This window comes from Marmota flaviventris, chromosome 18 (genome assembly GCF_047511675.1).
Source record: "Marmota flaviventris isolate mMarFla1 chromosome 18, mMarFla1.hap1, whole genome shotgun sequence".
In the NCBI taxonomy this organism is placed as follows: Eukaryota; Metazoa; Chordata; class Mammalia; order Rodentia; family Sciuridae; genus Marmota; species Marmota flaviventris.
The window spans coordinates 56109373-56181461 of record NC_092515.1 but is presented as its reverse complement, the minus strand read 5'-3'; positions in this window follow the sequence as shown (position 1 = coordinate 56181461).

The following is a 72089-nucleotide window of genomic DNA, read 5'->3' as shown; positions in this document are numbered from 1 at the left end:
TGGCTGGGGGTGCAAACGTGTGGAGAGGACTCCACTCAGCCAGATGTGTTTCTGAAAACCATACCTTAAACACCCATCTGTTCAGCACGCACCTGCTCACCAGACTTTTGGAATATTACTAGTTCAAATTCTTCATTTGTGGGACCCACAAGCATGTGACAGATAGTCACATACATGAAGTTATAATTAGCAGCCATGGTGCGTGCTACAAAGAAAAGGAGAGGGTTTCATCTGTCACACGATGGGCAGAGATGGCCCCGTGTTGGGGTTTATGGAAGGCTTCTTTGAGGAAGTCACCATTAAGCAGAGGTCCACAGGTCAAGTTGGAGCTAGTCATATGAAGAAAGAGAGGAATGGCTTCCTAGGACCAGGGTCTTGCATGTGCAAACACATTTTTTCCAAAGGTGTGCAAAGTTCTGTGCACACTGATCATTCTCTTTCTCAAACTCTTGCGTCCCTTGTCTCGTCCTCTAGTGTCTTTCTTCTAATGTGACTAATATATATTAGTTTGCTGCTGGTGTTGTTAAACAGGTATCATTGTTGGGATAGAAAATGGGCCCCCAGTCTATGCAAGTGCTATGACGCACATTTCTGTCTAAATATGCTCCAGTGTCCATGTTGGCATTTGTGGGTATAAAAGGAAATACAAGGTGACAGGAAACTGGTTCGTTACACTGAAAATCACTAAAAAGATGTGATTTCTGGCTCTGACCTTGAGCCACCTTCTGGGCCCATTGGAGTTCCTGGGGGACCCCGAGGTCTCCAGCTGGGCCAGACACCCTCAGTTGAATCGGTTCATCTTGCAGATTTGGTGGAGAGCTTGGAAGGCACTCCCCAGGAGAAGAAGTACATGGCATCCTTCCAGGAGAAGCAACTCTTTTCACGTCGTCTGCTCTGATTTGTGCTGCATTAAGACAAACCTTCAGCATCAGCTTCCGGTGCAAGCCTTAGAATTCTTCCAAATGCATTGTTTTCACAAAGACATTTCCAGTGTTAATCAACAGGGTGCAAGGATTTGATGCTCTGGTAGCAGAGCACAGGTTTTGCAGTTAAGTATTTACTGAGAGGGAAACAGAACAGTGGTTCCATTTGCCACTCCTAAATTTATTGTCAGATCTTCTGTGGGGTGTAAAATTGTTAGTCATCTTCAACAGCTCTCAGAAATAAGCATTCCAAATATATTCGCCTACTGTACAAAGATGTGCTGATGCCACTCCTCGCAATTTTGCCCGAGAGGCTGGGAAATAGTAGATCTAACTGCTAGGAAATGAATCTTGGGAAGAAAACAAAAATCTTGGGGCCTTTTGTGAAGCCTAGGAAATTGCAGTCATTGCAAAGGTGGCACCTGGCATGACCCACTTAAAACTCTGCTGGTCAGTCCCTGCAGGCATGGGGAGCGGCCTTCAGCGATCCCAGTGGGAAAGATTAAGAGGATTTCCTCTGCAGAATGGTTCCAACCAATGTCCACCATGGGCCCTAGTTCTCCCAACCACATTTGCCATGAACAACTCATACCCCTCTCTCTTTTCTCTGCCAAAGCAAAGGGAAACGTCCCCATGTTGGCTAGAGAATGAGAATTGCCAAAGCTCAAACAATTTGAAAGTTTCCAAATCTCTCTGCCCAGTGAAAGAAGCTTCCAGAAACAAACAGGAAGTGGAGCCCTGGTTTCCGATTGTTTTACCAACAAGCCCAAGGTGTGCTGGAGCTTACAGGATCTGATTGCTCTGCTTTCTTCTTTTCTACTCAGCATCCGGTGACTTCTTACCTTCAGTGTGAAACTAGTTAAAGTGAGAGCATTTACACCATGGAAATTGGCCGTGACTACAAATTGGGTCTTTTTTTTTTTTTTCCCAGAAAGCCAGTTTGTCATCACGCCTTGTCCCAACATCCCACTGTCACCCCTTCTCTAGCCCCACATCATATGCTCATCTATTTATTCCTTCAACTCATATTTATTGATCCAGAACTCTGCTAGGGCTGGGAACAGAGGGGGAAAAGAAAGAAGTTTTTCACCCTCATGGAGTCTGCCTACCTTCTACTTGAAGATCTTCATTTATTATTTTACAAAGCTGATGGTCAGGCCTGGAAATCTGCCCAGCAGAATTCTTGATCTGTTGAATGAAAAAACATGCTTGCAATGGGCTAATGTCCCCTCACCAACAGCAGTGGCATTTGATATAACTCGGGGAGGGAATGACGGGATGTCTTACGGAGTGTCTGTTTTCCATTCATATCACCAGTTATCAAAGAGAATAAGATAAAACCCTGGAGTGGTCCTTCCTGTTCCTACTCTAGGCATGAGAAAGCTGAATAATGAACTGAAAGAGCCATGATTATTAGGCTTTTAAGAAGCAAGATGGGAAAGAAGTTGACATCTAGACCCCTGCCCGCCAGATGAGACTACATGTTCCCAGGTCATTTGGTAAATAAGAAAGTGCTTCATGAATATCACTGCTGATCACCATGCTTGTTACTTGTTGGTATTATTATCACTTCCATGTAAAAGCATAAGACCTGCTAGTACCAAACATGATCCAGGTCTTAGCTTCCTAGGAGAAAAAGCCCATGTCAAATATTTAGGTCCTGTACCCCCCCCCCCCCCCCCCCGTAGCCCTCCTCCTTGTCTCCAGGGACAGTGGGGGCGGCCTGGAGGAGGAGGGGCTTGGAAAGCCAAGGTTTTTGTGAGTGCTGTTCTCTGCGGTGTCTGAGATGATAAGCAGATGAAGGTTCATTGGCTCCACCAACCCAGCACCGGGCTTTGGCCCATGTCAGCCCCATCACGAGACCTGAACCAGAGATGTGCCTCAGCTGCTGGAGACAGAGCCTCCTCACCCCATCCACACAGTGAACCAGTCTTCCTAGCAAAACAAAATGTTCCCGTTTATAATTATTTATTAAAAAAAAAAAAAAGAAAAAGAGCCATGCGAGGCATTAACGTGCTGAAACTGGTTGTGTTCAAAAACTCCAAAAATGATAACAAATGTTTTTATTTTACTTCATTTCATTTTCCAAACCATATGGACTTGCCAGCTCAACGCATCGCTGCTCGTTTTCGCTGAAGCAGCTGTCGGCACCCTGATAATGCTACAGTCTCACTCGAGTGCGGGCTGCCAAGCCACAGTGTATGGAAACCATCTCGCAGATTGAAAAAAATAAAATAAAATAATAAATAAATAAAGCCCCACTTGGAGCCAGATTCCAACTGTGAACTTCTGCAAGGAAGAGGGTCGGGGGTGGGGGTGGGGGTGTAGCATCCTATAAATAGACTTAAAATTCAGTGTTGTTTGAACCAGGATAAAATGTGACTTGTCTGGTTAATCACAACTAGTATTTGACCTTTACAAAGGTACAATTTATATTTCATTGCCAAGTGCAATGGAGTGTTTTCTTCTTTTAATTACCAAACTATGATTCAGAAGTCAGCCACAAGAACACAGTTTGGAAACTTGATTCCATATAGGTTTTAGGCACTTTTTATGTATTTATTTATTTTGACCATGAAAAAATAACCACTCATGACAAGGGTAAGCAGCCCAAAGCACATATCTTGGCTTGGTGTCCTGGGATCACCCCAAACTTTGATTATTGAAGTTAGTTGAACAAGTTGGCCTCTGAGCCAATGTAGAGAGCAGAGTTCAGCAGAGGTGCTAATCTGAGAGAAAAGCACCCCATCTGGAGGGAGGAGAATTCTGCAAGAATGGTCGTGATCATGGACTTACGTTTGGCCTCTGTGGCCCCAAATTCTAACTTTTGGAAATGCCTTTGTCCTGCACATTTCATACTGAAAATGGATGGTTGAATCCCAAAGGAAGTGGAAGACCATGGGCAAAGCCTATGCGTGATACATTATCTCACTTAGTCCCCACCCAACCATAGTGAGTAGGCTCTCCAGATGCAGAGGCTGAGGCACAGAATGGAGAAGTCACTTTCTTGGGTAGTGGTGAGTTGACTTGTGACCCCCAAAATGTATGTTCAAGTTCGAACCCCTGGTACCAGTGAATGGGACCTTCTCTGGAAATCGGGTCTTTGCAGACGTAATCAAGAGGCAAGTTGAAATAAGATTATACGAGAATAGAGTGAGCTCTTGATCTGTCTGGTGTCCTTAGAGGAAAAAGAGGTATACATAGAGAGAAGTCATGCGAAGACACCGACATGCACAGAAAGGATATCCAGTCGCACGGTGTGTGGATACCTCGGGATGATGGAGACGGAGGGAGCAGTGCTTCTGAAAACCAAGGTCAGCCCGGGAACGTCGGCAGCCACCAGCAAGGAAGACCAAGTGGGGGTGGAACAGTGTCCTGCAGAGCCTCTGGAGGAGGCAAGGCACTGTGGACACTTCAGTTTCAGATTCCTGTCTTCTGGAACTGTGAGAGAATAAATTCTTGCTGTTTCAATTCACACAGTGTTTGGTGATTTCTTCTGGCAGCCCTAGGAGACCAGAAGAAATCACCAAACACTGTGTTAAGAGGGTTAATATGGTTTGGACACTTACCTTGGCTGACCAACTTTTATTCGACCTAAGAAAGAGAAGCCTTCTGAGCACATCTCAAAGAATTCTCAAGGCAACAGGGAAACTTCCGACAAAAAAGGGAAGGATTGGGAGGAATCCTCCACAGCTCCGTGTATCATTCATGCACCAAACGCCTTCTCCATGTCACGCATTCTAGCTGGTGCTGGAGTCAGCGCTGAATAGCCAGGGTCCCTGCCTGGGTGAGTTTAGGGCTCAGTCTAACAGGGGTAGATGGTACAGGAAATGGTAGTGATGAATTTCATGTGCAGAGAGACAGAGGGATGTCATCACCAGAGAGGTGACCTCTGTGTTAGATTTTGAAGGATGAGCAGGTTATGCCTGATGAAGAAGACATGCAAAGATTCCAAGCAGAATGATCTCTTGTAGCAAAGGACAAGAAGCATAGACTTGCCATTTTTTAGCAAATAAAAACACAGGATGTTCAATCAAATTTAATGTCAGATGAAAAACGAATATGATTTTTTTTTTCATTTTAAGTATGTTCCACGCAATAGTTGGAAGAAAACTTACACGAAGACACTGTTCATTATTTCTCTGAACCCCAGATCTCACAGGGCATGCTGTGTTTTCTCTGGCAACCCTACTGAACCATGAACAGGAGAATCAAGTCCACAGAACCATTAATGGTTGTGCACAACAGAAACAAAGAAAAAAATGAAGCAGAGGACTGGTAGGAAAAGACATTGAGAACTGAGGTGGAGACCAGGTCTTGAAAGGATCTATCTACCATTCAATAGTATTAGAAAGACACATAGCAATTCAGAGCCTGAACTCTGGAACCAGACTGTGTGGGTTTGGACAACTACTTACTCACGATATGGCCTTGAGCCTGAGTTTACTCATCTCTAAATTAATGATAAAATATGATCTAATTCAGGCCCTTGCTGTGGCAATTAAATGAGTCTATATAAAGTTCTGGGTCCGTGTCCACTGTCAAAGTCGTTACTAGACATCTACCCCCATGATAGCAGGAAATGAAAGCTGATTTCCAAATCCAGATGCTATCCTAAATTGGTAAACAAATGTTAAGAGCACTACTGTGTGCCCAGGCTATAAACATACACAATGAACTCCTTGTTCTCCAGATGTAGAAATGTTTTGAGATACAAATTCCATGGCATGATCATCACGGCAATCAGATGAATTATTTTTAAAGAGCTTGATGCTGGTCATTATTTATCAAGCCTTTTCTAGGCACCATCTCCACAGTCAGATATAATGTCCTCTATCAATTTGACAAGCCCTCTACAACATTATTTGGTTTAATTCTCATAAAAATCCAATGATGTTGACATCATGATCTCCAATTTATGGAGGAGAGACCCAACAATGGAGATGGAATCAATTGTAAAGAGATAAAGCAGCTTGGATGCCAAACCTCAGTGCAGACTGGGGCTGGAGAGATCTTCTTAGATTAGGGAGTTTAGAGCAATACCTGGTGGATACTCGGGGTTGAGCCAGGTGACGGGAACGAGTCTGAGTACAGATCCCTGGCAGGGATGAACACCCTGGGGCACTCAAGGGCACTAAGGGAAAAGGAGGACTGGCAGAAGCCGTGCTTGGCAAGAGGGCTAGCCCAGCACCTCTGCAGGACAGCCTTGAACAGCAGGCTGAGTGGTTTTCTGGGGCTCTGGTGACCTGCTGCAGAGTTTTGCTAAGAGGACAGATGGACAGGATGCCTGAGCTGGTTCTGAAGGACTAATCTGGAAGGAGAGCAAGAGCTAGAAGACCCAACTGCTGCATCTAGACTCATCCCAGTGCAACGGCTTGCTTAGTCCTCTGGAACCAGTCTAGCTAGCTTGAGTGCCATGAGGCCAAACCTGGGGCTCCCACGCCTTGACCCAGTTTCTTTCCCTTCTGTTGTGGGAGATATCTTCTAAGCACTAACATGGGCATTTTCATAGGTGCCCCAGGATCTCATTCTAACCAAGGAGAAACCCCACTGATGCCTTAGGGGGCTCCTGGTAGTTTAAGGACTAAAGAGATCTTTATGCACATGAGTAATTCTTTGGCACTCTTCAAAGGCAAAATGGTATTAGAAGGTTAGGGGTTCTTTGGAGTCAATGCATGCATAGAGCATGAGGTTTCTTCCTCATTGTATGTTGCAATTCTTATTTCTTCCTTGTTCTAAGCCTTAAGCTAGTCAGTATGAACACTTAAACCTCCGCGTTTTTCAGCATGATTACTGACTGTCATTTTCACCACTTTTATTAAAGTATCTATTGCATGCCAGGTATTATGCTAGACTTTGACATTACTTCTGAATATTTTTGCATTGTCTCATTTAATCCTAATGGTGACATAAGGTGTTACCCATCCCTGTGTCACAGTTGAAAAGACTAAGGCTCCAAGAACTTAGGGGACAACTAGCTGATTGATGATAAAGCATTGATCTTGAATACAGGTCTCTCTCAAATCCCTATTTTTTTTTTTTTTTTTGGTATGGGGGACTGAAATCAGGAGCACTCAACCACTGAGCCACATCTCTAGCCCTATTTTGTATTTTATTTGGAGACAGGGTCTCACTGAGTTGCTCAGCACCTCGCTTTTGCTGAGGATGGCTTTAAACTTGTGATTGTCCTGTCTTAGCCTCCCAAGCCACTGTGATCACAGGCATGCACCACTGTGCCCGGCTCTCAAACCCCTATCTTTTTACCCACTGTGTTAGATTTTGAAAAAATTATTAGATTGAGAATGTCCTTTATTTTCTATATGATTAAAGAATAGACCTATGGGCTGATCATTTATTAGCTTAAAAAGAAAGAAAATTTTCTCAAAATATCCCTCTCTTCTGCACCTTATTACATTACAGATTCTTCCTGAAATTCTGCTATTGCCAAACGCAGAACAGACGCATATAAACACACACTCCACTGAGCTGCAGCATCTTAATCTTCAAAAGGGTCCCCCAAACAGCTTGAAATGAGTATTGCTCTTTTCACCTTTGATCCCAGAAACCATGGCAGGTTAAAAATTCTGGAAACATGTTTCCTACGGGAAGTTGCATTAATAGGCATCTCTCACTCCACCTAGAAATTGGTTGGCCAAAATTTGTTGCAAATTGATTGTTGCTGAACCTGATATGATTTTAAATCCACTGGTGGAATTTCTGTTGACAATAATTCTGCAGCACATTTGTTTATAAGCCAAAGTTCTTTTGTAATTCATCATTTATATTTTTGTAATTTTTTTCGGATGACAGACATTGTAGGAAAGTGGCAACCTATCTGCTGGAGGGGCTGATCTTTTTCATTCCTTCTCCTTTTCAGGAGCATCTCTACCTTAAGGCTGATCAGCCCCCAAGACATTAAGAGACATAAATATTATAATTCTCTATTAGGTGCTTAACATAAGTTCTTTTAAAAAAATCACCTCTAGTTAGGTATATACATGCCAAGTTCTTGGGCCTTAGTCTTCTCATCTAAAAAAAAAAAAAAACAACAGACTAAATATTCTTTTCATTAGCTTCTATTTCTGTCAAATGCTTTCACTTCTCACAGTGTCTCCAAGGCAGAGCTTGTGAATATGAAAGTCTAGCATGAAGCTAGAAATAATGAAGAGGATCCAATCTTCTTTCTACACATAAAAAATGATGAATTCTAAGTAAGGGAGAGAAATGACAATGAACAGATTGCTGAAGCCATCCTGTTTGTAGAATTTCTATTATTGAGGCCAGTATGTCAAGCTGCATATAATTCACTCATTGGAGTCCTCACTGAGGACTTCAACTACACCCAGAGAACAGCAAGGAGACCGCAGAGGTAGGGAGATGGCAGCCATTAAAAGAGCATCTCATTTCATGATAAAACCTCATCATATTAAGTGTAAGAGGAATGTGCCTCAACATAAGAAGGAACATCTATAAGAAACACATAGCCAACATCACAATGGAGAAAGCTAAAGTTTTCTTCTGAGATCAAGAACAAGGCAAAGACATCCATTCTCATCATTTCTATTCAATATAGTACTGAATATTCTAGATAGAATATTTAGACAAGAAAAGGAAACAAAAGGCATCCAAATAAGAAAAGAATAAGTAAAATTGTACTTGTCTGCACACAGCATAATCATATATATATATATATATATATATATATATATATATATATATATATATCACATACAAAAATTGGTAACAATTCTACACTCTAACAATGAACTATCAAAAAAATTTAAGAAAACCCAACTTATAACAGCATCAAAAAAAATTAGGAATAAATTTAATCAAGAGGAAGAAAGATTGGAACATGGATGAAAGAAGTTGAAAAAGACACAAATAAATGGAAAGATAGACCATGTTCATGGATTGGAAGAATGTATGCTGTTTAAACATATACACACACTCATGTGTGCGCACACACACATGCACAAACATCACTGGAATACCATTTAGTCTTTAAGAAGAAGGAAATCCAGTCACTTGCACCAACATCGATAAATATAGACAGAATTTTGTTAATTGAAACAAGCCAAGCACAGAAAAACAAATACTAAATAATCTCACTTAGCATGGAATCTTAAATAGTCAAGCTGAGAAAAAAAGCAGAAAACTAGTGGGATTATTGCCATATCCTGGAAGCTGTGTTGGGAAAAAAAATGGGGAGATGTTTGTTAAAGGAATAATATAGCAGTGTGGTGAGGATTCAGGATTGCATACTTGAAATTTGCTAAGAGAGTTTATCTTAAACATTCTCAGCACATATGCACATACACACACAAAGTAGGTAAGGTGATGTTTATGTTAATTAGCTTGATTGTAGTAATCATCTCAGAATGCATACATATATCAAAGCATCACATTGCACATCATAAATGTATACAATCTTAATTTGTCAATTAAACCTCTATAAAGTTGGAAAAAAAAAAACCAGCTCATCTCCTCCCTACTACTCCATTCTCCCTGAATTTAGACATAGGCTATTGTGAGCTAGAGGAACTGGCTTCCATCTAGGTGGAAGAAGGAGTGATCTTGTTAAAGACAGAACATACCATGCCCAGGGGTGACTTGACCTTTAAGTTCACCGTTCTGATGACTGACATCCTCGATGCTGGTACATTTCCCACCAGGAAGCATATGTTCTGCAAAACACATGAAGAGTCAGATTTGGTGAGGATTCCTAGATGGAAAGCCAAGGGATAAACAGACTCACTAAGAACTGATCTGAAATGGTGAAGGCTTGGATTTTATTTAGTTCTTCAGCTCTGACCCCTTATTTTTTGTCTTTGTCTTATCTGCAATAGTTAAATTAATGGTTAATGCACAACTCAACACTTTGATGTGTTTTCTTCAGAAAATGTATATGTTAAGGAAGGCTTTTTCTTCCTTTTTTTTTTATCTTCAAAGAAAGTGTAAGTTTGCTGTGAGGATTAAAGACATATAATCAGAATACACAGTCCCTAGAAAGCACACGGTATTTTGGATGGCCTCATAGTTTCTTTTATATAGTTGTGATAGTGGTGGTGATGGTGCTGAATGAGATCATGGTGAAGATTTTTGTGCTGGTAGTAGTGCTGATGGTGAAGGGGGTAGTATGTGGTGGTAATGATGGTGGTATGATGTTGACTGTAGTGGTGGCAGTAAGAGTAGTGATGGCAGTGGTAATGGTGGTGATGGTGATGGTGGTGGTAGTGGTTGAGGTGATGGTGGTGGTGATAGTGGTGGTGATGGTGGGGTAATGGTGATGGTGGTGGTGATGGTGGTGTTGATGGTGGTAATAGTGGTTGAGGTGATGGTGGTGGTGATGTTGATGGTAATAATGGTGGTAGTGGTTGAGGTATTGGTGGTGGTGATGGTCATGGTATTGTAGCAGTGATAGTGGTGGTGGTGGTGATTGTGCTATCCTTGGAGCTAAGTCATCCTCCTATTTATTATCCTTGGTTCAGCTCCTATTCTCTCATCACTCCTAGGATTCACTCAACCTCTAACTAGCATCCTTCTCTTGGTATTGCTGAAGAACTACCTACCTGAAGTAAGTATACCTTGCCATTTCCCTTTATCCTAATTTCTCTTCCCAAATCTAATTTTCCATATATAGATTTGTATCATCAGCCCCACTGAATTAAAACAAACTTTTTGGAGCCTTGTATTTCTGTCATGTATCGCTATGTATTTTTTTTTCTGATTCCCTTTTTGAATCACTATGTATTTTATCATCTTTTATTTACCTTCAGACCTGTCTATGTTAATATTACCATATTAGAGAAGTCCTCATCTTTAAACTATCTTCCACAAATTGTTTACTGTATGATGTTTCCCAGGAATAAATCTTCAAGGTGTTAAACGTCCTCTCTTTTTTGAAACTAGTCTAGCTCAAGGATATATCTCCTAGATGCTGTCTTCTCCAGCTCTAAGAGGCCTTGCTTGGTCTGCCTTAGTCCACCTGCTGTAATATCACAGCAAGCAACTATTATTGCATTACATATTTCCCTTCATATTTTCTCCCTCTGGACCAGTAGGTTAACCAATCTGAGGACCTTGACTCCTCTAGTACATGAAAATTGTCCTTCACACTTTTCCTATTAACCAGTTTCTTTTTCTTGGAGTCTCCTGCCATGTCATGAGTTGCCTCCATGGATACAGCAAAGATACCAGAACTTACCTCTCAAGGTCAGATGAAAATCAAATGACATGATACATTTAAAATGCCAAGGGTACCACCTACCATATATCAAATGTTCACTAAACATCAACCACAGTAATTTCTCCTTGACTTAAATATATAAAGCACAATCCTGTAATGCCCTCATTAAAGGTCATTGCTCTTGTTCAACTTCACAAAGATACGGAAGAATAAAGTAGCTTCAGACAAGGTGGCTTCAGAACAAGGTGACTCCAGCAGAAGCAGGGGACCAAAGTGAAGATCCTGAGACCTCACAGATAAGCGGAGGTGCAGGGAAAGGTATAGCACATGGAGATGAGATTGGGAAAAACAAGAAAATGAGGCCCTGCTTAAATTACCTTTACCCAGCATTAATCACCATGGATGCAGCATGAGGTCTATTTTTATACCAACATTAGAGGTCAAAGCCAGTGGAGATTTTGTAATTTTTTTTCTCCTTCTCAAATTACTCAGGACTCAAAGTGGAAAAGATGACCTGTTGGTTTGCTGACTGGATATTTTAGGTAAAGTCATGAGGCACTGAGTTTTCGCTCCCCAGGACGGAGTAAGGTGATGCTTTGTCAACCACCTGGCCAATTTTGTTGCTACTGACAGTTGATCCTAATACTGTGGTCAGCAAAGTAGGCCTGGGCTCCTACACGATCTACTTTGGCTCCTGGATTTCCATACAGGCTGTCTCCATTGATCAGATATAATCGAATAATGGCTGAAATTCTGCTTCTCGATGGGCCCTATAGGCCATTTCTTTATGACATGATCAAATTGGCCATAGCGCATTCAATTTGTTTTAATGGCCAACACAGATGCAATTAAGTGGATTGACTGTGCAGCGATCCAAATTGTCCATTAAGAAGGTGGCCGAAATAACTGGACCAAACGCATAACCCCCTATCCACTTATTTTGGGATGTCTAGACTTGGTTGCACCTTTAATTTTCTTAAAATCCCTGTTAACTAGTTCTGTTTAATGTTGATGATACAGACCTCTAAAAGGAGACAAAGCAGCTTTGGAAAATAAAGCAGGATTTTTAGGATGATCCTGAACTTCCTGATGTAAGTGAAGTTAATAGGAAGGAAGTACTTTAGTCGAACTCTGACGATTTATAAGGAAACGAGAAATTAAATGCATTGGTGTAGATTGCTACTAATACTCATTTTATGAGGAGGAATTTATCTTTCCACATTAGCAGCCCCCAAGGTTGTGATCTGTCTCTAGAACTTGTACCTGCATCTGAGCAATTGACGATTGACTTCATCCACTCCTACTGTGCAAATTCAATCTCTGAAGGATAACTACTCTTGCAGGAATTTTGAAGAAAAAAAAACACGCCCATTATATTATTGAATACAATTGATCTTTGAAGACCAGTGTATGGTTAGATATATGCGTTCAATTCCTTTGTACAGTTATCAGACCCTCTATATAGGAGGTCTTGATGATGAGGCAATGGTAACATATCTGCTAAGATGTTTTCAATGGGAAGGTCAGCAGTAGAGGACTAGTAACTATCAACGGAAATATGCAAAGTTTAATGAAATCAACTGAACTCTCCTCTGACACGTTGAGCCTGTTTCAAGGTCCTTTTTCCATTTCAATGGGTACTTCCCCTTTATATGTTTGTCATCAATAATCATTGGGCAACATCAAAAGAAAGGCATAAAAATAGCATAACTAGCAAATAAAGAAAAGCATCTCAGCTTCTTTCGAAGCAATAAAATCCTGCCACTGCTAGCTAAAATTAAAAGTATCCTAAATGAACACTGAGGATTGTCATTACAATGTCATACTATTCTTTAGAACACCTTCTAAGTGAGGTGTAGCTATCTCCATTTGACTGAAGGGAGAAGCACAGTAAAACTGAGTGATGGACCAAGGCCATGTAGTTATTAGTGGTCAACAGAAGGACCAAAGATGCTGGGTCAGAGCCTGGGTCCACCAGCTAGGAAACTGCATCTAGTTGATGGCAATCAAAAACTTGCAGTCTCACTGAATGTCCATACACAAGTACTTCATAGCCTTGAAGGAGGACATCTCAGCCATCACATCCCCAAGGTCTCAGTTCCCCTGAAGCCAAGCAATGTTTTTAGAAGCAATGTAGCATTGTAGTTAAAAGTGAAATATCTGAATTTGAATCCGGTCTTCACCATTCACTAGTAACATCTCAGCTCCTTATTTTCTTAGCTATACACTAAGGTAATGACTGGGTCTGCCTCACCAGCTCGTTCTTTATTATGTCCTGATGGGGATTATAAAGCTCTCCCCTGTTTATCTCTATGTACTGGTTGGACCACTATGAGTACCTGACACTCAGTAAATATTTGTTGAATGAATAAATGAGGAAAAAAAAACAAGAAAAATCTCCAGTGCCTGTCATATGGTCCTAATAAATTATTATTTATTATTAATGATAATGGTATTATAATGAATTACACACAAAGGTCTCTTTTTCTTCATCTCTAAAATGGGATGAATAACATTTCTCCCTTTAGGTTGTTGAAATTATTTTAGAAAAATCTGTATGAGGGCTTGATATGGCATTTGCCATTGCTGTTGCTGACCTATCATTATTATTAAAAAAGATGTGGGGCTTCTCCACGCATGGCACACCTGCAGAACGTGAAGAAGGCTGTGAGTATTCACAGGTGCCGCCATATGCCATAGTTGTTTTGTATAGTACAATAACTAGCCTATGTAGGAAATATTTACATTCCTATTTTACTGGCTATGGAAACAGAGGCTCAGACCTACTCAAGGCCATTGCTGGTGGGATATGGGTGCTGTTTGGTGTTCTGCTTCTCTGAAGTCTTGGACCTTTTAGGCCTATGTATTTCTTTGGCCAGTTGGCATTGCCTTTTCCCACACTGGAGCATACCATTCTCTAGGACTCAGAGTGAAGGACCATGCCAAGGCTGTTCTAGTTGCTCCAGATTGGTTTGAGGACAAGGAAAGGACTAATATCAAACACCTGATAGATAGCAGGGACTCAGTAAGTGTCTATCAAATAATAAGTGAATCCCTCTTCAGAGGCCTCCTTACCTGCCTTGGGTCCCAGGCAAAATTCCAGAGACTCCATGAGAACTTGAACTACAGTGGATCTTGATCAGGACATCCTTGACATAAGCACTGTCCAGGACAAATTTCATAGTTTGTCTCAATTCAGAGAGGAAGATTCGTTTGTGGCCATAAGTTAATATTGCCCTACCACCCAGCTACCGACTCCAATTTATCAGGCTCCAAATTGTCCCCCATTTCTAATCTACAGCAAATTTAAGAATACCTGCAAGCCGTGAACCACCTCCGTAGCCCTGCCCTCTTCTTACGGTGGCACAATTAGTCAGACGATGAAGCTCTTTAACATGAAAGAAAACACTAAAAAATATTGATTTTTCTACAGAGCCATAATACTAAATGTATCATTCCCAACTCAAGCGGGGACTAATTTAGAAGAGATGCATAAATCTAAAACCATCTGAGTGCAGTGACAATTTTTTAAAAAGCCTAACAAAAAAATTTTTTTTTATGTATGTGGAAGCTTGTCTATCATGAAATTACTCAGTTTGGATTCCTACTAATAAAATATAAGGACTCGTTCTATATTAGGCAAGTCACTCCCATTATTAATTTGCTAGATAAATGGCTTCTCTATCTTGAAACTTTAAATGAAATGGAATTCACTAATCCTAATTGCTTTGCCTTCTACCGGAATTTTTCCCCATTAGTTCAGCATGTTTTCTTTTTTTCTCCCTCTTTTCCACTTGAAGAGAGGAGCCTTCTTCCACCTAAAGCCTCAGGGTATACTTCATGGGTTTATTAATTATCAGGTATTCATTCAGAGGGGTTAATTAAGCAATAACTTTCTGTTGACTGCAGTATACAGAGAATAAAAGGCCTGACTTGGCCTGCTGATTAAGCACCCACTGACAGGACCTTCTCTTCCCTCCCTGTGGTTGAGTGGAATAAAAATCTCTGACCAGTTCTGGCGTTTGGTTGTAAGGCCACTCAGAAGGCCAGTGAAAACCAGTGAGTATTTACAACCCACCTGAGATCGTGCAAAATGGCTCCTGATGTGGGGTTTCTGAGTGGACATTACATCCCTAGCGTCTTATTTCTTTATCACTGTTCTTTCTTCTTAGCCCACAGCTAAAACGTGCACTTTTCTCCCCTTCAGCCAACTGCTCCAGAGACCTTCATTTGCTCTGGTCTCCGCGGGAGTCTGCAGCATGCCTTTGAGCAAGCCAAAGGAAGAATGGTTTCCTTCCCTCTCCACAGGTAGTTTGTTAGAATTAAAATAAGTCAGTGCCATCATTCCACAAACCAGGGGCAGTGATACTTACAAGCCAATTTTGGAATTTTTGTTGATTCTTATTATTCTTGTTATCTACTTAGCTATTGCCGTTCTCTAAATGCAGTCCCCAGGAGAAGCCCGTGGCACCTGTAGGGACCATGGGCTCTTTGAGGGTTAACCAAGACTCCCCGAAGAGGAAAAAGAAAAAAAAGATGAGTGTCCTCTATCAAACTTCCCTTCATTCAGCTTTCAGAGGGAATAAAATAAAGCAATCTTAAAATCATGGTCTGGGAATAGTCTAGGATGTTCTCTGGAACAGAGATGAAAAAGGAGAGTTTATGGAAAACCTGTTCAACAGAGACTTCTGACTCCATGGCTGACCACACCCGGAAATTAGGTGACAAGTGGAGAAAATAGGAGCCTGTATCTCGGGGTCTTCAATCTTTGTCTTCTCCAGCTCCTCCCTCTTCCAGAAACACTCAGATGAGATGGTACCTTGCCCAGAGGACTCATCCTTCTTAAAATGATCAATGTCATCACAAACAAGGACAATCTGAGGACTGAGCACAGCTAACAGGAACCTAAGGGAACATGTTGAGTAAATGTAATGTGGGATCCCAGATGGCACCCTAGAACAGGGAAAAAAGATATTAGGTTAAAAATAGAAACTAAGGAAAATCTGAAAAAGCTACAGACTTTAATTAATAATAATACATTGATGTTAGTTCATTGATTTCAACAAATGCAACATACTAAAGCAAGTGTGCAATGAGAGAAACTGTATGTGGAGGTGGGAGTCATGTGGGATCTCAATTTTTCCATAAATTTAAGCCTATTTCTAAGGTCTTTTTATAAAATCATAAAAATATAAAGATAAAATAATTGTTTGTTTTGGAACTGGGGATTGAACTCAGGGGCACTCGACCACTAAGCCACATCCCCCACCCTATTTTGTATTTTTTTTTAGAGACAGGGTTTAACTGAATTGCTTAGCACCTCACAGTTGCTGAGGCTGGCTTTGAACTCAGGATCCTCCTGCCTCAACCTCCCAAAGTGCTGGGATTACAGGAATGTGCCACCATGCCCAGCTTAAAAATAAGTTATCAGTGAATGTTTTAATGCTATCTAGGTATTGTCCTCCCTGAGACCATCCACTTTCTATCCTGGAGTCTAGGGAACAGCCATGATCTCAGGCTGCCTCTGACACTGGAAGTCCCCAGATCAGATCTGAGTCCTTTCCAAAGAATGGGTCCCTTGTAGGGCCTTGTCAGGGACTGAGTAAATCTGTGGCTTCTGCAGTTGATGTTCTATGTTTTTTTTTCTCCTACATAGGCTGGAGTAGCTGATAGAGGAAGCTACCCTGTTTTATACCTGAAGCATCTTAAAATAGCTAAGAAGCAGTTGCCCTGTGCTAGGTTCTATGTTCAGGGCAGGTGCCGGCCTCCTGGGAGCTTACAGCCCCCTGAAGAACAGGGAGGTTTTCTTGCTGCAAGGAACACGAAAGTTCTTATCAGAAAGAGGCACCAAGAGAATTATCTGTGAATGGCAGAAGAGGACTATGAGAACCAAGGGGAAGGGTCTGGAAGGTTGGTGTCCACACCTGAGGTTGTGGTGGCCGCTCCCAGGAGCCTGCAGCCCTCTCTCTAGTTGCCATATTGCAGTTCATTTGTGGAGAAAGCAAGCCTAAATTCAGCCTTTAGGAGAACAAAGGAGATGCAGTTGTGACCCAAAGACTATAAATGTTTTTCTTAAGCAACCACAAGGGACAGGCTCTTTGGTGAGTGCACTTACCAGATGGCTGGGGCTTGTCAGCTGCTTCCAATCAAATCCTGCACCACTGAGTTGGTGCATCCCACACACTCAGCAAGATTCTGCTGAGTGGGGGGAAAAACACCCTTATTTGCTCCATACCTAGAAAGTGTGCTCTTGGGGTTTGGAGGGCGGAATCCAAAACCAACAAGAAAGTATCAGAAGAAGGAAATGGGAAGCTGAAGACAGCACCCTGTCCTGGGCCATGTGTTTTGCTTTAAGTTTATGGCATTGGAGAAAGGCAAGGAGAGAAACTGGTTCTTAAGTCAGCGGTGTGGGCAGAGTAAGGCAGGAAAGGGGTGGGAGAGGAGGTGGGGGCGCTGGTCGGGGAGAGAAGAATGAGAAAGAGGGCAAGGAAGAGTTGAGAAGACTCATGATATTCTCAAAGTTCACAAGGTACTAAAAGTCAATTCCTTATGGTGAATATGATTTTGCAAGTGATAATTTCTTTACTTGATTTCAGATATGGAGAAAAACCAAGACTTCATTCATTCATTCCCATATATATATTAATATCATAAACACATGGATTCATGCATATATATGAATATATGTGTGTATGTAAATATATATATATATATATATATATATATATATATATATATATAATAAAAACTTTGGAAAACACATTTTAGTGGAAATCTAAAGCTATAGTCTCCATGATTTACCTCCCCATACATAAAATCATTCCCTTTTAAAGAAACAACTGTTGGAACAATCATTTTTTCAGGAAGGGAGAGGAAGGTCATTGAGAATTTTGATGACTCGGTTGATAGGCTGCTGTTTGGTTCTAAAACCTTCCTGTCCACCCATCCACAGAAACCTACACCCCCTCTATTTGAACTACAGCCCTGGATAGCACACTGGGCTTTGGTGAGCAGAACTCCAAATTAGATTCTAGGAGAATTTGGTGGGCGCTAGGACAATTCCCCTGACCAACTCGCTCTTGAATGTGAATGATGAGATCTTTTTCAGCTGCTTCCTGGGCACTGGGACAATGCTTGCTGCAGTGCACCCTCCAACCAGTGTATATCATCTCATGAAAACAGAACTGCAAAGCCAAGTGTTCACAACTGCTCAGGATGCCAAGTCACCGAGGGGGAGGCTCTGTTGTGTTAAAAGGACAAAAGTCTACCGTGGAAGAAGTCTTTTAGTCTTTTGTAGGTGCCCCATCCCAAGCCTTACTAAGCAGCAGAGGCTTAAGAGGTCTGATTGGAGCTCAGTGGAAGACTGATTTTTTTTTTCTAGTCTTCCTTCCTCCACACCAGATCATACAAACATGAAAACAAAGCCCAGCAATTCTGTTAAAAATGCAAATAAAACTCATCATTTTGATTACATACCTTCTGCCATCCAAAACCTTTTACAAGCCCTGATATTCAAACCTTCTAAGATTTAAAGTCTACATCTTTAAGATATGGGGCAAAATAAGGGCTCCCAGGACAGTGGGGGAAGTTTAGAGATACATGTCTTGCAAGGCACCTGGTGGCAATCGGGTAAGTCCAGAGTGTGAGCTCTCCTCCCCTGTCCTCTTTCTAGGCTGCACAACTCGGATCCAGCCACACTCTTCCCTTGATGAAACATAGTTTGGCAGCCTGTGAAATTGTTAATGTTTGGATTTGGATGATGGTGATGGAGAAAATTAAATCGCATGCATCTGAAATAAAACCAACCGCTCAGGAAGTATCTGGCACAGGGAAGCTTGATTTGGAAAAGTGCTCTTTTTCAAATTTCTCCACTATAAAAGTGCCACCAGAAAGAATTTGAGCCCTTGACCCGCTGAGGTTGAAAGTGTCTTATTGGCAGAACTAGCTTATGAATCCTGAGCCTTCCCGGGAAAGAGGGAGACCAGGGATGGAGGAGGAAGCAGAGAGTGGCTCTTTCCTGGATTTGGGATGGAATGCTGCCTTCCAACTTCTCTTTGCCCAGAGGTGACTGGAATTTGTGCATTCTTGCAGCCAATGATTAATGGTTAGAAATCCATCCATAAAATGTGGTCAGCAAGCTATAATTTTCCTTCTCAAAGATTGCCCCATTGTGTAGAGATTTTGCTTGCTTGTTTGTTTGTTTATTTTTTAAAAAATTCTGATGAGATGCTAAAAATATCATGGGGCTCATTGTTGACAAGGGTAGCTAAGTGTTTCTAAATCAGGATTTCAATGGATTTTTGCTGCCATTAAATGTGAGCTTTCTCCAAGAAAGAATAAGTATGATGAAAAGGGACCGGATGCACATATACTATCCTGTTTATTTTAACTCTTTCCTGGTCACTTAAGCAAGCCAAAGGCATTTTAAACATTGTAGATCCCAGTATGTCTGGATTATTATTCTTCACTGGGTACCTAGCCCCTTGGTAAAATGTTCTATAGTGTATAATAGATGGCCAAGAAATCTGGCAAGGGAGGATAAAGGAATGTCTACTTAAGGAAATGACAGAATTAAGAGTATTTTCAAATTTCTGGCTGTCTCTCTTCAACCCACCACTTAAAACTCCATGTCTGCAAACTATGTCAGGGGAACTTGGCTCCAGGGACCTCCAAGCTGACTCTGGCTTCTCTCCCACATCCTCTTCTTTAAACACCCCACCAGAGTGCTCACTCCCTTATCTTTACAAAATATTTAAGTTGTAGGAGTGTTTCCAAACTCATCTGATCCGAAAACAATCACCTGGGATGCTTGCTATAAACTCTCAGCCTTCCAAGTCCTTCCTGTGAATCTCAGCTCTGTTAGCACATTAGGTTCAACGGGGGAGCTTTTAGAACTCCTGATGACCATGCTGTCTTGCAGACCAACTCTGTCAAAAATGCAGGGTGTGGATCCAGGCATCAGTAATTCTAAAGCTCCCCGGTTGATTCCCGTGTGAAGCCAAGCTGAGGACCACTACAGAGCAGTGAATCAGCAGGTCTGTGCTTTGGGACCTCAGAGACTGCATGCACCACAAGCACCCAGGTAAATCCTATTGTCATGGAGCCATTTGGGAAATGTAAGTTGAGTATCCCCCATCCAAAATTATTGGGAACCAGAAGTTTTTCAGATTTGTTTCCTTTTTTTCGTATTTTGGAATATCTGCATATATATACTGAATATCTTGGGGATGGGACCCAAGTCTTAAGGAAAAACAAACAAAAAAACTCCTGTATGTCTCATATATACCTTAGACACATATCCTGAAGGTAATTTCAGAAAGTTCTTTTAATAATTTTATGCACAAAATGAAGTTTCACAATGTGAGATTTTCCACTTGTGGCACCATGTTGTTGGATATTGAAGCAGTTTGGATTTTGGACTTTCAGATCAAGAAGCCCAAATCTGTGCTGGTCTACTGCCCAGGGGCCAGACCAACACAGTTTCTGAAAGGCAGGTCAACGTCTCATAAGACTGGTCAGTCAAAACTCACTGTTCTGGGCACAGTTCAGTGGGCCAGCAGACCGCACATCTAGTTTGACCAATCCCACACTATCATTTGGGAGACTGAAAAGGGAGTCCCTTCATTATAGATGGTGTCCCTTGTAAGAACATATGAAATATTTGGAATGGCTGTGTTTATTCCGTTAAAAGGTGTAGTTGGGAAAAGAAGAAAAAGAAGTCCTGGGACGGAGCCACTAAGAGAAGGCAATAGGTCCCAAGAAGAGATGAAGCAGGAAGGAGGAGGAGATATATTTGGATCCTGAAAGCTTTCTTTCCTCTCCTGGTTCCAAATTCTCACAAGGAGACCTACTGACCATTCTTCCCAGCGTCTCCTCTACCCTTCCAATCATGAGATCTTTATTTATCTTAACTCTTTATCTTGTCTATGTGTTTCTATATATTTCTTCAGATTTTCTAGATCTTTGGGTTTTTATTTATGGCAATCAAAAGATCCCTAAGATACTAATGTCATGACAAATGAGATCTTCCAATGTCAGACTATGACTTAATAATGCTGGGGCAGGAGGGCTATGTGCTTGCTGGAAGCTCCTGTCTTACATTTGCTGAGCCCAAACTGTCAGGTCGTCCCTGTCTTTCTCAAGCCTTAAAGCTTAGATCATGGCGACAGACAAGCTACTAGCTGTGTAGACTGCAATACATTACTCAGTGTCTTCACATTTCAATTTCTTCTTCTAAAATTGGGTGTCTGCCCTTCATAACTCAGTGTAAAAATGATAATAAGTTGAAAGTAGCTAAAACAGGTTTGAGTTACAGCAAATATTCCAGATTATGATTCTATTCCCTCCTATGAGGCAAGAGATAACCACTGTTGCCTAGAGGTCAGTCTGAAATTTCATAAATTTTATGTAACAAGGTCAAATAAGTGAGGGGAATGGGAAATTAAAGGACATCAAAATGGGTTTCCTTCCTGTAGTGCTTTTCAGAGTGATTACATGCCAGTGTGTATCTTGAGTTTCATTACATTAGTTTACAGGAATGTTCAGAATAGAGTTACTCAGGGTTACAGGATCTTGTAACCTATGGAGGATTTCCTGGGTGGTATCCTCTAGAACGTGTCCTGGGGTATTCTTCCCAAGCTGTGCTTCTTGGAGCTTAGTGGTCCTGAAGGATAATTCTCAGGATTCTGTAAAGAAGTAGCTGGTGATGGCAAGTTTAATAAAACTCCAATGACTTCAGCTCCAACAGGTAATCTTCCCATCTCACATTAGAAACTAAGAATCTGGTTTTTATTTTTTATTTTGTTTTTTATTTTTTTTGAAAATGAAAAAACAAATACTTTAAATGTTTTATACATTTGTAAATATATATAATATTTTAACTATTAGGTATTTAAAAATCATGAGCCTTCATCAGAACTTATGGATTCATGAGCAATCGCAATGAGACCTACTGACCATTCTTCCTAGACTCCAATGAACAAATGGGATCCCTCTTTACTAATCTCAAAGTTATTTTTTTTCCTTTTAAGTCAGGGTTGTTGATCCATAATTCATAAGCAATAAAATTAACTATTTTGTATTCAATACTGTGACTCTTGACAAATAGGAAGAGTCACGTAGCTACAACTCTATTTAAGATACAGAATATTTTCATTACCCAGATAAGTTCCCAGCACCCTTTTGTAATCTCTTTCCACTCTCAGCCTCTGGTAACCATTAATGCTTTCTCTTCCTCTAGTTTCTTACTTTTATTTTTCCTTTCTAGAACATTACATAATTGGACTCATACAGTTATATTTATTTCTGAGTCAGGCTTCATGCACTTACGATAATGCATTTGAGATTCACCCATGATGCTTCATGTATCCTAGGTACCTTTCTTTTTATCACGAAGTTGTGTTGTGCTATATGGATATACCATAATTTGTTTATCCACTCATTAGTGGGTTGCCACTTGGGTGTATTCCATTTTCGGGTAACCATGAAGAAATGCACTGTAAACATGTATATTTAAGTTTTTGTGTGAAAGCATATTTTCATTCCTCTTGGGTAAATACACAGGGCTGAAATGACTGGGTCATATGTAAGTATATGTTTAACTTTAAGAAAGTGCAAAACTACTTTCCACAGTGGCTGCGCCAGCGTGGGTTCCCACCAGCAGTGGACGAGAGCTCGGCTGCTCCCATTCTGAGCACTTGGACTTGCCAATTTGATTGTTAAAAATTACTTCAGATGTTCTAATAGACAGGTAGTGGTGTCTCATTGTGGATTTAACTTGAATTTACCTGATGACTAATGATGTTCACCATCTTTTCATGTCCTTATTTATCATGTCTATGTCTTCCTTGGTGAAGTATCTATTCAAATAGTTTGCCCATTTTTTATTAAGTTGTTTTCTTATTATTGAATTTTAAGGGTTCTTTATAGATTCTCTATAGCAATCCTTCATCAGATATGTATTTTGCAAATATTTTCTCATAGCTTGTGGCTGGCTTATTCATTTTAAGAGTGTCTTCTGAAGGGTAGAAATTTGTAATTTTGATGAGGTCCAATTTATCAATTTTTTAAAAAATGGATTGTGCTTGTTGTGTTGTATCCAAGAAATTTTTGCCTGAATCAAGATTTTCCTTTATCTCTTCTTAAAAAGATTAATATGTGTAGATTTTATATTTAGAACTATGATTCATTTTTAATTAATTTTTAGGTGCTGTAAGGTATGGGGCAGTGTTCACCTATTTTGTATTTGTATAATTGTATTTGTTTAATTGGGATTTCCAACTATTCAGCACCATTTGTTAAAGATCATTCTCAGTATTGACTCTTTTCTCTCTCTCTCTCTCTCTCTCTCTCTCTATATATATATATATATATATATATATATATACATACACACACATAAAAAGATATGTTAGAGTGTATGTATGTGTGTGTGTGTGTGTGTGTGTGTGTGGTGGGTACCTTTAAGTATTTTTAGTTGTTGCCCTAGGGCTTAAATATATATTAAAAACTTATTGAGGTCAACCTCAACCTACAAATGATATTTTAATCCTATCTGTATAGGCAAAAGAGAAACTTACAAAGGTACCATTCCAATTCCTCTCTGAGATACGCCCTGTGTTTCTGGGTCCCAAGATCAGACCTTCAGCCAAATTTTGCTTGTACCATGGTAAAGCTCGTGTAGGAGGGGTTCACTGCTCCCACTCAGGCAGTGGGAGACTTCTACTGTAACCATCATAGGATGTGGGTCCTAGAACTCTCCTCAGATAGAGCAAGATTTTATCTTGTACCTACCCCTCTGCTTGTGGGTCCTCATCTGTGCCCTGGATGCCACCTGGTCTGCTGGCCTTGTTCAAGTTACTTTAGGATTTTGTTCAGGGAGAGGTGGAGCTTCCTGCCTTCCCACCCCACAATTCCTCCCGTGCTGACCTGCACCGTGGAGAAGCTCCCTCTGCTCTCCTGCTTGGCCCCAGTCTCACTTGCTAGCATCTGGTGTAGGTCCATGTTGAAAATCCTGCCGGGGGGGAGAACTTACTTTGTGTCTTTGGCTCCCAGTGGCTCCACTCCTACACTAGCCTGTATTCAGTCTTTAGCAATTTGTTACAGATTTTAAGGTGGCTCCTGGCACCACCCAGCCATGGGAGAACCTGGGCTCCCATCCCGTGTCTCCTTGGAGAGGCCTGTCTTCACTTAGAAATTGGGCTATTTGGTTGCCTTGGAACCTCAACTCTATCCTGGATTCAAGAAAAGTTAACTTTGTGGTTCATCTCCTTTTTCTTATTGTGAAGGTAGGATCAATACTCTACACCAGTGTGGAAACAAACCACCTCTTTACATGGAGGTTTGAAGCTTCCAACAAATGCCCCTTCGTCTCTCAGAGGCATACAGATGGCAGACCAGATCGACAGGCTACTTGAATGTCCAGCTAGCCACTGAGACCGCTAATTAAATCAAGCTAATCTTTCTGAATCACACATTTAGACAGTGATTGGAGCATATAAACCTTTGTTAGTACATACATAGGCTCATGAACCTCATTTTTGAAAATGTCTTCTAAAACATTTCTAGGCACACAATTTCAACTTAGAATGCTTTCAATGCTTTTTTAATGCTTATGTTTCATTACTTTTTAAAATGCAGCAAAATAATTTGGTACTTGTGCTAGTTTCCCAGGGCTGCCGTAATAGATGACCACAAACAAGGTATCTAATATGATAGAAACATGTTCTCCTAAAGTTTGGGGATGGGCAGTCTAATATTTAGGTGTGGGCCAAGTTCTTATTTTCTGGAGGCTGCTCACTGCCTCCCTCCACCCCTGGTGTTCTTTGGCTTAGCAATGTACCTCCTCCTCTTCTGTCTTACATTCCCTTTTTCTCTCTGACTCTATATCCTCCCCTTTTCTTACAAAGACATTTATCTGGCATTTGAAACCCACCCTAAACCCAAGGTAGTCTCCTCTTGAGGATCTTAATACATCTGCAAAAAGCCTTTTTCCAAATAAAGTCACTTTTAGAGGGCCTGGGGGTTACGATTTGAACATTAACCTTTCTAGGGGAGAAGGACAGGGGCCCATAGCCCTCCCAATCTTTTGGATTAATTGGGATAGCAGCTTAATATTTGCCACCTACAAACAAGTGGTTTAATCCACAAAGTCTTTTGCTTCTCCTTTTTTTTTTCCTGAAACACTATGCAAATCCCTTTAGACTTGTATTTGGACTAGACGGATATTTTTAGTCAATATCAGCTGAACTTTGACTTGGTCCATAATTTCAAAATGAAGTGGCACATCATCACCATAAGGCCCACAAAAAAACAAAACAAAACAAGGCAAGACTGAGTCAAGAGTAAGTAATGACCCAAAGTTGGCTTAATGATGACCACAACAGTCAATTTCAGACTGGCAGGTAGACACTCATTTCTTAAGGTATATTGTCATTAGAAGGAGCCACCGTGGAGCCATAAAGATTTTGACTAGCTTAATTTTGCTATTCAGGGAATTAAGCCAAACTGAGTTCACCTCTAGGCTAATCCATTTGCAAGTTGAGAGATGTGTTGTTAGCCAAGTCACTCCAGGATGAGCCTGCCTCACTTTCCCCATCTGTTAAAGGAAAGAATACACCTACACTCTCTCCGTGTTGTCCTGAGGATTCAATTAAATGAGACGACGTAGACAAAGCAGAGGGAAATACCAAGCTCTAGTAATTGTTGGTAACCTTGCCCTGTGACCCCACCTTGATATTTATTAAACCAATAACCTTTTCCCACATGAACTGATTGCTTAGTGCTTCTGGAATTTTTCTATTCATGCAGAAATAAAAGTAAGAAAGACCCTGGAGTGGAAGTCAGAAGTGGATTCTGACCCAGCTTCACCACCTCCCAGCAGTGGGACCTGCTGCAACTGTCTACTTCTCTGGGTCTCAGTTTCCTTAAACACCAGATAAAGTACTTCCAAGTCATCAACTATCTCCAAATCCCTTGCAACCCCTGCAAGGCATGAATTGAATCTTGGTTGTCAAAATAAGAGCCAGGGACAAAACTTTGGATTTTCTCCTCATTTATTTTAGTATTTCACACCATTGGTGACTCATGGGTAATCTCTTAACTCTGAGAGTAAAAATCAGCATGATTCAGAGAATAAAAACTAGTCCTACCTATGCCTGAAAAGATGATTTGGGTTTGAAGGTAAAGCAGACACATGAATATGTGGTTTTTCTGGAAGGCCCAGTGGAGAGTGTATTCGCGTAGCCTCTCCTCTCTCAGAGCACCTGGCAGGGCACCAGCCTGGCTCTCACAAGTCTGGTGTTTACAGCCACTCCAAAACCTCCCAAGCATGCATTTCATAAAAGCAGGGCCTATCCAAATCCCCTGTAATGTCTCCAAAGGAAAAGAATAGAGTCAATAATCAGGGCTGTGTCTGTGAGTTTTAAATTCCCCAGTCCCCCATTCCTTCCCTGGGCTCTCACACGCATGTGCACGCTCACACACACACACACACACACACACACACACACACATAAACACAGCCATAAATATATACACTCCCATTTAATAGACTGAGGATTCAAATTGCAGTTACAGTGTAATAAAACTATCTGCAGGGTGTGTGCAGAAGTCCAAGTGGTTCATGTGCTTGTGTGTTAGAAAGCCAGCCTTGCAAGCTCTCTCCTTTCCTTGAAGTCCTAAATTCTCAAAATGTGAGATTCCTCAGGGACATTTAAATAAACTGTCATCAGAGCACTAGCTACATAATTTGCAGGCCCAGTGCAATATGAAAACAGAGGGCCCCTTCAAAATGTATTAAGAATTTCAAAACTGCAACAGCAGAGCTTTAAACCAAGGGCGAGACCTTTCAAGCCCAGAGAACCCTGTTCTGGTTGAAGGGCCACAAAACCAGCCTCTGATGAGGATAACACCTGGAGCAAGTCTGTGCACCATTTCTTTGAGCTACATCATCCTGAAATGTGCTTGTGGAGGTGTGTGGCATGGTGGACCCAGGGTGGCTTGGGGGTTAAAGTGGCGTGGTTTGCATCTTGTTGGACCCTGTACTCAAGGATCTCACTAGAACACTACCAATCACCATTTTCAACTTCAACTTGCTGCCTATTAAACGGGGACCGGGAGACCCATTTCCCTGAGTTACAAAGAGGATCAAAAGCACTGAGACACGGAAGACCCACAGGACAAAGCCTGGCACTTCATGGGCATTCAAAATGCTCTTCCTTTGGACTCAGATCCTTCAAAACTGTGTTCAAACCAAAGCACCCTAAATGCTAACAGTGAACCTGTTGTACTGGGGAGCGCAGGAGATTTAGATCTGACATCAAGTTTCCAATGTGTCACTTCTTTTACCTCAAGTGAGGTTTCGCCCTTGGGTGGGAAAGGATGGCTGCAGGAGGGGGGGGTGCAGACGGGGTACAAGGGAGAAAGGGGATGGGGCGGGAGAGAGTGAGAGAGAAAGGTTCGCGCTGGAGCTTGAAGAGTCTCCGGTCCTGTTTTCCTGGCTGCGACAGCCAACTTTTTGGCAGCCAAGTTCCTGGAGTGGGGCCCACGGCTCCGAGGCTCCCATTGGTCCGCCGACGCTGTTGCTATGCAGGTGGACCAATAGCGCGCGAGGGCGGCGGAGCTCCTCCCCCGGGCCGCGGCAGCTCACGCCCAGCTCCCGGGCTCCCTCCCTCCCTGGCCTCGCCTTTCCCTGGGCGGAGTTGGGGGCGCAACCAGGCCACCTCCCAGCCTCGCCCACAGCTCGGGCCTGTGGGGTGCCTCACCTGCCAGACCCGTCCCTCCTCTCTAGGCTCCCCTCGTCCTCCTGGCTTTGCACTGCCTGGAGGGACAGGGCGGGGCGCGCAGGGATTTCTCTGTGCAATTGTGTGACTTGTGTTTTAATAACTTTATCAACTCAGCGAACTCTCTGCAGACCACCAGGTGCTCTGTTGACACCGTCCTTGTCCTTTTATCTCTTCAACAGGCTTCTTCCAAACTTCCAAAACTTGAACCTTCATAACACCAGCCCTAAACACGCACGCACGCACTCACAGATGCAAGTTCTGGAGCATTTGGCATTGAAGAGCACAGACTCCTTGCTTCAAGGCAGGGCTTCAGTTTAGAAAATGCATGGAAAAATGTTCGGGAAGGAAGGGAAACTGAGATACCTGCAGCACCAGGTACTTTGGCCTAATAATAATATTGGAGTCAATATTAACTGTCATTGCTTAAAGACTTACTCCCTACCAGAATCTGTGCTAAGCAATTGCTGCTTCAGTCTATTTAAAGCTTGTTTTATATATGGACTAAATGAGGCACAGAGCAGTAGTAAGTACAGTTGCTCCAGGTGGCAAGGCAGGGCAGGATGGAAACTGAGTCAGCCTGGCTCCAGAACCCTTGCTTTTCTGTCATGGTGCATGATTACAATAGCCCACATGGTACGAGGTTCCTGCATCCCTCATGTAGAGATACACTCCAGTAGAATGCATGTTGCCTTTACTACCCCAGCACCAAAGTCACCACACACAGCCAGCAGTTTTCAGAATGAGCATGTTTTTTGGCCTTCATCTACCCTACCCTGTCACCAGCCACTTTGTTATAATCCATATCAAGTGGATCTTCCCCAAGTTCCAAGACATGTAGAGGAGACACTAGTTCTGTCTCTTTTAGGGAGTGTCTCATCTCCATCCTGCAGTACACATCTACCTAAGCAGCTTCCATTTAACTGGTGTAGCTCCAAAATCCAGAGAGGAAGCAACTCGGTCAAGGCTACACCACTTGTAACTTGCTACGTGTGTAACACATCTGCAACACTTGGAAAGGCAGTTCTCTGCCAGGGAAAGCAAGCCTGTAAAGCAAGCCTTCCTCCAACAAGTGACTGTAGATGTCTTCCTATTAAACTCAACTGTAGTCTGGGAATCCCTTATGTACTAAAATTGTGAAGAACTGTTCAGTTGAGCCTATGTGAAAAATATGGCTTATTTTTCCTATAAATCTTCCTTTATTCTTTTTTTTTTTCAAGAGACTTCCCTCCAATTCATATTGTTAGGGCTTCACCAACGTGGTAGTCTATGTGGCATTTACAGGTGAGGCCACTATAGCACAGAACAGGTGAGGCCACTATAGCACAGAGACACAATCCCTCTAACTAAGTTCACATAGTAATGCAGCAGCAGGCCCAATACTGGAACATAGATTCCCCCAGCTCCCTGATCCCTAGCTAGCCCCTCTGCTCTCCATGAATGCATAGGCTTCCAAGATATCCATTTAAAATGATAAATGCTGTGTTTTAAAATGTAGACATTGGGAATGCACAGGAGGAGGAAAAAAAATCAGTGCGAAATGAAACCTATTCTACTTTTTGTTTTGAAACTGCATGAGAAACAATCCCAAGGCCAGAGCAGGATTGGCCAGTGGAGAAGTTTGGGCTGGCCTGGCTTGTTCCTACCTGGCAGATGTCTACCTGCCCCCAGCCCTTGTTTTGAGCCTGGCACTAAAGGGAAGCCAAGCATGTCTGTGCCCAGTCTGCTGTTGCTTAACAGGCTCAGCAGAGAGGCCCCAGCCAACCTTCCCTTCCCAGGAGGATGACCTGGGCATGCCCACCTCCTACCAGGGAGAGAGCCAGGGGTGTTTCTCCTTTGGAAGACTGAAAGGAGATGCGCTCGCACTCCATGCACAACAGTATCCTGCAGTTGGTGAGAGGCTTTCCAGCTCCACCCATCCCCAGAGACTCACTGGGTCCCAGAAAGATAGTACTATCTGCTTTCCTTAAACCCCAAGCTTAAAAAGTTCAGCCAAAACCTTCCTTAGGATCTTTATCTTCTAAAACTTTTCTTTAAAACCTATGAAACTTAAAGTTGGGATTGCAGCACAGCAGATTATTGTGTGTGTAGAAGCTGATCTAATTGTTGGCTGCCTTCCCCGGGAGCCCACTGTAACTCTCTGGGCAGCCCTGAATGTTCAAGGCGTGTTTGCAAAGCATCTTTCCTCCTGAATGCTCACCTAAATCCCTCCTGTTGCAGCCTCCTGCTCCCGCCCAAGCTTTGCCCAGTGAGTGAGCCCCCACCCCCTCCCTGCACAGCGGGGGGCTTTCTCTACTGCTTTCCATATTCTTTGGAGCCAAGAGCAAGCCAATGTTTTTTCCTCCTTCCTGCAAGGATTCCCTGGTTTGTGCCTCACCTCTAGGCTAGGGTATTTGGGAGCTGATAGACCCTGCTTACAATCAAGTCACAAAACCCCACTTAGCCTGTCCTCCATGCTACCACACAAATGTATGTTCAAGTTTGTGTCACCATGACAGAGTATGATCAAGGGACTTAAACTCTTTTGGAGCAAAAGAGTCCCATTTGGAGCAATCAAAATAGACTTCCTGGAGGAACTTTATCAGGGGCCTCACGGATGAACAGAGTGTAGAGGTTGGTGATGAGGGTGGACAGGAAGAAGAACCAGCAACGTGGACAGATATTCCTCCCTGGATCTGGTCTCCACTTCTGCACTGAGAAGTTAATAGACCCTGCTTGGTCCAATCCACTTTCTGAGGATGGGAAATTACTTTTTATTGAAACTGGTAAAAATTAGCTTCTTGAAGAACATTGGTCTTTGCCCAGAAACAAGAAATTAGGATCACATGTTTAGGCCTGGTTTTGCTAGGTGGGTACAGCTCACCAAAGGGATAAAATCCACATATTTTTCACTGCTTCCGCCATCAGCCGTGGGAACATGAGAGTCCTACCAAGTGGTGCTTTGGCTTAGGGTGACTTCTGCTTGTAAGAAATGTTCAACTTTCAATGCCCTGGATGGAAAGAGTTCACGTTCAAAAGCCACCCAGGTTTATTAAGTGTTGACTAGGAACCTGGTGTTTCCTGATATCACCCTGGGCAGCTGGGAGGAGATAGGACTTTACAACCTTTCTTCACAGATAAGAAAACCACAGCTCCCCACATCGCCTGCACTTGACTTCAAGTATGTGTCAGGGATGGGTAATAGGACAAAGCACCCCTGGCGGCTCACGGAATGGAAGTTTTATGTCACAGGCTCGTGACATCAGGTTGGAGTAGTATTACAGAGCAACATTTCTGTTGTCACTGTCCCACCAGCCCTTGAGCTGTCACCCCCTGGATGTGATCAGCTTCAGCATGAATCTCTTCACTGAGGGAATCCACTGCCTTTCTCATGAAGCCAATTTTGGCTTTTAAATCTCTTAATTGTTCAATAAAGCTTTTAGTCTCAAGATGTCCAATGGGACTAAAACGAACACAACACTTTTCTTAAAAAATTTTTAAGTTGTTGATGGGCCTTTATTTTATTCATTTATTCATATGCAGTGCTGAGAATTGAATCCAGTGCCTCACACATGCTAGGCAAGTGCTCTAGCACAGAGCCATAACCCCAGCCCCCACATTATGTTTTTTTGGAGAGACAGATTAAATGTTTCAACAACGTTGGTGAGCACAGTCAGGTGTGTTAACAGCCAAGCAAATGGTATCAATACTGTAAATGAAGAAGAGTCCAGAATACCTTCAGGAACGTAATCCAAGTGTCTAAGAACCCTTGAGGCTGCGTCCATCTAATGCCCCTAAAATCTCTCCTAGGGACCTGAAGTCTGACCTTCTGTGCGGGAGTCAACCGTTCTTCTCAGTGGTCTCCAAAGGAAACTCTTCTAGACCTGGTATGGCAAAGTGCTTCTCTGAGGTTCACCTTCCAGGCCTCTTTGCATGGGTTGGTGGTGAAGAACCACGGAGTTGGCGTCTCAGAGGCAATGATGACCTCACCAAGGTCAAATTCCCAACTCCACAGGCAACCTGTCTTCTGTTTCACCTTTGTTGTCCAGTTGGGTGCTTCCTTAAAGGACACCAATTAGCTGTGTCCATCCTAAGTATAAATCACCACAGTTCCCCCCCCCACCACCACCAAATAGAACCTTCTTAATTCACCCATCTATCCATCCACCCAACAAATGTTGACTGAACTCCCTCTGTGTGCAACCCTGGAGGGATGAAGTAGATAAAGCAGGTCTGTCTCAGCTTTCATATTTACAGAAAAAGACAATATTTAAAGGACCAGCCATAGAATGCCAAATTCCAATGATTATGCATGATCAATTTTCCCTTCCAAAAATGCCCCCTGGCTCCTGAGAATAGAGTGGGGGCAGGGAGTCAGTAGGTTATTAATATCGTCCTCAGTAGGTTGTTAATACCGCCAACACATAATCATCTTCCTAGGAATCAAACACCTGTCCTGCCCTGAGATTGTTTATTTGCCTAACAGTTGATGATCTGCCTTGAACTTCATGAGAAATGAAATCTCCATGAAAAGAGGGACTTGTGCTGTTCACCTCTGGAACCGCAGCACCCAGCTGAGTACCTGGAACCAAGTGGGAACACCAGGCTTGTCATTGGCTTCAAACCTGGTCAGGGCAGAAGAGTTTGAACAACCTGACATCAAGGTGAGCAGGAGGAACAGAAGTCCTGTACCCACCAGGGGTGTCCTTCTGCTATTGTATGTTATCTTCATTCAGAGAGCCCCCATTTACTCCCCCAGAGATCCCTTGAGGTTGGTAGGGAAATCTTTGTTTTAATAATTTCATTACTGGTTAACAATTACATCCGGGTATGGAGATAACTTCGTGATTTTGCAACCACTTTTTTTCTTTTACGCCACACCACCCACCTTCTATCTCCTGGAAATAGGTGCCCAGTGTAAAATCCATGTGGTTACCAGTTGGTACTGGAAAGCCATGAATAATCTCTTACCTTGATCAAGGAAGGGAGAAATGGGAAACTTAATTCCCAGGGGGGCCTCATAGGAGCTAGAGAAAAAAAAAATGAAGATGCTGACATTGTCCAGTGCTTATGATAGTCTCTCTTTTTTAAAACAATCATTATTTTTGTGCTCACAGTGTGCCTCGTAATCATTTCTAGCCACCATTCTCTACGTCAGCACGTCCTTCTCTCCATTTAGAGGAAGCTGCAGTTGAGGTCAAGAGTGAGTGAAAGCCTCCTGCTTGAGATACAGCACAGATGTCTCAGTCTAGGAGTGGACCAGCATCTAGAAGAGTCTTTGCTGGCCTTTGTAACATACCCTAAGTGCAAAGGGGGCATCCGTATTCAGACCTGGTTTTGCCCACCAAGGAGGAAGCATCATTCCCAGAAGTTGTTGTCAGGGCTAGAAGCGAGGGCTGGGCTCTCAGGATGGCCTCCTCCCCACGACTCTGTACCATGGCACTACCAATTAACGATGTTGTCTCTCATCCCCAAACTGCAGACAAGGAGGGGGCAGTTGGATGTCACTGGAGGAGACAGAAGATGGATAGCCCTGGGAGGTTCCTCTGTCCTATCGACGCAGACACACCCGTCTCTCTGTCTCATCGCTTACATCACCTTCAATTTGGCCAGATGGACATCATGGGGGGAATTTCGTCTGGACCAGGATTCTTAAAACACTAGCAAAAAGAGCTGGCTCTTGGGAGAAATGAGGACGGGGCCATTAGAACTTGGGAGCTGGGGCCATTAGGAAGCAGCCGGGGCTGTGTGGATGCACAGGGGGATTTCTGCTCGATAATGGGAAATGTGAACACAGGTTAGTGCTGTGATTACAGCATCCTGGAGGGGTCCTGAGAGGCCAGGGATAGATTAAAACTCACTCAGGCAGAGCTTGGGGGAAGGGATGAAGGTCGTCTCTCCAGACTTGAGGAAAGGGACCCATGCGAGAAGAGACATTCTTCTCCGGGGTGCTGGAGTGTCACACTGGGAAATGGCACACACATCTCCCCAGACCCAAGAGACTGGACCAAATTAGGGTCAAATAAATGAAAACCCAGAACAGGACTTTTTGAAGAGGATTTGCTACACTCTGGTGCGACAAGATGGCCGAGCATCCACTTCTGGGGGACAATTTGGAAACATCCATCAAACACTTCAGAAAGTAATAAAAAAAAAAACATGCAAATTTATTCTGAGGAAATATTTATATGTCCACCGAAGTCTTATCTGTAAGAAAGTGCATCCGTGTGATATTCATGCTGGTGGGGAAAAAAAAAATAAAAAGGGAAATAGTCTAAATGTCCAACAAGAGAGGAAATGGCTAAATCAATTTTAGTGCATTCCTACCGAGGTACTTAGCAAACCTTTAAATATAAAATCATGTTTTCAAAACAAAGTTAATGACATGGGAGAATGATTATGGCATGCTAAGTAAAAAATTCACATTGCCTTTTGAAAGTGGATAGGATATGATCCCAATTCAATATAAAGAAGCTCAAAAGGGAGTGGACCAAACTGTTAATCATGGTTATTTCTATGCAGTAAGATTGTGGGTGATGTTTTATATGCTTTTAAATAGTGTTTAATTTAATATATCCCAGACGTATTATGCGTATTAACATACATAAATCTACATATGTATATGTTGTTCATTCTCTTGTTTTTTCTTAATCCTGCTTTATTCTTCTCCACACCAATGTTCAGTGATTTACTATGCATTTAGTTGTTTATTTGCTATGAATCCCTATGTACTCATAAAAATCAAATATTATTAAGATTTGAAAAAGAAAAATTATAGTTTCAGAGAAGTTTAAGCTTTCCCCATTCTCATGATCACCACAAAGTCAAGACCAGGGTACAGCATGTATCACATTTAGCCTCTGTCATGGTGGCTAATCAAAGGTAGGCCTCAGTAAGTCCCAAATGGAAAAGGGGAGCAAGAGGCTTCCCCAGCAGTAGAAAGGAAGCATTGATCATCCAGGTAAAGGCTCTGAATCTTGCGATTCCACCAGCAAGAGATGAAATCGTCATGGCTGTAATTCCCTAAGGGCAGTCAGTATGCACTAAAGGCTGGCTTTGACCATGTGAATTTAGTCAATTAATTTATGATGTTTTCCCTTGAATAACTGTAATCACAGCAGATCCATAACACATTTCACTGAAGGCAGAAATTTAGAAGTTGCATTGCATATTGAAAAGGGTTGTTAGTCAGGTTTCCATTACTGGGACAAAATACCTGAGATGATCAACTTAAAAGAAAGAAAGGATTATTTTGGCTCCTGACTTCAGGGGTCAGAGTCCATGGTTGGTTGGCTCTGCTATTGTAAGCCTATAGTGAAGCAGAATGTAGCAGGGAGAATATGGCGGAGTAGAGCTGTTCCCATTTATGGTGCCAGAAAGCAGAGAAACATAAGAGGAAGGGACCAAATCCCCACCACCCCCATTAAGGACACGTCCCCAGTAACCTAACTTTCTTCCACTGAGTCTCACCTCCTGAAGTTTCCACTGCCTCCCCAAAGTGCCCCAGGCTGGTGACAAAGCATTTAACACAGGAGCCTTTGGGAGACATTTCAGATCCAAACTATATCAAGGGTCAAATATATTTTGATTTAGAATCCTAATTTGATACTCAGTCACGTGACCTCATTCGAGGTAATTTATATCTTCCGAATCCTTAATTCTCTCACCCACAAAATAATACTAATCTTCCAAGGTCATTCTCAAGGTGAAATGGAACAATATATAAAACTTCTCATAGAGGGCTGTCCATAGGAACTGCCCACATTCACACTGGCCACCTTTCTGATACTCCAGTTGTTTTTCTGGAAACAATACAATCAGTAACAGCTTCATATAATAAGGATCCGTCTCCACACGGGTTGGATGTTGACTTAACTGGACTAGCGCAGCTCTTTTGAAAACCAAGGCAAAAAGGGGATTTGACCTGTGAAATCCTCTAACCCAGGGTGGTCTACAGACCATCAATAACCTAACCACCTGGCAGTATTTATTAGACCAAGGTTAACGATGAGGATTTCTGAGCTTCACTAGATTCTGAGTCACCATGTCGAGGAGTGAAACCTGAAGGTCTAAAGTTTTAAGAGTGATTTCTCCGGACACCCAGATTGGAGATCTAATGCCATTAATATGTCTAAGAACAGGGGTTCCCATGGCCTTTCGTGGGTCAAAGCACAAAATCTGCATTCTTCCTCCTCTTCCTCTTCTGCAAGATTTTTTTCTTTGCTATCATGATGCCTAAGAATGTGGCCTTCTGGAAAGAATGGAGACACTGGCTGTGTAGTGTTGAGCTCTCCCAAATGCCATTCAGTAGATTTAACATGCTGTGCCCGGTCCGGGAGTGCTGTGGTCAGCCAGGCCAAAGCCCGGATAGCCTGGTGCTCAACGTGGATTCCTTTGGTCCCCATTCTGCCCGTTTAAATTCTATACAAATAATCTCACGAAAATCAGAATCAAAGTAAGAAAATATCCATCCCCATTTCATGCCTCCCCACCAATTAATCTTTCCCCCTATTTCACCATATTTATCCCTTCCAGGCCCTGAGTACTTAAGTTTTACAAATTCATAATCATGACACTGATAGGCTTCCAAGATACGGTCCTTTTAATTTCATGATCAATTTCCTTCTCTCTTTCTCTTTTCTGCTGTTCCCTCCCACATTATAGAATTTCTTTGTGATAATTAATTCTTAACCTTTCTGTGAGGCTCTGCAGACTGTGAAGCATTTTCATGCCCATTATCTTATTAACAGAACCAGATTCATTACGAGATGATAATTTTGTTCTTTCTGGTAAAAAGTCTCTCAGCAGAGACTCATGCAACAAAGGACTTAGAAGCATGGTTTCTGGAACCAGAGAGACCCACGTTCAGTTCCTGCAGCCTTAACGACTGAGTGTACTCAGACAGGCCATGAACCCCCCAGAGGTTGTCTCTGCTTTCCGTCCACATGGCTACATAATCACTGAACCCACCTGTGGTGTAGATACGTGGATGACAGCAGATAATCACTTAGGAGATGCTTAGCATGGCCCAATATAGAGTAGGGATTACATTAATGCCAATTATTGTCATTATCACTGTTATTAAATGTATCAGGTAAAGGCTTTTAATGACTATGGAAAGTAAGAGGAAGCCAACTCCATTTGACCTCAACTGACCCCCAAATCTAATTTGAACCAATCCACAATTTTCAGGCCACAGAGAGAAAGAGGGGACATTAAATGCTGTGGTTCTATGGGATGTGACATCTTCACCGGGGACAGAAAGATTAATTTTTGAGTTCTTATCCCAGACTTGAACATATCTGGTTCAAATTAAATGCTAATTTGCTATAAGATACAGGTGTTCAATTCTTGCTTTTTGTAGTTCTCAGTTGGATCTTGCAGGCTTGGGGTAGGGGGTGCCCATTGCCAAGCTTCTCTCTGGGAAGCATGTTCTTGCAGGCCTCAGCAAACTTGCACGGTTCTAAGAGTTCAGGTTCAGGTAAGCTTTGGACAAACACCTGAGGCTCTGAGAGGCTTAATTGAAATGAGCCTGAACTTAAATGTTTTATGAGATACGCCCATTGCTAATTTCCTTGGCCAAGTTTTAGTCTGCCTCATTGTGAAGTTGCTCCTATTAGCACCCGAAACACTCAGATATTCACGATGGAGTTTTGATGGGATTCTACTTGACCTCCTCTCCGAGAGTCCGAAAATCCTGGACTAGCAGGGGTGTGACTAGCACACAACAGGAGCACTCTCAGACCTGCCGTTTCCTGTCATGTCAGCCTGGAAGCTGCTTCTCCCTCCATGCAACTCTTGAAGTTCCAGAAAAGCCAGGCCTTACCTTCTCCTTAGCCAAGTCCTCAAGGCTGGGACTAAATTCTTTCTCAAACATAACAAGTCTGATGAACAAGGGAACAGCTAATCCAAGCATCTTGCCAAGCTCCTGTGTGAATTGGGAGTGAAACAACATGTCTTGTGAAAGAAGACAAAATACCTCTGCTGGATGGAACCCATCAGGCTACGGGAGCCATTATTCTTCCAGGACTTGCCATTGGTGTGAACAGCCTCTCCCTGCCACAGTGGAGAATCGTCTAGGAACCATGTCTTCTGCTACCTCCAGTCTCCAACCTGTAAATGTATTCACATCTTTTTGTCATTCCTATCAGGAATCATTAGACACGTGGGCCAAGAATACTATTAGAAACCCCATACCCCCAAAGTCAGTGGGGCAATCCCTGTGGGTCTGTGTACTTTTCAGAAGGCTGTTGGGCCATCAGGAAGAGCTGAAAGGTATAAGCTGGTTAGACACCAGCACACTGAAGTCCCAATCCTATGTCCGTGTTATTGTTTGGAATGTTCTAGGCTAGGCATGGTGTAGACAAAGAAGAGTTGAAGTTGGGGAACTCAATGTCAAAGATGTAATATGGGAAAAAATATTGCAAGGTACAATGATGTTCATTGAAGTTCAGGAAGCAACCCAGAGACTATTAGCAGCTGGGATCTCCTGTACCCCCCAGGGCGGCAGAGACTAAGAATGTGCTTTCCTCAAAACCCGAGACCAGAGATGTGTGACAGCAGCTTGGGTCATAGAGTCTCCTGGGTGGAGCAGAAACAATGGAGGAGAGACAAGCGTGTGCTGGAGAGAGCAGGAGGAATGCTCTGGCTACTCCAGCTTGTGTTTCCATTAACCACAACCAGCCAGAAGGGAGTCTGGAAAATAGAGTTTTCAGGACCCAGTGTCCCCAGCTTTGGGAATAAGAGAAAGTCAGTGCATGGCTAGTTTGCACGTATGACCAAGGCCACTGTGTAGCATTCTTATAATCGCTACCTAAGAGCAAATTGAAAAATCAGAAAGCTGCAATAAGTTTAACACAAAACCTATATTTTCTAGTGCTTTATTGTGTGTTATGTCTATACCACTGGCTTCAGAGGCCATTGAAGATATTTTTTCATATTGCCCTATTGTGTGTTATGTCTATACCACTGGCTTCAGAGGCCATTGAAGTTATTTTTTCATATTGCCCATACCTAGTACATATACTGATTGAACATCCCTGGTGTGAAAATCTGAAATCTGAAATGTTCCCATATCTGAAACTCTGAGAACCGATATGATGCCACAGGTGGATGCCACTTGGCCTCATGTGACGGGCAGCAGTCAAAATGCAGATGCACTAAAAATACCATCCAAAGTTGCTTCAGTGTATGTAAAGCATAAGTGAATTTTCTATTTACACTTGGTCCCCATCCCCAGGGTATCTCATTACATATATACAAGTATTCCAAACCCTGAAAAAGTCTAAAATCCCAAACAGGTCTGGTCCCAATCACTTTGGGTAAGGGACTCTCCCTGTAGTAAAGTCTCCATAAATGTTTCTGGTTCAAGAAAGAAGCCCTGGTCTATTAGGAACACATTTTTTAACTCAAAGGAGGGTGGCAGGCACGTAGGTGGCGAGTGGATACATTGCTGGCTGATGTAAGGATTCCATGAGATGCTGGATTTGAATATGCCTTGTAAATGTAAGTCCCAGACAAACACGTGCATTGTCAATGCCTTCTGTGCTGTGGGTGCCAGTAAAACAATCCAACATCTTTTTTTTTTTTTCAGGGTGATGTTGACACATGTCAAATATATTAACATTCCTATTGAAATGACTCATTTGCAGGGAACAGTCCGCTCTGAAAGACAGGAGGGGAGGAGTGGGAGAAGCACGGGTCAATTGTTCAAGTTATGATGGCCAGTGCCCTTTGGGGATTTTGTTTCAAAGAGATCAGTGACAGTGATGCTGCTGTCCTATTTCATATCCTCACCGTCGTTATGATGTGCATGATGCATTAACTGCACCAACTTAGAAGTCCAAAGGACATCTCTGAGCTATTGCCAGGGCATGAGCTATGCCCTGTGAGATGCCAGACGTTAGCTGTGTGGCTGTGACCTCCGTCACCCTTGCCAGCCTCCCTCTCTCCCGGGTGGGCCAGGAGTGGTGGGACCCCCAGAGTGCTCCTGCCTCCTTCCTGGTCACTGCCTCAGTCCTTTCTCTTATGCTTTCTTGCTCGAGGCTGGTATCTGGGGCAGGCTTGGGATGCTGCTTCCCTTTCCCTTCGGGGTGTCCTCTCCAGGTAGTGAGATGTTTGTTGTTGATATTGCTTGTTTGGATTTGGTTTGGTTTTCAAGGAGATTTGACTGTGTTTGGGGCTGCAAATGAGAAGAAAGAAGAATCTATCGGTTGCATCTGAAATGGCCCTGTTGGAGCAACAGGCCTGGACCCTGCCTCTCGAGGTCTTCATATTCTAAGCTCACTTCTCAGGAAGGGCAGGGTCTCCTCCAGGCATAGGCCTCAAGCCTGTCTTAGTCCCAGAGCTCCTGCCTGGTCTCAGGGAGGGAACTCTCTGCATCCATGTTTAAGACTAACCTCCCATCTCTGCCCTACTGTTGACTGTCTGCTGGGATGATGGACAGTGGGGATTTTCCTCTCCATCCTCTCTTCCCACTACCCCTAACACACGACCCCAAATTGGTGATCAGACGGCAGTTGTCTGATTCCCAAATAATTCTCCCAGGCTGAACCATTGGATGGTCAAGACCTCTGTCCCTAGATCATCAGCATAATCATGAATGGGGCTTCACCAGGATGGTCCCTGCTGTTTCTACCAGGCCTCCAAAGACCAGGTGAACTTTCCTCTGGTCCTCTTCTTCTATCCCAGGCCCTGTAATAGAAATGCACAAATATCCACAAGGACAAGGCATGGCCCACAGACATAGTGCAAACTGATCCCATTGGACAAAAAGAAGTATCTCAGTCTCTGTTCTCCACCAAAAAAAAAAAAAAAAATTATAATTACAACAGAGCTCCAGGTCAGCCAAGCCTTCTACTAAAGTTACTAACCTTCTTCTAAAACTCTGTCATGGGCTTCATGGTTCCTCATAAGTTTTCCCGATGACTCTGAGAAGACTTGTTTTATATATGCACATTAAAGCCACATCCAGGTAATTTTTCTCAGACAGGTGAGTCGTGTCATGGGCTCCAAAGGTGGAGACGTGAAAACGGCTTGCGGATTTAGAAGGACAGACTTTCCATATCTGACAAGACCTACAGGGGATTCCAATGACAGAGGCTTAGTCCTGACATGTATTACACTATTATTGTGTAAGTTTGGTGGCTTCTCCAACACATGGTGACCCTGCTCTGTGATGACGCAGTGTGGCCACATGCCCTGTCTCCACAAGGCCTGGGCTTGCATCCCAAGCTGTCCCCACCCCCAGCTCCCACTGGTAAGCACATGCCTTACAAGGCCTCGGCAGGCACGACTTAATTCAGACCAGCTGTCTTCCCTGCTCCTCCAGATAAACATAGCCCTGGAATGGGCTCTATCAACTTGCCCGTGGGACCAGGAGGCGATTGCAAATCTACCTCTCAAGCCCAGAGCATTCTCTCTTGGGACACTCGATAGGGCTTTCCAACTTGAATCCACCGAGTTTTCTTTTCTTTTTTTTCTAAACATTGAAGTGGTTTGTTTCTTCTGTTTACAGCATCACCAAAATCGATGTCATCTCTCTTGTGACAAGAGGTCACGAGGAACCATCCCTTGAACTTCAGCTTCGGCTACTTTGAGGACAACTGTCTACTCTGGAAACCACTGTCCTCTCCACACTGAAATCCACAGGTGCCGTGAAGCTTACAGTGGAAGTAAACTCACCCCACAGAAATCCTGCACTGTTTGCCACAGTGTCGCACCCTCTCTATAGGACGTGACGATATTTCAGTAGAGGGTGTTCTATTTAAAAATGGATTCCTTGTAGAAAGTGAAGGCAGAGGGTGTTACTGGAAATTGGAACTCCCCCTGAGAAATTCTTCTCCCATGCAGTCAGCTGCTTCCTCCCATCTTGTAGCCCTGGGGTTACAGGGCAGGTCTGTCTGATTTGGGGCCCTCAGCTCTTCTATGGCCCCATGGTGCCTCCCATTCAGTTGAGCAGATGTGTGACAGCCCCCGCCATAGTTCTGCAAGGCGCTGCTAGGGCATTGTGGAATTCTACTTCGAATTTGTCAGGAAGAGCCTCAAAGGAGCTTCCTTCTCCCTCCTTCCCTCCCCCTCCCTCCCTTCCTTCCTTCTCTCTCTCCCTTTGACCCTCCCTCCCTCCCTTCTTCCCTAACTTCCTTCATTCCTATTTTTCTTTCTTTTACCAGTGCTCCTCGATTGTAAAGACACCTCTTCACTCCTATCAAAACGGAGTCTGCTATCATCTTTTACCTAAGCGCACAAAAATTAATATTCTCGCAGAATTGAAGACATCTGTGATTCATTTCCTGAGTTCCTTCTCCAGCTGCTGTTGCGTTTCTTGTACTTGGTGTCTGTCCCTAATGGCCTTGAGCCTCATCTAGGGAGAACCTTGAAACACCTCCCCAGTACTTCCTCTTGCCTGAGAACCCCCGAGTCCTTCCAGGGGGAGTGACCATCTTCACCCGGGAAGCCTGCTGTCCTTGAGAAATTATTTCAAATGTGCCCTTACATCTCAAAAGTGCCCTGATTTTCCAATAAATTACATGATCTTTCTCTTCCTAAAAGATCTTCAAACTTGGCTTAGCTCCTGATCTGCAGGCCTCTCCTGGAATGCCCAGAAATCTGTGAGGTTTTTTAAATTTTGTCCTCTTACACCTTTCTATGGCTTCCTGGGTTCTCTATTTTTTTTTTTTTTAATCTAGTTTCAACCTGGGTACAAAATTCAGCTTTTATTGGTGCACTCAAAACTCCACCAGTGTTCATCTTACAGCATTTTGGTGTGCTTTACTTCAATTTGGAGTGCTTTCTGCAAAGGGCCACAGCCAGCTTTGTAAAGCCTTGCCCTCTGCCTTATTGATGGCACCCCTGCATCCTGCCTCTCCTCCTTTCTCATCTCCACCCCCCTGCTCAGGAGCAGTAAACACATTCCTCTCCCTGCCCCCTGCAGAGTCCTGCTATTCACATCAGGGCCCTGGAAGCCTCAGTCTGTATCCCTAGCATTTGCCAAGAAGCTTTCTAAATATCTTCTTCCTGAAAGAAAGTCTGGTGAGTAAATTTTTGCATCATGTCATTAAACCTAACTACCTAACTACCTTGGATTTAACTGTACTTGCCTTGGTTCTTACTGGTGTGAACAAACGTGAACTTAGGCAGAAGAGATGGGAGAAATGAAGAGATGGAGGCACAAAATAAAGTAAAAGCATGAGACAGAGGAGATAAAAGAGACCCTTGGTTCCAAAATTTAACTCTTTACCCTCTTGAACGCTGGTTTTAAATATTTTGTGTGGTTGAGCATCCCAGGGGGTCTTTGTGGAAAGTTTAGATCTCTGGAATTTTGCATCCTAAGTGTGTTGACCTGATAGGATCAGTAAAGACCATAGTTTGGAAACTCTTTTAGAACATGCCCGAGTTTAAGGGAGGTAATAAGATGATATAAAAAACTGAACTCAACCAAATTGGGGAGGATTGTAGTTATTTTTCCTTTCACCAATCTATTTCAAACGGTATGGACATTGTCATCTTAATAACTCATTTTGGCCTGAGGATCCGAAGTCATCTTAAGTGACAAAAGTATTGAGCACAATACATCAGCACACCAAGGTCCTTTTAAAATCCAACCTCTGTTTAAATAGGTGTGACATTGGCCAGATTCTTCAAAGCACATGCCAGGGAACTAGGAGTGGAATAATGCACGGAGATTGCCTAGTACTTGGCCTGGAACGAGTGTTGTTGTCATGACCAGGACTTTGACTCACTCCTTGGAGACCCAGAAAGACGAACTCCCCAGCATGCGATGCCCAATATACTTCAAAAGGCCTTCATTATGAGGAAAGTGTCCAATCCACACCATGAGCCCAAGTTAAAGGCCAGGAAACAGGATGAGATTGACAACACCAACTTCAGCTGTGTTTAAAGCCAAGGTCACAAACACTGTAGGAGACCCTGCTCCTCCCATGACAGACCTTCAGACAGTGGCCCTCTTCCCTTCTCTGCTTGCTCAGTTTCTAGCCACCTTCCTCTTTCATTTCAGAGCTGTGCCCAAGTGGAGCAAACCATTCAGGCAATCAGCTCACTGATGCCAGGAACAGAAAACTGTATCCACAGAACTCACGGCCGTCACATGGGCATCCGAACAGGACTGAGAGAAGACACTTCATGCGCAGCAGAGCCCGTATGAAATCAGCCCAGTGCATAATGTGAACAACTTGCAGGACCTCGTGACTTGATAATTTCCGGCCTGCCATGTGGCCATCTGGTTCTGTGGTACCCCCATTCCAGGTCTTTCTCAGAAACTGCTTTCTTGGTCTCTCCCTCTTGACCTCCTACTTAGAGCTGACTACGATCTTCTATTCTTCTGCATATCTACCCACAAAGGGTGGCTATCTGTGTCCCTCAGTGAGAAAACTAAATAAATTCTCTTTCAGGAAAATCCAGAAACCCCATAGCACAATTTTTCTCAATGATTGTGATTTTTTCTCCCTGCTTGCCTCAAGGCCCTTAAAAGTCCATGACCTTCATTCTCCAGGTTTTAGAGAGCCTCCTAAGACCTTCATGAGGGTCCCTAAGCATATCCCTCTCTCAGTTCTCAGAAATAAGGAAGAGATCATTAACTTTCACTTTTTGAGTTCATGAAGGCAGGCATTGTTCTCCACGTGGAAGAGAAGTTGAATGTCCTGTTGGAACCCACCAGTGACTTTGCACAAGATCAAATCTGGACAGTTCTATAAAGGACCCGTACAGAGGTCAATGCCCTTTGTATCCCCAATGGGTCTCTTGGTCCTGAAAACAAGTTTGGGCATGATCTATTTCACAGGCTCTAGTTAATTCAGAGGCCATTGGCCCGGTGACTTCATCATAGATAGTCATAATACATAGATAGTAACTCTCACAATTCCTAAGCAGGAGTATGAGGATACTTATTTTGAGTCTCATAGTTCATTTTTGATCATAAAGAGGAAAAAAAAAAAACAAGCAAACTTTTGGTGTGAACTGTTTGGTGTGTGTTGAGCTCTGATTCACAACTTACTTAAAATAGATGAAAGCAGGATGATGCACCTTGCAGAGAGATTTTCACCCTGCCTTGCTGTGCGGCTTATTGGTAGATGGGACTGAACCTGCTTTAGTTTTCTGGAAGCCGGACTGAGAGGGCTCGCTGTGTGCCAGCCTCTGACATGGGCCTTCCCTTTGGCTAGGGATGTGGAAAATGTACCAGCAGCCTCCTTCATATTGTCTAACTCGCCTTGGGATCCTTCCCTCAATATTGGGGGTAGCCTAACGTGACATATCTGTAATTAAAGGGTGATGTCAGTTGACACAATGCCACAGAGCCCAGTTAAACATTGTTCCTTAGAAAATAAGAACAGGATTGAATCCTGAAAACGTTGGTAGTGGTCCAGGGGCTGAGTCATTTGGCTCTCTCTGAGCGTCTCAGCTAGCTGGAACATGTTCCAAAGCACAAGTTCCCTTCACACTGTGGAAGCAGGAGAGCAAGAAGCAGGAAAATGTAATTTTAAAATAATACACTGCTCTAGGGATCTGCTATTTCCCTTACAATTCACGTCGAATCTTATTCATGGGTTTTAGCCCCTGGTACCACACTTCACCAGCTCTGCTGGGTGGGAAAGGCCAGAGTTGCCATTCTGTGTTCTTTTGATATTCAACACACTGTTGGGTGCTTGAGTTTTTTTTCTTTCTTGCTTCTTGTAAAAGAGCTGGGAATTGAAAGATTAAATCTACTTTAATTTATGGGCACCTCCCATTTTGATGGGAATACTTGGAATGTATTATATACTTGTAAAAGAAATGCTTCATGGGAACTTAAAAATGTACCCAAGTGACTCGGTACTCATGTTTGCATGACTGAAATTTCACACAGAAATGAAAGTATCTCAGATAGAGGACAGGCAATATGGCTACTCCACTGGGGGAGAAGGTGGTAGCATTTCTCTGTTTGCTTCTTATTGCTGCTCTAACAAGTCCCTTAAACTCGGTGCCTTTAGACAACACAAACATCTTACTTTGTAGTTCTGGAGGTCAGAAGTTTCACATGGGTCTCACTGGGCTAAAATCAAGGTGTCAGCAGGACTGCTGGGGAAAGTCTTTCCCTGGGCCTTTGCACCTTCTTGAGTCTGCCTCCTTTCCTGCATCCTCATCCTCAAGGCTAGCAATAGTGGGTCAAGTTCTTCTCAGGTCATCTCACTCGCTTTTCAACTTTAAGGAGCTTTGCCATCACACTAGGCCCACTGGGACAATCCAGGTAATCTATTTTATGTTCAGTTGATTAACAACCTTAAGTACACTTGAAGTTTAATTCGTCTTTGCCATGTGAGGCCACACCGTCACGGGCTCTCAGGATTAGAACGTGGACATCTTTGAGAATTATTATTCTACAAACCATGATTTCTAACTTGTCCTATGAAAGAAATCATACAAAGTAAATTCCAAATGCAAATGAGTCCTTCTCCATCTGTTTTTCTACAAGGGGGAGAAAAGAAACAACTGAAATTGGCTTCATACAACACTTACACAAGAGAATCTGGAGTTATAAATTTATAGTGGAAGGAGAAAGGTGGTTTTGTTTAACGCATTCTGGTTAGGAGCCAAAGATTCTTAACTAAAAATTTGCTGAAAGTACTGCTATAAACAGATGACTATTAAAGTTAAATAGTCATCAAGTTATGTTAAATTCAATTTAACTTAAATATTTATTAGGAGTGAAAGCAAACATAAATGTTGAAAACCCAAATCCTTATTTCTCAACTGTCTCCTCGATTTCCAACCATGTATTTCTGGCAGTTGGAAGGCAATTTGCTAGGTTTCCCTAACCTGTGACAGCAGGGGCTCAAAACCCTAAGTTGCAGCATCTGGAACCAAGAGAGTGAAGGAAGAATAAGTATGAACTCAGAAGACCTGTCTGCCTGGGACCTGAAATAAGCTAGACAAAGATGGTCACCCCAGCAAATGCAGGAGATCTGACCCGTCATCAACATATCAGCTTTTCTGGCCAACCATGTTCAAATAAATGAGATGGCTCATTCAGAAAAAAATGTAGTTAGTGCCTCTGCTATACTGAGTGTTGTTTGGGGTACAAAAAATACAGACTTGCTGTGAGCAGGGCGGGCCATACATCTTCCCTTATGAAGTTTATATTTCTGTAGTTAGACATCGGAAATGGAGATATTTACATAATGAATAATTTTATGGCGTGTGCAATTGTCAGGTTTATCTACACTTTTCAAAAGAGGAGAAAATGAAGGCCCAGCAGATCTATTAATTTGTCCAAATACCAAGTTAAGCTGGGACTTAAACCCTGTAAGTTTGAGCTCTGGCCTGGGCTCGGTGGTGCCTTTGAAATACCAAGGCAGGAGTTTCGAAGAAGCTGCAACAGAGTAAGGCGGAAAACAAAAATTGGCCCATTTTTACAGAAACACATCAAGATTCTAGACCCTTCGACACTTATGTACACACACTCCACTCTCTAGACTACTTCCAATACCCCAAGCAGACAATGAGGCTATGTCCTGTCACGGAAGCCTGGACCATGGGACATGGGGAGCAGTGAGTAGCAAAGAGCCTCAATTCCAGCAGGGCCTCAGAGCCTCCGGCAGGTGCATTCAGGAGCCTACAAACCAAACTAAGAAGACCTTTCCCTTCTTGAAGTGGGAGCTTGCCCACCCCAAGGGAAACAATTCAGTGACTGCACACAGAGATGGAGATGTTGATCAGGCGTTCAACAACCCTGTTTTGAATACTCCATATACCCTGGCTGGACACTTCACTAACATTTCACCCAGTTCTATGGCCGTGGACACAGTAAATGTGTGCCCCTGGGGACATAGTCTCAAACTACCATGATTTTGGCAGTTTCATGGCGGAATGTGACAATGCTTGTTCGAACTCAAATTCTTGCAAAATTTGCATCCATGTTCACAATTTAGCTATAGAGTTATGATTGAAGAGAGAAGTTTAGACAGAAAATGGGATTGGGTTCTGGCTCCACCAATTTCAGGTTGAATGGACCTGGGGCAGGTTATTTAATTTCTCCATGCCTCAATCTCTCTCTCTCTCTCTCTCTCTATTCAAGGATATAATACCACCTTCCTTATAAGACTGTGAGCGGTAAGTGATTAAACATGAAGCTCACTACAATCAGTGCCTCATGTACAGTAAGCATGCAATACACGTTGAGTTTTACATATCCATCAACAAATAGTCAATAAATGTTCTAGACACAGTCTTGGATGCTGGAGACACAGCAGTTAACAGAAGGGAAACAGGGAAATATGAGTCCTTGTCCTCATGGAACTTGCTTTCTAGTGGTGACAGATTTAAGCATGATGAATTAAAGAGAAAGGTGGCACTTCATGTCTACAATGATAAAGCAGCCAACCTCCACTTCAATTGATGGTGCAAGAGGATGCCTGTGTCATATTCTTGTGCTCACATACTCGTTTGCTGTCTCTGTCTGAGGAGCCAGGAGTGGAGTGCTAGGGGACCTAATTAAAGTAACAGCCTCAAGAGCAGGTTCTTGTGGTCTGGACTCAGGCCGCTGGAATTGAGATCCTCACACGGCACTTATCATCAGCAGGACCTCGGACCAGAACCTTGACCTCTCAATTCCCTCACCTATAAAATGGAAATAATAAAAAGAATAATAACTATGTTATGAGGTTGTTTTGAGCATAAAATGGACCAATATAGGCAAAGTACCTAGAGAAAGGTGGGCCTAGAGTCATCTCCCAATCTGTATTAGCTTCTACCACTTTTATTATTGTGGCTTTTATGATAATATCATTATCATTATTTCTGTATAGCTACTGCCAACCATGAAGTGGGTACTTAATACATCTTTATTGAACTAAATAAAAGATGGTGTCTGTCATGAAGAAGCACAGAAGCAAAGCAAGCTGGTGTGTGCTGAGGACGATCCAAGAGCCACCCAAAAGCCACCCAAGGCCAAGTGTGCCATCGACACCACTTGCCTACCTCCCCCATGGGCACTGCTTTGTGACAGATTGTCAACCAGAGACTTCTATAAATCTTCTCCCCAAACACAAAGACCTTGCACAAAGCCGATAGCTCACCTTTCCAAATCAGGATTTGTTCTCATTTTTTTGTACAAAATTTTACTTCTATAAAATAGTCTATTTTAGACATTTTGGAGTGTATAACTTAATGTTTTAATATATTTTCAATGTCATGCAATCATCACCAATATTCAGAATATCTCTATAACCCCTTCCCAACAAAGAATTCACATACTCCCAATTTCTCTCTCCCCAACACCCTCTGGCAATGACTACACTATTTCTGTTTGCATGGATTTGCCAATTGTAAACATTTAGTATGAATGGATTCAGACATATATGGCTTTTGTGTTTGGCTTTTTTCACTTACCATAATGTTTCCAAGATTCATTGAAATATAGTATACCAGTACTTCATCTCTTTCACAGCTATGTAATATTTCATTGTCTGTATATTCCTGATTTTGTATATTCATTCAGTAATTGATGAACCTTTGAGCTGTTCCTTTTTGCTGAGTGTTATGAATAATGCTGCTGTGAACATTTGTGTATAATTTTCATTCAAATTTTTAAAAAAATTTTGGGGGGTTATATTATTAGGAGTAGAATTGGTGGGTCACAAACTAATTATGTTTGAAATTTTGAGAACTGACAAAATGCCTCCCACATTGTCCTCTTCATCCCCTATTCCCATCAGCAATGAATGGCGGACCAATTTTTCTATTCCTCTCCAACACTTGCCATTTTCCTTTCCCTTTTTTTTTTAAATGGCCATCCTAGAGTATGGAGAATATCACAATTTGAATTTAATTTGTGTTTTCCTAATGATTAATGATGCTGAGCTTCTTTTTACGTGTTTATTAGTAGCCATTGGTACATTTTCTTTAGAACAATGTCTAAGTTCTTTCTGTATATTTTAATTGGGATGTTTGTCATGTTATTGTTGAGTTGTAAGAGTTCTTCATAGATCTGAATTTTGGCTCTTACCGGATGCATGATTTGCAAATATTTTATCCCACCTGTGGGCTGCATTTCTCACATTCTTGATATGCTCAAAGTTTTTAATTTTGATGAAGCACAGTGTATCTTTTTTTCTTCTGTGATTTTGTTTTCACATTAAAAAAAATCATGATGCAAGGTTATAAAGATCTACATCTGTTTTCTTCTGAGAATGTTATAGCTTTAGCTCTTACATTGAGGTTTTTGATTTATTTTGAGTTGGGGGGGTGGTATATGGTGTGAGGTAGGGGATCCAAATTTATTCTTTTTGTGATGGACATCTGGTTGCCTTAGTACCAATTTTTGAAAAGACTATTCCTTCTCCATTGAATAATCTCAGTAACCTTGTTGAAGATTGCTCCTGGGTGCCTCGGTTTATTTCTGGATTATCAATTTTATTTTATTGATTTATATCTTTATGCCAGTACCACAAAATATCAGAAGTCTGAGTCCTCCAATTTTGTAATTCTTTGGCAAGATTTTGGCAATTCATTTCATTTGCAATTCCTTATGAATTTTACATTTGTGCAGGAAAAAAAAGGACACACTGGTAGTTTCAATGGGGGTTGTATTGAATCTGGTTTCTGCAAGTAGAAAATACTTACTGCTCTAGGAGATGCAGTGCTCTAAAGCCATGGCTCTGTTTGCATTTGATGAATGGAGTTATGCATGTATTGACTTACACAGAAAATCCTCTCTCTCCTTTGGTTAAATGATGTTGGCTACGTTCTGACAGACGCGGCCTTGAGCAGGTAATAAGGAGAAATCATTGCTAAGGATACTGAAATGTGTTACGATCATTTTAGAGCTTATCCTCTCTGCCAAAACCAAGTTAAACCACACATAAATCTTCAAACGTAAACATTTTCTTTATGTTGTCACCTTATTCTCAAATGCTTTCTCAACGTTTTAGCCTCTGGGTGCAGCACTCATTTTTCCTTATAAGGCCCATCTCATCTCATCTCATCCCACGGTCCCACAGAAACCTCCCTCCATGAGGAAGAAGCAGAAAAGAAAGCCTGCTGGGCAGCCACACACCCTGTTCCTTTCTAGATCAGAAACTTTGCCCAGTCCTTTCCTTTTGTGGCTTCACCTACCATCCGGCAAATTCCATCCACCCTCCAACATCTCTCAGAATAGAGAAGTATCAAGAATGCTAGATCGCTGTCCCCAGAACAATTGTTACGAAGGGTTTGAAGCGGGTGGAAACTGATCTGTTCCTTAAAAGAAAGAGAAGACACAGTCTTCTGTACAAGGCAGGTGTGTCATGCACGGGGTGATCTGGGCAAAGGGTTAGAGGCAGGAGACGGTGCTCCAAGAGCAGATCATCACAGGTCTGAATGCAAAGTCCAAGCTAACCTTCCCCTCCCTGCCAAACCCTCTTTCTTCTGCGGCTGGGTGTGGCATGCATGTGCAAGAGCGCGCACACACACACACACACACACACACGCACAAAGTTTTCTTTTTACTTACACAAAAGTAAGTAAGCCAGTACATTTGACCTGAAGTCATTTGTGTTTTCATTTTTCTCTAACGGGCGGACCTGAGGCCTTCATCCTGGGGGATCTGATGGAAGGTCCCCCAACTTCACACCCCCAATGCTAATGCTGAACCTGTGCTTTGCAGAAGTGATTCTCTCTCCCTGAATCGGAGTGTGTATGTGTGCAAGCCTTACGTGGTCTCTGTCAGCAGCCACCAACCATTCCGTTTATTCCTGTGCATACCTGCCGCTACTTCTGGCAAGAGAAGGAGTCCCCTTCTTTTGAATCTCAGCTGTTCTCCGTGTCTTGTTTGGACACAGAGTGCCACAGAAGAGGTGCCCCACCTTGGGAAGAATGAAGCTCCCACTTAGACCCTTTTCAAACCCAACCCTCATTGAAGAAATGCTGGGGCTAGACTACTAAAAGCAGAGGGGCCCTGTGGAAAGGAGAAGTTCATTTGTTTATTTTTTAAAAGGTGTTGGGAGGTTGGACTTCTTAAAAACAAAACATGGATTTCATTATAAAATCAGTGGGCAGCAGCTGTGTTTGTAAGTGCTGGACGGGGCCACAGCTGGGTGGTGGCTGGTGGCCCTACCTGCATGTCATACACGTGGCTTCCAGAAGCACCCTCCCAGAGTGCTTGGGAAGCAAGGCCCTTCAGATGTCTCTTTGTTTTCAGGATGAAGAACATGATGTTTCATAGAAAGTCAAGAAACGGGGACCTGAGTCAGGTGGTCATCTCTGGTCTGACGTACTTCTTTGCATGGGGAACTCATCTAGTCCCGAGACAGGCATTCCTTGGGGACTACTCATGCTCTGCAGCAAAATTCCAACGGATTTCAGCAGAGCCACAGAATAAGGCCAGGTCCCAGCCACATTCCATTCCCTTCTCACACTAATCAGAGTTAAGGGACTAAGCCAGGCTCATTAGCTGTCTTAGGTCTCCTGGGTAAATGTCAACTGGGTGTGAAATGGAACCCTGGTGAACAAGAATGGGCCTCTCCAGAGCTAGTTCCTCCCAGCTAAGAGGGCTGGGACATTCCAGAAGGATCTAGGCTCCTTGATCCAGGTTTACTCTGCTAGCACCCATTCTATTGCACAAGTACATGACTGGGGAGAGGCATTGGAAGTGCCTTTAAATACATTCATGCTCATCTTCAACAAAACCCACAAAATTAATTCTCTTGCTCGCATTTTACCATCAGATTCAAAGAATAACTTGCCAGTGGTCACATGTACAGTCATTGCCAGAGCCAAACATCTGGCAAGGTCTTCATATTTTAAAGGTCACGTTGATTATGCTCTTCTAACGTTTCCCAAACATACACGAGATGGCCTTCCTCAAGTTTCACATGTATTTAATCCACTTAATTTTTTTAAAAATGTATTCACTCTTTATAAGTAAATTTATTTTAAGAAACTTTTCACAGTTAGCAAGAGGAGGGAAAAGAGTGTTTCTTACTACAAATGGAAGAAAAGGAATAAAAATAAAGCCTGATAGTTGGGTTGTGGCTGAATGAGACACCTTCTCCAGGGACCTGAGCCAAAGGCTGTTCCCTCTGTTGAAAAGGGAAACCAGCATCTGGTTCCCAGAAGTGTCAGCAACACACTGACACCTGACCCAGAACAACTTCTACACCAATGAGGACAAGGAAAGAGAATTGAAGAGGCAATTAAGTTCTCAGTGGGGCTCAGTGCCCTTCCCTTTGGTGACCCATGCAAAACCACCTCTCACCTCATCTTTAGGGAACAGAACTCTGTATGGTGTTTCTTCTCTAGGAAGTTCCTTTAAAGCAGGTCTTGGAAAAGACGGAGAAGATGCAGATGAGTGTGATGTGGTGTGAAGGGTAGTTATTTCGTTATTCTGCTCGCCAAGCTTTTCTGTCCATGGACTCTTATACATTTTTGAGCCCATACCTCCTACCACTTCTTATAAAATCAATGAATATGCAATGGTGTGATAATGTTTTAGGTACTGCGTAAATCATAAAAGTAGGAATTTAAAAGATAAATCCACCATTTTTTCCACCAATCACCCATGAGTTCTGCCCTTAGGAGGGTCCAGGTTTAGGCCAAAATGCAGAGAAGACAAAGGGAGGTTACTCCCCTTACGGGGATGGTCAGAGGCTCCGAGAAGACTCTCTGGAGAGCGTGTCCTAGGAAATGATCTGGAGGTGAGTGAGGTAGAGAAAATGAGAAATGCAACTCAGGACTAAAGGGGCCAGTGCACGTGGATGCGCGCACATACCACACATGGGTCCGTGGAGGGAGCAGGAAATGAAACAAGAGAGGAAGCTCAGGGATGAAGCAGAAGGGGGCCCGGGGAGCCGCGGAAGGGTTTCACAGATGCACCCAAGCTTTACAACACTCTTCCCCCCTTCACCCACATACACCCAAGGGTGTGCAAGCCCACCATGGCATGAACAAAGAGGAATGCCAACCTTCCAAATAAAATCACCAGTTTGCCAAGGGGCGAGGGGAGTGGTCCAGGCTGTGGGAGCATCAGAGACGAAGCCCACTGGTGCACAGAATCTTGGTATATTTGGGGGGGCAGGCAGAAGGGGCCTGGAGAGCTGTGAGAGAGTGAGGGGTGCAGGGAGGAGAAGAATGATTGTGTGAGGTGGGCGTGACCTAAGGGTGCTAAAGGGTATGAAACAGGTCAAGGAGCAAGGGCAAGCTATTGAGGGGACTTGGCGTTGACAGGGAGGGACCCTCACACCATGTTTCACAAAGCTCACTCTGGCTGTGGGGAGGCCCTGTGATAGCTGCAGTTGGTCTAGGTCGGGTAGTGATGAAGACGCATGTAGGAACTCCAAGAGATGATGTTGACAGAACTTGGTGACTGTGGAGGCGACAGGAGCAGAGTTTGGGGAAGAACACAGGTATCAAGCTCCTGATGCCCCAGAGAGAGTCCAACAGCATAGAACAGGGAGATACTGACTTCCAGATATCAGAGGGAACCTGTGTCTCATGGAGGTGACAACAGTGTTCCTCGCGGCTTTTGGAGGAGAGAGATCTCTCAGAGGACCCATGGTGTGCTCAGGTCAAAACTCAAAGGATGGCCTCTTCCATTTCTGTCTCCAAAAATGCAGGCACACCCAGCACTGCCTTCCAGAAGAGCATTGAGCTATTCAAAACGCTAATGAGATCTGGAAGTGGGCTATTGATCAGAGGTGTTTTCTTCCAGTCACCATTGGGCTCCAGAGTGACTCCGAGAGAGCCCAGTGCAGACATGACTCACCTTTGATGTCACCACTGTCTCCCTTAAAGAGGACACTTACTTCCCAAAAAGCTTTGGGGACCATGTGGGGAAGGGGTGGGGTGGACTTCAGTTGATTACTCAGGCCAGACTGCCCTGTGGTGGAAACTGGTCCCACGATGCTCATCCTCAACCAGATCTACCCCAGAGTCTGTCCGTTCCCTGTTTCCTTCTCCTTGTCTCTTATATGGATCCTAAAAGGACAGGAGTGCCCTGGGCTCTCTTCCACTACAGGAAAGGAGGTGTTGTGTATTGACAAGGAAACAGTCAAGTTCCTGAGTCAGCATCGCCTGGCTATCTCACCAGGGGCTCACAGCAAAGCCTCCACCTGTGGCACATGGTTTCTGCATCACCAACAGGAAAGAGGAAATTGGGAAGTACTAAGAGATTTATCCAAGGGTCTTATAGCTAATGAGGGGTAGGGCCCGCATGATCCCAGAGCGAGAAATCAACAGTGGCCAGCTACAGGGTACTCTCCAGGGCAGAGCAAGGTCTACATGATTTAGACGTAGTGATCCACATCCCTCACCTTTTGGGTCCCAAGAAGTGAAAGAGGTGACCCCTATGAGGAAGGTGCTCCTGTCATTCTTCTAGCCTGAGGTCACCAGACAAAAAGAGCTGGGATTTGAACTGAGGACCTCTGGCTCTAGGTTCCACCCTAGATGTGCCCAAATGCTGAAAATCCTTGTCCTGGGACAGCTTTGCTCACAGGCCCACTTGGAAGACAGCAAGTCTAAAGCCAGCACAAAACTCTTCAGGGAAAATCAGGAATGAGAGATGATCAAACAAACGTTTTCCATAATGCATGTCACTCAAACCCAGCTGACGGTGTTTGCATATGCTCCCATATGTCACACATGTGTGTGTTTCAAGGGACAGAGAGCACAGAGCCCCAGAGACCCGTCACTTAGTTATGTGTGATCTATAACACATGGCTAAGCTTTCTGCACCTCAGGTTCCTTGTGGCTCCCTGCTTCTGTATGATACATCCGGGGATAATTTCTGAACATCTCATTCATAGAGGCATTGAACAAATGTCATTCTGTGTCCCCATTCCAAGGAATCACACGTATGTCAAGAAGAGAAAGGTAAAGGAGAAAGGAATCAACATGTTCCCAAAGGAAGCTCTTAACTGAAGACACAGTTTCTAAGGAAGAACCCAAAACAGAGAAGAGAGCACAGAGAAACCAGATAAGAACAACCAAGATGGCGGAATTAACAACCCTAAGCCTCACTCTGTCCCTAACCCTCACCCTAACCTTAAATTCCCTGGAAGGATGAAGAATTCTGTGGTAGTAGGAGACAAGGCCAAGCATTTTGTTGTTGTTGTTGTTGTTGTATTTTTGTTTTGACAAACTGAATCTGCCTCACGCAGCCGCACTGCAGGCCACCCACAGGTACATCAGGTCGTCAGCCCAGTGCCATCCCATCCTGGGGAAGAGGTGAGTTGGACACCCAGACTCTTACCTAATAAGAGTAGAGATAAAAAGGAGCTGTAGAAAGAGAATGTCCCCCCTCTCCATGGGGGACAGTGGCCAATGAGCAGCAGAGATGACATGCAGGGAAAGAATCCAAGTGCAAGAGGAAGAAGATGTTGCAGAACAAGAGCCAGAGGGAGACAGTGAGGAGGTAACAGACTGGGAGTGGCAAGGGAAGAGAGAGAGAGGGGAAGGATTAGGGGTTCAGGTTATGGGCTGTGGAAGAAATAACATTAAGTAGTTGTCCAAAAGCCATAGAATGAAATCGCCAATCCTCAAGAGATTTCTCTAGAAGGCAGAATGCTAGCTATAGCAAGCGAGCCATTGTATGATATCAATGATTACTGAAAATGAAAGCAAGCCCTAAGGGTAAGGATTATGTTTTATTTATTCCACAGTCTCTGCTATCCAGCACTATGCTTGCACAGAATAGGGGCAGTCAACACCCATCATAGGGGGTCATCTGGATCATGGTCCCTACTATCCTAAACCATGAATGGCTCTCAGAATTCTTACCAACTAAGTAGGAATGGAAAGGCTTGGTGGAGGGATAGGATGCCCCTAGTCCCTCAGTTCTCTGTGTTGGAAGAAGCTCAAAGCTCAAAATGAGAAGCCTTTATCCCTTTGCATTGCCCACAGCCATATGGAAGGTCAAGGGTGGAGCCAGATGCTCTGTACTGGGGCAGGAGAAACAGGACAGCAATACTGGGATGTTCTCTCTCCCTGGACACTTTCCAGTTTCATGCAGAGCCAGACGATGTGACTGTCCATCCTCCTTCCCTCCCCAAATTCTTTTTCTTGTCAGCATGGGCTCATCAAGATGTCAGCCTAAGCGTTCTGCTAGGAGACCAGTCATGGACTGGAGTTGGTGGGGTAGGGCAGTAAGGACCTTTGCTGAGTACTCATTATGCACAAACCACTGGGGTGAGGGCCTTACCAGCCTCTCCCAGTCCTTATAGTGACAAGAAGACACATTGCCATCCTAAGTCGATGATGAATCTCATGTAGATCAAAGATGATTCCTGACTTGCTCAAGACCACCTAGCTAATTAGTTATGGCCTTTCTGAGCCTTAAGCTCCCCCTTCCATAAAGCCACATATGCTTTTGGTCATACTGATATTGGTGGTTGGGGTGATGATCACGGGGGTAGTGGTGGTCATAAGAAGGTGACAATGGCCATTGATGTTTTTTCACCACAACCCTAACATGTTTACAAAGAGGCCCAGAGAAGTTAAATGATTTGCCCAAGATCACATATCTAGCAGATGAAGCTTTCAAACACACTAGAAAACTCTAAGATCCACCATACTATGGACATAGAGGCAGACATAGATTGGAGAATGAGGATCATGGGTTGAGTTTAGGAAAACACATTTCCCTACACTGAGATTGTTGCATTAAGCAAATTTCCCCTCATCACGGTAACCAATAGCCAGCGCAGCTAGAGGTGACCCATGGTTCTGCTGTTGCCCTCTGTCCAGGGCCTATTTGAAGGCCCAGTTCTCTTATGCCAGAGCCTTAGGATCTCATCAAGAGGGAGGAAGGGAATGAAAAAGTCTGACCAGCTTGGAAAGGAGCGCCTGATAGCGGGGAGAGAATCTCAGCCATTTAATATCAGTTTTCGTCTCTTATTGATCCATTTTATTTTCCTTTTACAGAGAGGACCCGTCCCCCAGTCTAGCTCATCATGGGCCATTAAAGGTTTCCTATTGATCCGTGGACCTATTGTCTCGGGTTGCATTATCCCTTTTGGAAACTTCCTTTGCTTTTCGGTCCTGTTCTGTATTTAGGTTGCATCCCAAACCTGGCTTCTGTTCTGGGAGCGCGCAGCAGACATCTTGGGCCCCCCGGCTGTGGATGGAGTCGATTTCCTAATGCTTCTGGCACCTGCTCTTGTTCTCCAGAAGTCTTCAACTCCAAAGAGCCATGGAGGATGTTGAAAGAGGGGTGAGGGTGTAGGAAGGCCCAAAATGTCCTTGTTCCAAAGGGGAAAAGGAAATAATAAAAACAAGAGCTGCCATGTATGGAGCACTCTGTTCATGCTTCAACTATGATAGGAGGAAAAACTACACAGGAGAAGAAACTGAGACTGAGGAAATATTTAGTTGCTTGTCCAGAAACACAAAGCTTTGAATTGTGGTTTCAGCCATAACTACCTTCATGTTGAAATATTTTGCCCAAGCTGCCCACAGAGATTCACTTTCCACATCTCCAAGAAGAGGATCAAGACAGAACATTCTAGGTTGCTGTAAGGTTCTCATTGGATAATGGATCTGAGACCCTCAGTAGGGTATCCAGCACAAAGGAAGTACCCCATGGATATTTAGTGAAGGAGGGGAGACCCCCTTCAACTCACTTGCTTGTAGGAGTTTTCCATCTACTCTGTCCCCATGATTAGTTGAAAACTCACCACTTCTTTCCAAAGCTAACATGTCACATGAACCCAGATTTCAGAGGATGAGAACATGTATTTGAAAATGGCTGGTACAGTGACCAGCTCAGAACAGGTGTTAAAATCACAGGGCTTATTGCGTGTGCCCTTCCACCTGAATGTCACTGTGCAACTCTTGTTCCCAGCATCCTCAAATTTCCTTGTCTCCATCTGCAGGCAGTCTTCCTCCCAACACTCCTCACAGACCCTTCTCCACGACTGGTTTTCTACATTCTGGTCCCTCCAGGGCTCCACCACCTGATCACCACTTCTTATCCACAGGGAGCCTCTTCCTGACCTTTGATGGTGTCCCTTATCTCCTCTCTTGGCTTCTGGGTCATTTAGTTTGTCCATTCAGTCCCTTACTCAACAGTCTCGTGTTCCTTGGGGAGCTGCTAGAGGCACTGGGGTTAGGCAAGATGTTCCCCCAGGGAGGGCTGAGACACAACAGGAGTCTCTGCTTCTCCCCTCCACCAATGTCCTTATCTACCATCCAGCGCTTATTGGGTTCCTCAGGTGTCTTTCTGGGGTCACCTTCTCTACAAAGCACCTGACCACTCTTAGCCAGGGACAGTCACTTTCTCTGTACAGTTCCAATTTTTTTCAGTGGCTTCTTCTTCTAGTCCAGATCCATGGACTAGAGTTTCTTTGTTTCCTCAACTTGCAGGGCGAGTGCCTCAGGGGTCTGCATGAGGCCAAGCAGGATGCAGAAGTGTGGGGGTGAAGATTTGCACAACTCCTCACCTTTCCTCTTGCTCCTCGTGTTCACCCTGTCTCCAACCCCAGCATGCCTCGGAAGCTCAGCAGTTGTTTATTCCAAGCTCCCTGAGGTGGCCAGTTCATCAGAAAACAAGCTGGGGACAGAGACCCTGTGTCCTCGGGCAGGAACTTCAGCCATCACCTTGCACAAAAAGACAGGCGTTCTGTCTCTCCGAGCCCTCGGGCTAGGTCAGGACTCACCCACCACTTAGCCTGGAGGATGTTGGAAGAGGGGTGAGGGTGTAGCAAGGCCCTCCTCCTTGCCTCTGGCCAGTTGTCCCTGGATTTCATTTTCTGGGACTGCTGTAACAAATTGGGTGGCTCAAAACCACACTGCTTGAGGCTGAAATCAAGGTATTGACAGAGCACCGCTCTGGCTAGTGGCCCCAGGGAAAAATCTTCTCCTTGCCCCTCTCCAGCTCCTGGTGTCCAGAAAGACTCAGTGTCCCTTGGCTGGTGTCTTCATCACCTCCGTCTCTGGCTCCATCTCCACGTGCTTTTTACCTGTCTGTGCCTGGCGCTTCCCAAGTCTGACACCAGTCATTGGGTTGAGGGCCCCAAACCAGCATAACCTCATCTTACATCAATCACATCGGCAAAAAGCCCATTTCCAGGTAAGGTCACATTCTGAGGTTCTGAGAGGAGATGAATTTTGAAGGGACGCTGTTTAACTCTGTAGATCCTTCAGTCTGTCTTGTCTGCTACCATCTCAGATTCAGATTCCCCAGATGGGGATTGAATATACCCCCTCCCCAGCCCTCAAAAGCCTAAAATAATCTAAAATCTCCTGTTTTCTTTGACCACCATAAGCTACTATGTTCATCTTGAGCTCTTAAAAATATTGTGACTGTGCTAGACACTAAGCTCCATGGAGCAAGAATCTGATCTGTCTCCTCTTCCGGTTCCTCAGAGCACTGCAGAGTTCACGTGTGGGTTTCAATTGCAACCTGTTGAATGAATGCGTGGCGTGCTGAGTATTGGTTCCCAGTCCTCTATCTGACTTTGAAGAGCCCTCCATCACCCGTCACTGTACCATCCTCTCCAGTCAGCATGTACTGAGTAAAAATTAGGTGCTCTCAATAAAGACTTGTTGGTTGATTGATTAATCCATCAACCAGGTTTCCTGCTCTGAAGAATTTTTAATGTGAGTCTCCAGGGGCCAGGGTAGGGGAGTAAAGGGGTTAAAAGACAAGGGCACGGAGACACTTGATCAGCATTCCCACTTGAGAACTTCTGGGGCCTGCCCAGGGTTTTCATTTGTCTGAGAATCTACTTCTAGTCTTTCAAGGGTAGATTGTAACATTGACTTTTGGATCTGTGGATGGACCCCACCATCCAGGGGTCCAGGACAGGAGGTTAAGATTCATATAAGAGTAGGTTACACAGCCCCTTTTCGCCCTAAAAATTCTCTGGAAAGGGGGCTGCCAACCCTAAATTGAAGAGATGCTAAGTACCTCTGCTGTGCCCTGGGTCACTCATGGTCTCTATCAGTAGAGAGTGTGTGAGCAAATCACTGTATGGCCACACAACCTTGCACACTCCCACATTTATCCAACCTGCACCCAAGTTTCTGGAGAAAGGGAGTTCTAAAACTCTGAATGAGGTCGCCCTTCACACGAAGGTGATCCTGATGGGAGGAGTCATTTTGGGTGGTGTAGGTAGTAACTATTCCATTTCCTTTTTTAAAATTTTTTATTAGTTATCGTTATCCATTTAGTTATCTTTACCCATCTATCTGTTTATATGTGGTGTTGAGAATCAAACCCAGGGCCTCACACATGCTAGGCAAGCACTCTACCACTGAGCCCCAGCCCCAGCCAACAGAAACATGTCAATGGCTGTCTAAGATTCTAACGAAAACAAAACAAAACAAAAAAAAAAAAAAAAAGAAAAAAGAAAAGAAAAAGAAAGACAAAAGAAAGCTTGGAGGGAGAAGAGGGAACCAATCACTTTATCCTGGAATTTTGTCCTAGGTCATCGCAGTTGTTCATCGCACATGAACCGACCCCACCACCAGCTGATGTGACCCAAAGTAAGGAAGACGAGACGTCTAGTACAAAGCCACGTCCACATTTTATTTTTCTTTGTTCTTTTTTTTTTCTTTTCTTTTCTTAGTGTCCTAAGTCACCCATCTTAGCACTTATGCCTTCAGGGATTACGGAGCTAAAGCTGGCTTTATTTTATTTCAGTTCCCTTATATCCATTTCAGTAGAATCACTAATACCACTCATTTTCAGATTTTGTGTGCTTAATAGATTGAGAATATGAGGTCATGTGTCCAAAAGGATAATTATCATTCTGGGCAATGACTGAATGGTTTCATTGTCCTCAAACTATATGGAAGACAGAAAGGACTTTAGTTGTGGCAGTACCTAAAATGTGTGTGGTGCATGGTCTGTCTGTGTGTATGAGTGTTTGTGTGTGTGTGTGTGTGTGTGTGTGTGTGTGTGTGTGTGTGCGTGTTTGTGTATGGGTATGATTCCTGAAATTTCCCGTGATTCAATTTGCCATTCTAAAATAACAAAAAGTTAACTTTGCTGTAGGAAAAGTGAGATTTTACTAGGAGATATTTTTGTATTATAGGGAAATGCAAGCTATGGAAAATTTTCATCAAGCACTATCTTGCTGGACCTGGTGAGTGACAGTTCAACCCACAGGCCTGTTTGTTAACTAAGTCGTTGGTTTTCCTACATTCTCACCACTTTGAGTTGAAGGGAGGGGCAACATGGCACTATGGCAATAGGAAATGGGTTGCCGACACTTCTTCCAGGGCCTCTGTTCATTCCTGAAGACTGAGAGGACTCCAGCTTTATGGATGGAAAGTGGAATGAGCTGGAGTCACCATTCCCACAAAGCTTCCAAGCCCTTGAGGCTGACACAAAGGCTTCTGGGGGGAAATACTCAGCTTTAGGCTCCGAGCAGGAAGCAGCAAATGCCAGCCACTAGGAGCAAGTCAGAACTCTGTCTTTGTGTATTTCAACTCACAAGGGATGATGGTTGACAAGCCTGAGGTGAGGATGCCCAGAATGGCCTCACCTGGAGACAAGCCTCCACTGCATGGCTAGCCAGCTTCCATGAGGCTCTGGACTTCCCACTGCTCTTGATCCCCACGGCACCTAAACCAACAGAGCACCGTAGAATAGAATTATGTGGCCATCTCCAGCGCAGAACATTCTGCTCCCTGTTCCTTCTGTGTCTTCTTAAACTTCCTTTCCATCCTCCCTCACCACCGCTATGTATCAACATAGCATTAACCATGCAGTAAGATGAGTCCCACCAATCAAAAACTGGGTGTAGTGACACACAGCCTAGGGTCAGAGTCTCCTGTATCACCTGCTAGGTGGCTGTACCTGCATACACGCCTACCCCCCACTTCGAGCATCAGAGTCCTCATACAGAAAACATCACAATGTCCACCTCACCCCATCTGTGGGACTCAAAGTGCCTATACCAGTGCTATTTGCATATTCCAAGGACAGATGGGGAAACAGCCTTCTCTACTAGAACATTTGAATTTTGGGTTCTTATGTTAGTCAGAATTCCATTGCTATGACAAAATACTTGAGATCCACAGCTTATTTTTTTATCACAGTTTGAGAGGTTTCAGTCCACAGTCACTTGTCCCCGTGGCTCTGAGCCCATGGTGAGGTAGAACATCATGGTGGAGAGCTCCTGGCAGAGCAAAGATGCTCATTTCTCAGTGGGCAGGAAGCAGAGAGAGAAGGAGGAGATGGATTCCCAGATTACCTTGGAGGGCACGTACCCAATCATATAGCTGTCTCCCACTAGGCCCACTTCTAAGGCTTCTACCACCTGCCAATAGCACCACAGACTGGCCACCAAGACTTGAGCAAGTGAGTCTAGGGGACACTGCAGATCCAAACCCTAGCAGCTCCCATGTCAGTGGAAATGTCAAGTGAAATTGATAAAGCTTACTGTGGGTTATACAGATGACCCTTTATACTTAAAACTGCCACCATGTGTTAATGCTAGTGATTGCCAGCAAATAGGCACAATCTAATTTGATTGACTCTGCTAATAAGGAAAGAACAAAGGAGATGTGAATGAAAAATGATGTGCTCCTGTCAATTTAGTGCCAAGTGACTTCACAGCACCAGAATAAGTGGAGAGCACTTGTGGACTATCTGAATCACCGCACAGGTGTGGGCTGGTGTATCAAATTACACCTGTACTGTGACACTTGGTCTGCTTATGTTACTTTGAGCCAGTTTCCTCAAAACCATATCATCAGTCACATTTAATTAAAAGTGTTGAGCTGAATTTTAAATATGGTGGAGCTTTGCTTGCATTCAATTTATTAATTTATTTTATTTTATAGTTTCATAGGAACAATAAGCATTAGGAAGTTAAATTAAATTTTCTTTTTTGGTGGTATTGGGAATTGAACCCATGGCCTCATACGTGCTAGGCAGAATTTTATCTTCTATTTTCTAAATATGTAAAAGACATCATCCTTACAAGAGTAAGCCATTCATAACTTTAAAATGATCCTGAGAATAATGAAGTTGGATAACACCCTTGTTATGTGTATGAACTTCTACAAGTCAATGCCCGTGAAAGGTGCTCACATAGTTCTGCTTCCTTTTGTGGGGTGTAGTGGAGGAGAGTTGTATTTGCGGCATGGTGGGGGATGAAACAGAAGCATAATGAAGAATCATCAACCTATTTATTCATGGCTTTCTCTGAGTGTCCAGGACAAGGCAAAGGATGCTGTCTTAGCTATTTAAAAGCACAGGGTGGTCCCCACTCTTCATATCACCTCCTCGACTCCAGGACCTGACAATCCACTCTGGATGTGACTTGCATAAGAGCAGTCCATATAAGTTCATGAGTGTCAGATGCTTAGGGAAAGAAGGAACCTGGCAGGGTATGTTGTCTGGAAGGCTTCACGACAGATTTGAATTGACAAGATTGCTGGAATGTTCCATCTGTCCCTCCAGGTTCACTATCCTCCAATTGCATCCTCCTCTGGAACTCCAGGAGGTGACCTTGGTAGACAACAGCAACAGCTTCTCTTGCCATCTGACTTCCCTTTGGATTCCACCAAAAGGCTGATATCTTCTGGGTCCATACATCCTGGGAGAAGTCTTCTCCTTCCAAGTCAGATTCTTTTGGATATCTTTCAGTGAGCTCCTCGGTACCTGTTTACAAGTAGAGTCTCTTCCTAAGTCTATTATAAGATTCTTGAGGGCAGGAAGACCAAGTAATAGAATGGCTGAAATCTTGGGGTAAGGTCCTGAAATGGTCCTTTCCAGAGTAGTTTCAAAACTGTTTTCATGGTGTTGCATTTTATGTTTAACATCTGGGCCGTAGACCAGGCAGAGCTGTTTCCATTGGAGTTCCCGTTGGAAATGCAGCCATATTCTATGATCATGTCATGGTGCACATAGACAGCAGCTTGAGAAGATCAGAAAGTATGGAGAAATTAATCAAAGGAAACACCAAGCCAAGGTCTTAGCTAAAGCACGAATTGGGCAGAGGAGGGCAGAAAAGAGGAGCCAGGCTATTGATTCCCTGGCTCCCACACCCTCCTCTTTGATGATTTAGTTGTTCCCCTACCAAAGTCCAGAGGTCCTGCTGGCTACCCTCTCCCCACAGTTGCCCTCTGGGTGCTTAAAACTGCTTCAAGCTAGGGATTGATGTACCTCCTCAACTCCCATTCACGTCACTGTCCCTCATTAATTTCCTAAACCCTTCTCTTACCTCTGTGAAAAGTCTCTTACTAAACTCTCCTGCCACTACCCAGTTTGAGTACCCATCTATTTCTCTCCAGCCACTGATGCATGGGGGGAATGAGGTGATGGAGGCTAGTACCAGGGATCTCAGGCAGATGGGGAATTCTTGTAGACATGTACAAAGTGTGGTTAGGGTGAAGGGAACAGGAGTACTGGATAAAATAGCCGTTATGATTCACATTGGCCTTTGAAGCCTGCTTTGTGCCTGACCAAAGACCAGGATCTTTTAGCTCTCTAATTCTTAATTCTGAAGATACTTTGCATGGCTAGTCTCACTTCCCAAGAAGGAAATGGAGCCATTGCTGAAATCTTTGGCAGCTTCGCTATAAAACTGATAGGTCAGAATTCAGCTCAGGGTCTGTCTAATTCTCTCTGTGCTCATGTAGACTTCTAGCAGCTTCTCAGTGGCAGGAACAGTCTGATGGGGGATGAGACAGAAGCCGTGCTGAAACACACAATTCTTTCTTTATTTTTTCCAAAGTTATTTCTTGAGGAGACCCAAAGAAAGGAAAACTCCTGTGCCCACCAACTCTTCTATGCCAGGGGACCTCCCCTCAGCTCAGCCTTAGTGGAAGAGCCAGCCTAGCCATCCTTCTGTATGGTGGTCATTTTCCTGAGGTCTTTCCTACTCCGGAGAGAATCCCTCCCCCCCCCCCCACACACACACACATGTTAGCTGGAACACCCTCTCCATGCAGCCAGAACTGGACTTGAGGAAACTCTCTGGGCTCCTCCAAGTCAGCGGCTGTCCACCTTGCTCCTGGCCAGTTTGCCCTTCCAGACCCTGAACTCTGGCCTATGTTTTCTGTTGGGGCTCACCTGTCCCTCAGAGAACTGAAGTCTCTGGAAGGAGCAGCATTAATGTGATTTCCTTGGGGTTAGGGTGCTAAAAGGCCTAGTGTGACACCAAGAAAATCAGGGCTGTGCTGGAAAACCGGCCATGTGACAAGATGTAAGAGAAAGGAAGAACTTTGTGTATAACAAAACTTATTGCATTTTAAAATGTTTCCTTTACATGTTCATTATTAATTTTTTGAGAAAGAACACTTTAGTGGAAGGGGAAATAAACACAGTTCCCATCTTCAATATGTCTAGAACTTTTTTTTTCTATATTTGTGCATCAGTGTGCCTACACATACTTTAGCTTTTATTACAAAAGTGTGAATCCTCTTAAAGTGGGTGTGTAAACCAGAAATCACCTGGGAATTCATTAGAAATGCAGAACCTCAGGCCACATCCCCGACTTACCGAATCAGAATCTGCATTTTAACAAGATCTCCAAGTAATTTGAGGGCACCTGGGTTATAAGATTGTATGGTATTCAATGGTATGAATACGCCATGAATAATTTCACTAATCCCCTTTTAGTTGAAAATCACACTGTATCTAAATTGCCATGATTATATGCTGCGATACAATGAAATATATTATAAAATAAACTTTTGCATCCATCTTTGTGCAAAGAAGAATGACAATTATCATAATTATTGCTATGACTTATTGAGTGCTAATTATGTGCTGTGGCCTGTAGTGAATGCTTTACAAGAATTATCTCATCCCTAGGATGGTCCTACAAAGACCAGGGTTACTCTCATCTTAAGAAGTGAAGTTCCTGGGGTATTTTTGTTTTTAAAATAAAATACTGTATAAAAAAATAATGATGCTATTTCAAATAATGATCCTACTCTGACTGCTGGTAAGGGTGCTCACACTTATTGGGCACTTTCTCTACTCCAGAGATTGTATTAATCTTTTTACATCCATTTTTTAAAAATTTAATCCTAGGGGCTGGGGATGTGGCTCAAGCGGTAGTGCGCTTGCCTGGCAGGCGTGCGGCCAGGGTTCGATCCTCAGTACCACATACAAACAAAGATGTTGTGTCTGCCGAAAATTAAAAAAAAAATAAATATTAAAAAATTCTCTCTCTCTGTCTCTCTTTTAAAAAAAAATTAATCCTAAACAACACTAATGGGGAAAATATTATTATTAATCCCCTTAAAAAGGGAGGTAAGCATGGCTCAGAGTTTAAACATGACGTTCAAGGTCAATTTCAAGAGCACAGCAGAATCTCAGTGTGGACCCAGGGTTGCCAGGCCCCACTGCTCAAGCGCTGGATGTCATGCGTGAATGGGAATGTGTTAATTTGCTTCCAGCTCTTCAGGGTGTCCTGGGGCCTCACCTCCCTGTCACCACTGGACTCTTAAGCAGGCTGTTCTTCGCCCAAATCCTTTGTGTGTGAACAGACAGGGGATTCACAGCACTGCCTCCTCTGGGGGGGACAGGCTTAGGGGGGCAGGGGTTTTCCTAATCAAGCTCTCCACAGCAGAGCGGCAGGCAGTGGGATCCTCCGAAGCTCAGGCTGGCTGTCCGCGTGGCAGACATCCCAGGACTTTGCAGGGAACAATGGGCGCTGAACTGCAGGTGACCCGACCTGCTAATCGCTGCCTGATTACCAGCTAATCAGCGCCTTGTTTGGGACACTGAATCCCAAATCCCTTTGGACTGGGCTGGGCCCTAGCAGGGCCCGGTCACCTGGTTCATGTGGCAGGGGCGAGGCCAGGGGTAATGTGTTCCAGTGCAGAGTGGCCAAAGGCTGCCTTCAGGGAAATGGTCACGGGGTCCGTCTCTCCCCTGCTGGCCCTGGGCAGCAGCAGCTCTTGTCGACAGCATGGAAGTGAATACAGGAAGAAGAATTAAAGGCCAGCTTCTCCTTTCTAGAACCTTTTGGAAAAAAGTTAATCAAATCTCCCAGGCACAGAGAAAACAAAGGACTCCTTTTTGCAGAAACTCCAAAGGAGCCCTTGTCTGAGAGGGTGAATTAACATCCACCACCACTGCACGCAGGGTTGCTGCCTCCATAATCAGCACTATCATCAACACCGTCACTAGTTATTACCACCATCACATCCCCATCAACTCATTACCACCATCTCCATCACCACCAGCACCACCAGCACCACAAACTTCATGACCACCATCCCCATCCCCATGGACATCAGTACTACCATCACCATCACCAATACCACCATCACCACCACTACCACCATCACCACCAATCATGGCCACCATCACCACCAATCACGGCCACCATCACCAAAACCATTATTACCACTACTCACTTCACCACCACCATCACCACCATGGCAATCAACTCCCTGAATTGAGAGGGGAGAGTCTCACCAAGATCCACCATACCATCACCATGACCACAACATAACCAACACTACCACTACCAGCAACAACTTTACTACCACACCGACACTATCACTTCATTGCCACCACCTCCTTTCCATTACTATCACCACCACCGATACCACCACCAAGAACAACAAAACACCATCACCTTGCTTCTCTCCCCACAGCTGCCATTGCTACCACCGCTGCACACTGTCGGGGGCAATGAAAGCAATGTGGGGTGGTACTCAACAAATTTGATTCGAGAGTCAGACAAATTTAGAATATAATTCACAAATATCAGTTGTTTGAATTCGACTAACTAACTTCCCCTTGAAATCTAGTTTTCTCAAATAGACAAATAGAGATAGTAATAGAACCACCCCGTGGGACCGCGTCTCATGAAGAACACTTATCACGGTGCTCTGCTCATAATGAGAACTCAACGAAAAATCCACTATTGTTACTTGTGTTCAACTCCATTTTAACACACAGCTCCCCGTGATCACCCTTGCTTGAAGAGGGAGGGGAGAGGACAATGAATTCCTTTATTCTTTAGTTAGGGGAACCCTCCAAACTGCCCATCATTCCTAAAAGCAGAGGGTCTGGTCATGACACTACAGGTTGAAGAAAGTTCCAGATTGGGGATCAGCTGTCTGGGTTTTGCATCCAGGTCGGCTTTGGAAAAGCCATCCGACCTGGAGAATTTCTCTAATCTCTCAGAAATTCTTTGTATTCTTCTGAAAAATGGACCATGCTAATCTCTTTCTTGGAGAATTGTGAGAGGATTCCTCGAGACAAGACAGAGAACACCTGGCAAATCACTAAGGGCACTCGGTACATTGAGTTGCCTTCATTCTCCTACAGTTTAGCTTTAAATACACACTTATCACAAGTGGAAAACGTGCATCTTGCGCTAGAGAACCTCCATCTCGGGGAATGAGCCCAAGTCTTCCTCTCTTCCTTCAGATGGAGCTGAGCCCAACACTCTGACCGGTTCTCTGGGTGTACTGCAAAGGCTCTAATAAAAGGTTACCTTTGCCCAGTTGATTCAGTTCTAGGAAGCTGTTCAATGTTTGACTATATTTCTCCAAACATTTAAAAACAGTTCATCAGGTTAGTTCAGTTGAATTATTGCTCCTTGGGAGTTTTCCAAACCTCGGATTTCCTTCAGAGAGCTGGATTCAATTCCATTCTTGGGAATTCAGCTCCTGGCCCCTCTTTGTGACCCCTGATCACAAATGCAGTGTAAATACTCTGCTACCTCCTGTGTGAAGCAGCCCTTCCTGGCTTCCTGCTCCTAGGATGGATTCTCATTGCTTGGGCTTCCCTGAGCAAGAGTAGCCAGGCTCTCCCTTGGCCTTCCTGATGCTCCAGTGGTCAGTCACTGCCATTCTGGTAGTCGGCATTAGGGTAATGGACTTTCCTAAAAATATTTCCATGGTAAGAGGAGTGGCGGGGTGGGGTGTCTCTTCTGGTCAATCAAATTTGGTTCCTCTGTGCCCTGAGTGAAGTATTATTCTGTACACTTTGTGAGGCATGCCACAGTAAGAGCTCTCAGAGCAGATCTTCCACTCAATGACCTTGTAACACAGGCCATGTGTGAGGTCACCAGAGGCCACGATGAATTCTGAACCCTCATAAATAAATTACTAAGAATTAACTTTGTCAGACTCAGCACCTGGCTGGGGAAGTACTGGGCCCTCCTCACTGACATCAGGACAGGCTGGTTTGCAGCAATGTTTTGCTCTGTGGTCAGGGTTGTGTTTGTGAAAGTTCAGAGTCAGTTACCAAGGAGAAAGACAAGATGTCAGGGGGAGAAACTGCCTCAAAGGTAGCTCTCAAATTCTATTTTGAATAGCTTCAGATCCCATCCCATCCTTACCGTCTGGAATCTCAGGATAGACTGGCCCCTTTGATTTCGCTCCTATTGTTGATGGAGTCGAAGATCTTCCTTAGGCCAGGTACCATGTTGAGTGGGTTATTGAGTGTCCTCCATACTACCCTAACTGGTGGTTTTCCTTATTTATTTATTTTATTTTTTAACCTAGCTTGCAGTTTTAAGAACTTAACTTGCTGCTAATCGTTAACTCCGGATGATTGCTTCGAGCTGCCACAGAGTGTTCCACAACGCACACCCATTAATTTACTTCATCCCCTCCACAACAGATGAGCCTCCACATCCCCTCCCTGTCCCAGAGGACTCAAATTCCAGTAAAGGAAGGTTAAAGACGGGCTGGTCCAGGCACTGGATCCCTAACATCCTTTGCTATTCTATCTTGGACCAAAGCAAGGATTCTTTGGGACATTGCAAAAGCTAGAGTAGTGATTCTAATGCACGAGGATGCTCCGTTTTTGTGAGTTTGTTCTTTAGATTTGGATTCACTAATCTGCATCCTAAGAGCAATATGTGGGAATCATGCTGTCTTTGCTGCTATAACAGATTCTTACAAATGGGGGGAAATAATGAACAGTAGAAGCGTGCGTGGCCCATGGTTCTGGAGTCCTGGAAGTCCAAGACACATCTGGTGAGGGTCTTCTTGCTGTGTCATCATGTGGTAGAAATCAGGTATCACATGGAAAGAAAGCAGGAAAGACACAGAGAGAGAAGGAGCAGGGGGTAGAGAGAGAAAAAGAGAAACTTCCCCTTGCAACAACCCATTCCCTTGATAATGTTTTCTCTCTCTTCATGCGGACAGTGAATGCATTACCTCTTGACAGTGCCACCTCTTAATATTGTCATGATGTGGATTGCTGACTGCGGATGAGTTCATCACCTCTTTGCGTTACACAGGGCACTTGGCCTCCACTGCTGCAATTCAAGTAGGGACGGTCCCTTGTAGCACATGAGGCAGGAGGTTTATTGTAACAGAGCCTCTGCCCCTGTTTTTTGTTGTTGTTGGGTTTCATGGTCCTTTTCTTGTTCACTTCCAGACTTCCCTGTTTTGAATGTTGCTTTCCAAATGTTTGACTTTATGAACTTTGTATTCGATACCTTTCATTAAAAAGGAATCTTCAGTTCTGGCAAATTCGAACCTGTCAATTATTTGCCTCGTGGTTTGCAATTTTTAGGTCTTCCTTAGAAAGTTTTTCCCTTCTTCTTTGCAGTCATAAAATTTTTTTCTTAATTTTCTTCTGGGTAAGCTCACGATATTCCCTTTTCTAGTCAATCTCTTATTCATCTGGAGCCCACATTTAGTGTAATAAACAAATATAGTTGTTATTGTTGTCCACGTGGTGGTCAGTTTCTCAATGACGTTGACTAAATCATCTGGCCTCTCCCAATGATTTATGAGCCATATTAATCACATTCCACATCCTCATTTATTCATAGGTCTGCCTCCAAGTCCTGTGTTTCTTCCTTGGGTCTCTATCTGGAGCCAGCACCAGGCTGGCTCTCGGGTCTCTGTATTTTGTAGGGTGATACCCTCCCCAATATCCTTCTAGTTTCTGGGGAACTCGACTCTTCCATGTCGTTTTTAGCATAAATGTCCCTGCATTTCACAAGAATTAATGTAAAATGGTTAAATCCATGCCACTGGAGCTGGTGGGTGTGTGGGGGGGGCTGTTGGATTTGGTCTTCATCTGATGACTTGTTTCTGCCTGGTGTTTTCCAGGTAGGCTCTGAGTTGGAGAGAGGCTCTCATTGTACTTTTTGTAAGGCATGCTGCTCCCGTCGAGGACAGTGGCTTCCTCCTCCTGTCCAGCTCAGTCCTGGGCAGCCCAGGGCAATCTGGGGTGTGTGTCTGGATTCTGGTGGTGCTGCCGATGCCTGATCCCTTTTCAAGTAATGACTTGCTCAGGAAACCGTGCCTCAGGGCTCAGATTTCCCCCCATTTAAGCTTGTGGCTTCTTGGCCTGGAGCCTGT